The sequence below is a fragment of the Ricinus communis genome, chromosome 7 (genome assembly GCF_019578655.1).
Source record: "Ricinus communis isolate WT05 ecotype wild-type chromosome 7, ASM1957865v1, whole genome shotgun sequence".
Taxonomy (NCBI): Eukaryota; Viridiplantae; Streptophyta; class Magnoliopsida; order Malpighiales; family Euphorbiaceae; genus Ricinus; species Ricinus communis.
The window spans coordinates 11018492-11090580 of NC_063262.1; the positions used below are offsets into that span (position 1 = coordinate 11018492).

At 32.2% G+C, this 72089-nt stretch overlaps 3 protein-coding genes, 1 long non-coding RNA gene and 1 other non-coding gene across 8 annotated transcripts in view; 3 read left to right on the top strand and 2 right to left on the bottom strand.

Annotated features, from left to right (window-relative positions):
* The window catches only part of LOC8259128 (UDP-glucuronate:xylan alpha-glucuronosyltransferase 1), a 5343-nt gene extending 1093 nt beyond the window's left edge, over positions 1–4250 (top strand). The window contains exons 2-4 of the mRNA XM_015718060.3: positions 1622–1819; positions 2293–2903; positions 2987–4250. Coding sequence (XP_015573546.1) covers positions 1622–1819; positions 2293–2903; positions 2987–4020 — 1843 coding nt within the window. The 3' untranslated portion in view covers positions 4021–4250. The remainder of the gene's footprint in view (positions 1–1621; positions 1820–2292; positions 2904–2986) is intronic.
* Positions 4251–17268: 13018 nt separating this feature from the next.
* Positions 17269–24953, top strand: LOC125370688. Of its 3 annotated transcripts, XR_007216734.1 has the most exons (8): positions 17269–17969; positions 18170–18322; positions 18546–18667; positions 18746–18848; positions 22391–22506; positions 23773–23895; positions 24033–24114; positions 24850–24953. It is a non-coding gene; the product is annotated as an uncharacterized LOC125370688 (long non-coding RNA). The 3 variants fall into 3 exon arrangements; XR_007216732.1 differs by having other exon boundaries at positions 24033–24935; XR_007216733.1 differs by having other exon boundaries at positions 22394–22506; positions 24033–24935.
* Positions 22826–22933, bottom strand: LOC112534570. The gene has a single exon (XR_003078861.1). It is a non-coding gene; the product is annotated as a small nucleolar RNA R71 (small nucleolar RNA).
* A 16480-nt stretch (positions 24954–41433) lies between the features above and the next one.
* LOC8259130 (probable pectinesterase/pectinesterase inhibitor 51) lies at positions 41434–45188 on the bottom strand. Of its 2 annotated transcripts, none has more exons than XM_002517193.4 (2): positions 43963–45188; positions 41434–42249 (listed from the first exon to the last, which is right to left on the bottom strand). In XM_002517193.4, exons 1-2 carry the CDS (start codon positions 45002–45004, stop codon positions 41564–41566), a joined length of 1728 nt encoding a protein of 575 aa, XP_002517239.3. In that variant the 5' UTR covers positions 45005–45188; the 3' UTR covers positions 41434–41563. The 2 variants fall into 2 exon arrangements, with proteins under 2 accessions (XP_002517239.3, XP_015573562.1); XM_015718076.3 differs by lacking the exon at positions 43963–45188 and adding an exon at positions 42524–43933.
* A 24694-nt stretch (positions 45189–69882) lies between these two features.
* The window catches only part of LOC8259132 (O-fucosyltransferase 38), a 7910-nt gene continuing 5703 nt past the window's right edge, over positions 69883–72089 (top strand). Inside the window, exons 1-2 of the mRNA XM_002517195.4 lie at positions 69883–70315; positions 71780–71858. Coding sequence (XP_002517241.3) covers positions 70049–70315; positions 71780–71858 — 346 coding nt within the window. The 5' untranslated portion in view covers positions 69883–70048. The remainder of the gene's footprint in view (positions 70316–71779; positions 71859–72089) is intronic.

Genomic DNA, 72089 nt, shown 5'->3' on the forward strand with positions numbered 1-72089 from the left:
GAATTCTTAAAAATCTGACAAGTACAATGAACTCAATTAGTGGACCAGTTCAGGATTTGCTTCTGATTTCAAAATAGTAATTAATATATGAGTTTTGACGCTTGTCTTCTATTCCAAGTCATATTTACAACTTTTGTTATCTTTCGTAGATATATCTGTTCACTCTCATTAGTTGAAAGTTCTGGGAAACCAACTTAGATATTGATTAATTGTTGTTGTTTATCTTTCATTTTTGTATCTGTTAGTCGCTTGTCTTTCATTCCAAGTCATGATATTATATTATTCGTATTGCTTCTGTTTTTATTAGGTGCATAACAATTTTCCTAGAAATGCACTATTACATCATGTATTTGGGGTATTCAAGTGCATGATCTCCAATCTAGGATAATTACATAGCAAGAAGATCATGCAATTTTACTTGTAGAAACCATGAATGAAAGAGATCAAGATGAGAAACTTTCCAAGAATAATTGGCAATATTCTTTTCCTAAATCCCATGACATAGGGATTTGGAAATTAACTAAGGCTACATCATAGACAACTTAAAATGGATTTTCTTGACCGCACATTTGGTGTTGGTATATCATACTCAATTGTTTTGAGCTACACAAATAAAATAAAATAGTTAATAAGATGTACAATATGTATTACTCTTTTATTATCTAAGAGTAATATTATGAAAACTTGTCATTCATCTAATAGTTTAGTTTCTTAAAAAAAAAAATTAAATTTAACAGTTCAGTGCAATCAATCGAAGTAGCCAAATTAATCCTGAAATTATTTAGGGTCTGCCTTTTTCATAAAAATTTAATTTTTCAAGAATTTAAAGTTTTGATATTTATAATTCTCAAGCTTTAGAATTCTTAAGAATTTAAATTTACTGTTCTTAATAGATAGCTTTGAAAATTTTGCTTTTTATATTTAAATTTTTATTGTTCTTTTTAGATTAGAAATTACATAAGAGTTTAATGATAAATTAAAATGGTTTACATATTTTAACATTACAAAATATGTCAATATGATGTTAGCTTTTAATCATTAAATTTTATCTTTAAAATTTTTTTAGATATTCATATTAAAAACCACAATAAATAAAAAATTAAAAATTTAATATAGAAAAACAAGAAAACTATTTTTTTTAAATAATAATGTTCTATTATGAGAAAAGATTAATCAACTAAGAATTTTAATTTAAAAATATGATTAAATATATCTTTTGAATTTCAGAGTTATTTTTTTTATATATTTAAATTTATTTTTCCAATTTTAAATTTCTAGAATTTAAATTCCGACTTTTAATTTCTAAAAAAAATAAAATTTTATAAATTTCTCACAATTCTCAATTATTTATTATTTTCCAATTAAGAAGAGAACTTAGTTGGGAAAAAGTTCTTGAATTCACTGAAAGACAAGTGGCAGAGGAAAGAGCCAATGTGTTAAAAATTTCTACCATAGAAATTACAGAATATCAGGTGTACTACATTGAGTAAATGCATATCGTTCATAAAAGAATTGCTACTTTGAAAAACATTTATACTAGCAATATATATATATATATGATCATCTTTCTGTTACCTTCATCTACATGTTTGTTCACAAAAAGACTATCTAATTGGAACAGCGAAGACATATACAAAAGAAGGATACAGAAAAACAAAATCAAAGGTGCAGAAAAGCCATTCCACATCCCCATCCAAGATAAAAGTTCTTGCTGCAAGTTTCCATTATTAAAACTTGCGCTTGTGATTATTGTCTGTGGCACCATTGTAACACTTTTGCATTCACCAGAGGTTGACCATCTATCACATTCTGGCTCCAGGTATCTTTCATTTCCTTTGTACAAAAGTTACTGTCTCTTAATTAAGGGTGCGTCTGGTAAGTATATGTTGCAAGTTAAATGAGTAAATAGTTGCTCAAATCCTACCTTAACGACAAAAGCACAAATTTTGGGCCAGATCAGAACAAAAAGTGTATTCCGATTCCTGCAATAGATGATTTTCTTTTAATTGGATTAAGAAGGTTAACTTAATACTAGTTTCACATTGCACTTTACTTTCTGATTCTTTCTTTTTTTTTTTTTTTTTTTGAATTTATTTTTAAAGAAAATATGATTTATTCTGCTTCTTTCAAAAGTCGAATTCTAAAATAAGACAAAGAAAACATATGAAAAAGGGTTATGTCAAACTGGTCCTTGATGCTACTGTACTTCCAGAAAACTGACAAAACAAATATTTATTTCTTGTGGGGATTTTTTAAGAAAAAAAAAAAATTAATTCCTAATTTTGTGAACAGGTGGATATGGGGAGGATCGGATCCTCGATATGTATCAGATATTGATGTGAATTGGGATGATGTTATGAAAGTCATAGAGAAACTGAGTGAACAGAATGACTATCGGGGAATTGGCCTTTTAAACTTCAATACGAGTGAAGTCACTTACTGGAAGCACCTTTTACCTGATGTTATACCCCATGTTCTCCAACTTGACTATGTTGATAGAAATATCACTTGGGAATCTTTATATCCAGAATGGATTGATGAAGAGCAAGAAAAAGAAGTTCCAGTTTGCCCTTCTTTACCGAAAGCGGATGTTCCTCGAAAGCGACTTGACATCATAGCTGTTAAACTTCCTTGCAGAAATGAGTTGAATTGGTCTAGAGATATTGCTCGGTTGCATTTGCAAGTTGCGGCTGCAAATCTTGCTGCCTCTGCAAAAGGGTTTTATCCTGTACATTTGCTTTTTATTAGCAGGAGATTTCCCATACCAAACCTCTTCCCTTGCAAAGAACTTGTCACGCGAGAAGGAAATGTTTGGTTATACAAACCAGATTTGAATGTATTAAGAGAAAAACTTCAGCTTCCAATTGGTTCTTGCGAACTTGCACTTCCTCTCAGGGATAAAGGTTAGTTCAATTCCATCTTCTGGTTTTTATTTTTCTTCTCATGTTGCTGGAGAAGTAAAGCTAATGCAATATCTCGGGAACAGAACCCTTTTATGCAGGGAATCCACGGAGAGAAGCATATGCAACAATTCTTCATTCTGCTCATGTTTATGTCTGTGGTGCCATTGCAGCAGCTCAGAGTATCCGATTGTCAGGATCAACCCGAGATCTAATAATACTTGTTGATGAGTCTATTAGTGTTTACCACAAAAGTGGACTTGAAGCTGCAGGATGGAAAATCAGGATAATTCAAAGGATAAGGAACCCAAAAGCTGAGAAAGATGCATACAATGAATGGAATTATAGCAAGTTTCGGCTATGGCAGCTGACAGACTATGAAAAAATCATTTTCATCGATGCAGATTTACTTATACTCAGGAACATTGACTTCTTATTTAGTATGCCAGAAATTTCTGCAACAGGAAACAATGCCACTCTTTTTAATTCAGGTGTGATGGTCATTGAGCCTTCAAATTGCACATTCAATCTATTAATGGAACACATTAACGAGATCGAATCTTACAACGGTGGAGATCAAGGCTACTTGAATGAGATCTTTACATGGTGGCATCGAATTCCAAAACACATGAACTTCTTGAAACATTTCTGGATTGGTGATGAAGAAGAAGTTAAACAGAAGAAAATTCGCCTTTTCGGTTCTGAGCCTCCAATTCTCTATGTACTTCACTATCTTGGTGTGAAGCCATGGCTGTGTTTCCGGGACTATGATTGCAATTGGAACGTTGATTTCTTCCAAGAATTTGCAAGTGACATTGCTCATGAAAGATGGTGGAGAGTTCACGATGCGATGCCTCAGCAGTTGCATCAATTTTGCCTCTTGAAATCGAAGCAAAAGGCACAACTGGAATGGGACAGGATCCAAGCTGAAAAGGCAAATTACACAGATGGGCACTGGAAGATTAAAGTTAAGGACAACAGGTTGAAGAAATGTATCGACAATCTATGTTCATGGAAGAGTATGCTACGACACTGGGGCGAAACAAATTGGACTGATGATGAGTTTTTCAATCCCACACCACCTGCTATTACCACCAAAGCATCTTTACCAGGCTTGTGAGTTTATTTTTTTGAAATCTTTCATCAGCTCTTTCATGTAAATTACAAAAAATCCATACATGGGTTCAGCTTATTTTTCTCCTCTACTGATTTTGAAGCATAAGCGAGTTTTAGACTCAGTCCTGTTTTGGAATAGATATCATCACTTCTGCTAAGGCTGAATTCTTTCAGCCTTTTACATTTGTAGTAGAGTTGCTAATTATATCATAAAAGAGAAACCTTATTGTTCTTTTCTCTTTTTTTTTTTTTTCCTACTTATTTGTGTCATGATTTATGTAATCGGTTCGAATTATGATTACAAGCCTTTTCTGAGATGGATTGCCAAGGATTGGTTTGGATCCTAAATTCTGAACTCCTTTCAATATGAGATAATAACTCAACTATTGAATCAGAGTGCCAACCAGTAATGATATAGAATTATGAGGAAATTAGATGACCTATCCATTATTTTACATTCTTTACTTCTATAGGTTGTCTTTTAAAGTTTTGTACTTTTTTTTTTTTTTTACGCTTTCTAATCATTTTAGTTCTTAGTTGGCAAGTTGGGTATTCTAAATTTCTATAGTCCAATTTAAGAGGGCCTATTAGAAACTAAAGTCAGCAGACCTACAGAAATAAGGCGTGGGCACACCTAATATAGTTGTATGATGCAGAGAGTAAATTTGGTCAAAAAAGTAGCGAGATAAGATGTGAGCACGCCTAATAGAGTTGTATGATGCAAATAGATTAAATTTAATCATAAGACTTGCAGATATAAAATGTGGGCACGCCAGAGATAAGTTTAGTATGTATATCCCTTGATTGATGAGACTATATAGAACTCTTATATTATGCATATCCCTTAATTGATAGGATTATATAGAACTCTTATATTATATAAATTTCCTTTATTGTTGGGATTAGATGAAACTCTTATACTATGTAAATCCGTTTGATTGTTGAGATTAAATAGAACTCTTGTACTATATAATCCTTTTCATCAATGAGAAAAATATACGTACAAAATTAACATGATATCAGAGTAATTTGATCTTACGGGCTGTGAGTTAAAGAATGAATAAAAGGGAGAAATAACAAATTCAAAGTTTCTCATCTGAATCAACCATAAGAAAGAAAAAAGAAAAAAGAAAATCTTCATTTAGTATTTTCTTTGCTATATCTTTGACTTTATGTTTTAAGTTTATGCATATTAGTTCCAAATGGTGGTTTTCTTTTAAGACCAACAAGTCTATAAACTGGAATTTATAGAGTCCAATAAGTCTATAAACTAGAATTTGATGAAGAACAGTAAGTCTATAAGCTGAAATTTGATGAAGACCAACAAGTCAATAAACTAAAATTTGATGAGACCAATACGTTTATAAACTGAAATATTGTACAAGAAACCTAAACAAGTCTTTTTAAACTATAAAATATGATGAACACCATCAGGTGTCTAAAATAAAAAAATCAGGAAAAGTCCATCAAGATATTGGTAGGGGATTCATCCGAGATGTTCGACATTCATCCATCCATACGCAATTTCTACTTCCATTTTGATACATAGTTGGACCTTCTAACCATTGGTTTCAGGATGACAACCAAAGACTAAAGCTCGGTCCGAGCAAGATCGTCGAGTGGGGTGGGGCTTAGCCTCAAGTTTGGATTGTGCCCTAGTAGTCGCGCTCTTATCTTACCCAGGTGCTGCCGTTTGTTTGCTTTGTTCGGAGGCTCCGGTTTCAAATCTTTATCAAAGATAGATGATTGTGGGTCCTGAGAGGAGCTATTGGATTCTTCATCATGATTATTGGAATGAAGAGGCTTTGAGGACCTTCCTTCTAAGGAGAAAACGCGAACTTGTTTCTCTTTGACAACCACTAAAAAAGAGGGTTAACCATTGGTTCATTGGATTCCGGGCCGGATGGATCCAGTGCATGATCCATAGAGGGTCTTGATTATCAAAAAAATTTCTGCCAACTAGTTCCTCTTCCTGCTATCCCCGTGAGGAGAGCTGAAGGCGATTTTCCAATAGCTAAATACTCTGATTTTTTAAGAACAGGAGCTTGGGGATTGTTATCTGGTTCAAGCTTCCGCCCTGAGGACCACCTTCAAGTCTTTAAACTGAAATTTTTTGAAAAACTTGCACGTCTCTAAATTGAATTGTAAGAAGAGACCTATTCATGTCTAAAAGAAACTAAAAGAAAGTATTGAAATAGACCTAAGCGAGTCCTTAAACTGCAAAAATTAAAACTATTGAATAGACCTGCAAGTCTTAAAACTGCAAAGAAATTTAAAGGGACCATAAAGTCCATAAACTGAAATTTGAGGGACCTAAGCAAGTCTTTAAACTGTAGAAGATTTTATTAAAGGGACCTGCAAGTCTCAAAACTACAAAGAAATTTCAAGGGACCATCAAGTCATAAACTGAAGTTTGCAGGGATCTTGCATGTCCAAAAACTGCTTAAATTTATTAAATATTGTTAAGGGTCAAACACGATGTTGAAAAGAAATCTCGAGTTTCACTCAGTGAGGAGTTTTCTTGGGAAAACAATTATTTCAGTTTTTAGTTGGTAAATTGGGTATTTCCAACTTTCATGCTGCAATTTGAGATGGCGTATTAGAAACTAAGGTCGGCAGACCTGTAGAAATAAGGTGTGGGCACGCCTAACACAATTGTATGATGCAAAGAGAGTAAATTTGGTCAAAAGACTTGCAGAGATAAGTTTAGTATGTATATTCCTTAGTTGATGAGATTACACAGAATTCTTATATTGTTTATATCTTTTGATTGATGGAATTACATAGAACTCTTATATTATGTAAATCTCCTTAATTGTTGGGATTAGATAAAACTTTTATGTTATGTAAATCTCTTTGATTGTTGCAGGTATGTTGACCTTAGTTTCTAATATTGTAAATTTTTATTTTTGTTCTTGAACGTTGTTTTTGATGTTTTCATTGCTCTTGAAGTTTATACTCCTCTTCCTTCTCACCGTCCTTCTTCTTCTACTTCAATAATTTCTATCTGCAATGAATAAATTTCTTTTTTCTCTTAATAATTTCTTTTTCTTGGTTTTGTTTGTAATTACAGTATATAGGACTGAAAAGAACAACATGAAGGTCATAAATCAATAATTGATCCTATTTTTCACATTTCATTTGTTTAGGCATGATCTTGATTGTAAGAAGAAGAATACTGTTGATGCAATGCTTAAAATCTTCTTTTAAAATGAAGGAGATTTTGATTGTAAGAAGAAGAATGTTATTAATTCTTCTTCAAAGAAAATATTAATGGTAAATCTTCGAAAAAGCAAAAATCATCGAATGAATGCACTCCAACTATTTGATGAAATGCCAAACAATTGCAATAGAAAGAAAGAAAAGTGTATGTATGGTTTGAGAGTTTAGAAACTGAAAAGGTAAATGTTAGATATATGTCCTAAAAGCCAATTGGACTTTTACTTTTTGGCTCATACATTGTGATATTATTATGTAATGAATATCATTTTATTAATGACAACTGTCTTTCATTCATTTTTGTAGTAATATAATTATTGAATGAGTCCAATAATATTTATTAAAGACTTCATTCTCAAGAGTTGAGAATATGAGTGACGATTGATCTTTAGAATAAATATTATAAAATAGTTCTTGGTTGTAGGATTAATATTGGACATCTTTAATTTAGAAGACCAACATAATGCGTTTAACCATATTATTAGTATGAGATACAAATTTATATAGGATGGTGAGTGTCATGTCATTTAGTGTGAGTTACTAAGTTAATCATTATGGGTCACTTGTGAGACGAGTGGACTGAACATGAGTTGAAGAAATAATAAATCACATGGATAATTTACTTAAGTCACTGAATCATTATTAAGTTATGGTGGTGTAACTAATCCTCAAACTTGAGGTGACAGAGTTGTCTCATGAATATGTAACTGGAATTTAATTATGCTTTAGGTATCTGTTCATACCTAGAATTGGTACTTACAAATAATGGCTCCAGTTGCATATGCATAGAGGCAGGTGTTCATCAATAAAGAATCCATTGTCTTGAGTAAACAAGGAGAATATCCTATGCGATTCGATAACATATTGACTAAGAAATTCTCAGTCGAGGTAATTATGATTAATGGAAAAGGGGCTTTCGTATTAATCATATTTAGTCGAGATGTGTCCTAGATTTGGTCATAAAATTAAGTTAATAGATTTGACTATTTCATAATCCTCACTTGATCGGGATATTGTTTCAATAGAAGAATTTAATTACACGGTAATCATAAATAAAGGATTCATGGATGATCAATGCCTTTATTATTAATTGGATAATTATAATGTTTTACTAGACGTCACTTATAATTTATGGGAGCGATTGAGGGATAATTATTTAATTATTCCCTTAGTTGATTAAAGTGTTTTAATTAATATTAAAGAGTTTAATATTAAATTTTTCATTGCCAATTAATAATGAACCTAGAAAGTCACACACGTTAAGACCAATTTAAGCATGATGATAGACTTGACTTGTACCTTAAGTAGGAACACTAGCATCTTCCGAAGTTAAAGTCCATAAATGTCTAACTAATTATAATGTATAATATATAAGTGTTATATGTTGAAGGAGCTTGAGACAAGTCATCACAAAAAGAATTTTATGATGACACGTGTCATGAAAGTAGCTTGACACGTATCATCTTAAAAGGGTTTATGATGACATATGTTAGGAAAATAGCTTGACACGTTCATCACTAAAAGGATTTTATAATGACAATGTGTTAAGAAAACAGCTTGACACGTGTCATCACTAAAAGAGTTTTATAATGACAATGTGTTAAGAAAGCAGCTTGACACGTGGTGTCAATATAGCTTGACACGTGTCATCACAAAAGAGTATTATGATGACATGTGTGAATACTGCTTGACACATGTCATCATAAAGAGTTTTATAATGACATATATTTGTACAATTGTATTAAAGATTATGAATCTTTAACACTATATAAGAGAGTTTCTTACTCCTATTATCATAACAAGAAGAGAGATAATTTGACATACTTACTATTATAACAAGGTTATCATAGTAGGAAACTTGAGAGAGGAGAAGGAGTTTTTCATCTTCAAGAATTGAATAGCTTTGCTTGAGGTTGGTTGTGTGAGATAATATAGAGGATTTGCAATTACGAATTTCTATTTGATTCTCTAATAGAAATGTCATCAACAATTAGGAATTGAATTATGCTCTTCGAAGATTGTAGTCTTTCTTTATGTTCTTTATGTTCTTAAAAGAAAAGTCATTTCCTTTTCTCTGCTTAAATCCTCAATTACAACTTGTAATCTTAATTTTCATGAGATGTGAAATGTTTAGAGCTTCTGTTATGCCACTGCATGTGTTTTTCCAATAGTAAAGATAATATAAAATAGAAGAATATGAGGAGACTAAGAGAAAATCTTGGTAGTTTCTTATGAGTACTACGAACTCTATGTCATGCTCTCTATTTATTTTTATTTTACTTTATTGTTGTTATTTTAGTTATAATTATCATAACGATAATGGTAGCAGATAGTCATTATCTACTCTTAAATTCCTCAGAGTATACTATATGTTATTGACTGCACTTTTTATTATACTTCTAGTCTTATTCTCGTGTTTACGTGAAAACTATTGGTTTAAAATTAAGGCAAAAAGTCTAATTTTTTTTATATTCATATGATATGATATCATTAGATCATATTAGTCCATGCATAGAAAAACTAAAGTTTTAAATTTTAAAAAAATAAAACGTAAATTTTGTTAAATTATTTTTATTAAATCTTTAAAAAAATTAGAGTTTGTAGCTTTTTTTTTCGCATTTTACTAGTTTTACATATGTATGCTTTTTTATGAAAAAAGATGAAGTATAACTATGAATTTAAAACAAAAGCTTAGGAACATCATAAGTGGATTGCGATCATGTTATTCTCTTATATAAAATTTAAGGAAGATGAAGATTTTTGATAATGAGTTTAAATTATATGGTAAGCTTAAGAAGGTGGATAAGGCAAAGAAAATTTGGAGGAGAAACTTGATATAATTGTTATGTGGTTTTTCTGTTGACGCATTGTATATGATAAATAAATATTTCTACGATCTTATTAATAGGTTTAATGATAAAAATATTGACTTTGATACTAAATAGGTATCATCTTCTCATAGATATATTTTAAGCTGTAAATTTTATTTGTTTCGAATTTGTTATATTATTGCTTCAAATTTAAATGTGTAAGTATCAATCTTTTTGTCCATCAAAAGTATTCTTAGATATAAGTATATTAAAAGTAAATTAGATATATTCAGAATATACTACGAAGATACCCTTTGTATACTCAAAATATACTTATATATATTTTAATGATCCCCTTTGTATATTCAAAATAAATTTGGTCTAAACTATATACTTATAATATACTTGGAGTATACTATATACTGTTAACTATGATATTTAGAAAGTTATTATCTTTCAGTATGTGAATGTACGTTACATCAAAACTTACATACCTCATGTTTTCTTGTCAATATCTATTATGTTGTAAAAAAAGTAGGAATTATTGCCATATTTAAATTTTAAAAAATATATAAAAGACAATTTAAAAATGTGAATAGAGAAATTTCAATAAGAATTAGAATATCATATACTTGAAATAAAATCATTATAGGTCAATAATAACAATAGTAAAAATTGTTTGGTTCTTTCCAAATATGCATTTTGTCAAATATCTAAATTGCGATGTCTGGTTCAACAAAAACAGGGTAAAAAGCATAAATGATACTATAATTATATCACTTATATCCATTTGGTACCTCAACTGAACAATCACAAAGAATGGTACTCTAAATCACTATTAATGAATCAGGCGAGGATACCTTTATACTTTTCGATCATTTTGTGTTTATGTGGTAGACAAATTCTTTCTCTAACTTCCACGTTACCACTGGCTTGTACATAATTAATCCTAGTAAGCCTAAAAATCCTAATCCCCAAACACAATTGTAAGGTATCAATTCAAGATAGAGGAGCTCAGAGAATGTTTAACACCTAACTAAGATAAGTTGTATCCAAATAATAGTTGATCTGGTAATTAGTGAGAGAATCTAGCTGCCACATCATTATATAATGATCAGAAAGTGTAACTTGATTTATTGTTGGTCATTTTTGAAGTACTATTTTTTGTAATTATTGAGTTGAGGTACGAAATGGCTACAATAATCATAGTTATAGTACCATTTATGCATTTTACCCAAAAAAATAATTACATTTTCATAGTTTGATAATTTGAATTTCATTGATGATTTTGAGTTCATGAAATATATGAAAAAATTCAATAAAAATCAAGTATTATATATCTGAAAATATACTCGTTGTATACTTAATATATATTATTTACTGTATATCTTAAAATTTCAAATTGGTATTACACCCTAAGGGGTAGTGACTTATAAATAAAACAAAAAATATAAATACTTTTTTGTTCTTAATTTTATAATTGTTTTAATATCTTTCTTGAATCAAAATGATTCATAAAAAGCTTGAGCTAATTAATTGTTATATTTCTAACAAAGCTCACTTAAGAAACAATAAACAATATTGTTATTGTCTTTCATTTTGTCTTATTTTTTAGTATATTCATAATATATTGAGATTATATATTGTTAATTATATTTAATCATAATATAGTAGTTGAATCTCAGAGTAGTTATACACAAAGGGTACTTTGTGAACTCATTATTTTCTTTAACTCTAGATAGAATAGAAGGTTTACATAATCTTCTATTTATAGTAGCGGATAACCTTATTTTACTTGATATCGAATCCTTACTCTTATTTGCTCCGTGTTGATTTTGATTTGTTGTGATATTATTTGCATGAAGCTTGCAAAGTTATTGTCCTTTGGTAATAGAATGTCTTTTACATTAAAATTTATGCATCCCATATTTTCTTCCCAATGTCCGTTATGGTGAAAAAAATAGGTGTTGTTATCATGTCTATACATAAAAAAATATAGAAGATTATTTTAATATCATTAACTATCTAGTGTAATATATTTAAAATATACTAGTTATATACTCATTATATACTTTTTACTATTTATTTTTAAATATATTTTATATTTTATATTTTTCATTTTTATTGAATAGATTTTTTATGTATATTTATATTAGTCAATGTATAAATACTTCATAGTATTATATATTAATAACGCATTTATTTGAATCTTTTTTCTAAAATTTCAAAAGATATAGTAGACTCGTTATTTATATTTTTCTGGATTTTATGCTGAATAGTGTTGAATATTAATATTTCTTTACGTGTGAGATCTTAAATTCTATACCTATTTTATTCGAAATTTAAGTACTAAAAACACTAATATAATGTACTTGTTTTTGAATTATTTTAATGTAATTATTTGAAAATGATAAGAAATCGAAAAGATAAATATATGAGATTGGATTACCTATACATTCATAATTTGATGAATGAATCTTGCAAAAGCTTATGTTGTTTTGTTTCTGTTGTGTATTACAAATTACTTTTGAAATTTCTGATTGATTTCTTGAGATCTAGTGTCGTGATTTCGTTAAGTTTGAATTGTAGCAATTTTTTAGACTTCTGGATCCATTATTAATAGCTTAGAGGACGCGTGTTTTTCATTTGTTTGTATAAAAATAATTTTGTTTGGTTTTAAATGTATTTTTAAGATTATATATATGGTGATATAGAATTTAGTTAGGTTAGTTTTTTAGGCATCTGTAATTTTCCTAGATTTTTCCAAACAAATTGGAATTTGAAAATTACATTTGGAACCATAGTATAGGCATTCACATTATTCTTGACAAGCCAATAAGTATATGGCAAGTTTTAAGACAATTGAAAATCATTACAAAAAATATCCCTAACAAAATATCTTCTTCGAGTGTTTAGGTTCTTTTGAATTGAGGATTCTAGAATCCATGGGTTTAAAATTTATGAATGTTTTGGATAAAATATAAAAGTAATGGATTTTTTTTAAAGTCAAAGATAATTTTTAAAATAATATAAATCTAATAGGGAAAATATTAGAATAAAAAAGTATTATAACAATCCATCATTCTTTTTAGAATGATGGATTTTAAAATTCGCATTCTAGGTGAAAAATTAAACCGAACATTATTTAATAAATTATTTTAATAGAAAATATTGAAATAGAATCTTCATGATAATAAAGAAAGAATATGAAAAAAGTTCAAAATTTTAGTTTTAATAATTTTTTTAAGATTTTAAGATTATTTTAATATTATAATATAGTACTGTTAATAGTACTATTATTATAATCAACTAAAGTAAGAAAAAAAAGAGGAGATGAATTTTAAATTTCATGAGGCATAAAATATTAATAAAAAAGATATTAAATAGTAAATAAATATTAAAATTATAAAATTATTTTCTTCTATATTGCTTGATATGTTGCATTAGATTCATTAATAATAAAAAGTAAGAACGAGTCCTTTGAATTAAAAATATCTCAAAAATTTTATTTACATCATATAGAACTTAAATTTAGAATAAAATATAACAATAAAACTCAATCTCATATATATGGATATTTTGATGGATAATTGGTTTAGTATACAAAAGTATATTGACCACATGAAGTATTTCACTTGCAATAATCATACTAATAAGTATTATTATAATAATGAACACATGAATTAGTATATCAATAATAAAAAAAAAGTAGAATACCTTTTTCTATGACTTCTTCTCTTCAATTTTTATAAAATTTTATATTGAATTATTTGAACTCCACCATAAGTATATATATAGTGTGAAATATAGTAATTCATCAACTTTTTATAGGATTAGAAATGTATATAAAATTATTATAGGATTAGAATTGAATTAGATTTATAATTAACTAATAAGAATGAGCTATTTATTTTGGCTACTCAAGTTTGTCAAGTATATTTTTGCGCTTACTTTAGCTTAAGACATGGCAAAAGTGATTGGTGGGTTATTTGCATAATTAAACCTAGGAATATAGTAGAAATACTAGATTCATCTAAAACAATACAACTATCTCATGTCGTACTGGCCTTCTAACTATTTGAAGACGTTATGAAAATAGTCTTCTTAAGAAATCCATAATGTGAATACCTAGAAATTCAAGATGATGATTGTCAATGATGAAAGTTGCTATTTTTACGGATTTAGATATCGAGGGAATTACGGAAAACTCAATGATGAAAGTTGCTATTTTTTTCGAGTCCATGAAGTTAGGGAAGGTCAAAATCCTGGTTAGAGTTATAATTAATTGATCTAAATATTATGTTTGGAAATCAAATTAGGCTAAATTGACCAAAGAATTAAATTTTAGGGTCAAAATCAGTCAAATGGCCAAGTTCGGCTAAATTAAAAATTTTCACGAGTCTGCCAAAATTTAGAGCCAATCGGCTCTGCGCAGTGCCGATCATCTCTACGCAGCGCCGGTTGGCTCAAAACTTAGTTTTTATGGTCATTTTTTATGTATTTCCAATTTTAAATACCCACAACCATCGAAATCGACTTTTTAGAAGGAATTTTACCAATAATTATCTAATTGTTTATTATTCTTATGAGTAAATGGGTATTTATGAGGATTATCCCGAGTTATTAAGAAAACCAGTATTTATCAATTAGGAAAAGATTTTGATAAAACTATTTTTTTCTTTAATTCTTAGAATCATCAATAATTAAATGGAGAGTATATCTAAGTCTCTAGGGTTTCCTTAACCTATTCCTATAAATAGAAAAGAAAACCCTAGACTAAGGGAGTTGGCAACTGAGTACAGAACGATTGGTAAGATTTTTGGCATACGCACTGTGATTTTCAAAAATCAAATACAAAACCCACTAAATACTCTAAACTCCTACTCCATCTTTGGATCAACTTCCTCCTCTACTCGTGAGACTCAAGGATCTGCTTAATACGGTGACAACCTAAGGGTTGCAAAACATCCATATCATCATTCTTCTCTTCTTTCCTAATTTCTTTATTATTTTTTTTATCTTTTTATTATTAGAAACATGCTAGGATTTTGTAGTTTCTTTCAGTGATTGTTATTTTTTATTATTATATGTGTTAGAATTAGATTTTAGCATAACTTGCACGTTTTTATGATGTGCATGTTTCCTGGATTTTGAATATGATAACTTTTATGTACTTGGATTTTGGATCTGATAACTTTTGTGTTATTGGATTTAGAATATGATAATCCTATGCTAGAAATAAATGTATTAACATGTTATATCTACTTTTCTTTAATGATGATTACTGTATTTGAATGATCAGATTTAGGTTAGGCATGATTTGTTCAATATGCATGTTTTAGGAAATTGATATCTTTATTCACTATAAGTTTTCTTTGTTCATGAATTCAATTTTCATGTCTTTAAAATAAGTTTAATTATGTGTTTTGTACATATTTTAATTGTTTATACTTATTTCATTGCATGTATTTTGAGTATTCTGAAGTTTGAGTGCCAAAAGATTGTAAATTCGGCCTAGGAAAACCCTAGAGCCGATTGGCTCTATGCACAGCCGATCAGCTCTATGACATAGCCGATTAGGCGTTTGTCGACCAGTCGATTTCAAGAATTTTTGCCATTTTTTGTCAATTTTAGCCTATTTTCAGTTATTTTTAAGTTATTTAGTTGTAGGAGGATTGTAATAGCTTAGTAATTTTTCTACTTTTTTTTATTTTACTTTCTTTTTGTAACTTGTAATGAAAAGTACCTAGTTGATTAATAAAACTGATCACCTAAACTTAAGGCTTTTAATTTGGATTTTGGTATGAAACATATAGCCCATAGGGTTAACAAGATGGTAATTAGCCTAAAAGTAAAATTAGTTAGACTTAGGTGGGCTTTGCCATGTTTAAAATTAATCAATCAACCTACATAGAACAGGATGACTGAATCAAGCCTTATCATAAAAAGCAGTCCATTAGTCTTAAAGGCTGTAATTCAAGAGCATAATTGGTAATTAAGCTAGATTAGGTGGGCCTTGTATATAGTTGATTAATAAGCTAGATCAACAACTTAAACATGGGTTGGGATTGAATAAAATGAGCTAGACCAAGGTGAATTGTGTGTATTATTTGGTATACTTGTGTATAAAATGCTTGTGTCTATGGGGAATACTTTGTTAAACAAAAAATTAAAGACTAATATATACAAATAAGGAAGTTGGTTTCTGAATCCATCTCTGAATTTTATGGCATAAGCTTCCTCATGGAATCTGAGAAATGCCACTCATTAGAAAAAGTGTTCCGGTGATTATCCGGGTGACGAATCTCATTTTCGAGCTAGTTTCAGTGACTAATTAGTGTGTTCCTGATTAGGTTGAAAAGCCTTACAGTGTCGTAGTCGCTAAAAATACTTGGGTGCGTGCCTGAAATCGCTGCCCACAATGACAGTGCTAAAGGAAGATGAAGATGCTAACATAAAGTTGAAATCAGATAATGAGGATGAAGAAACTGAAGAGGACGGTTTGTACAATGATATCGATGGTGATTATAAATTGTTCTTTAGACAAGAGGTTGAATATATACATTTATACTAATTTGTATTCATATCTTTTTTTGACTTTCAAGCATTAATATATAATATAATTGTGCATTGATTTAGTTATTATTTTTATTTTGTTGGAAGGCAATCTTCTTTTTATATATTTTGTATATATATTTGCCTCTTATTTAATTCAGTAGTTACTATGAGAGGATGAGATGGGGCTATACCCTCAATCGGAGGGACGGACGGGCTGAGGCGACTGGACAACGGACAAATGGTTGAGCATCAATAGGGCAAGCGTTGGGCGAGTGAGGGTCAGATGCGCCATTATTATTATTATTTCCTCCTTTGCCAACTCCGTTATCATTTGCTACGCGACCTCGCGTATCTCCTTCTACATCATCTTCACATGTAGCATAGACACCTACACCATCCCCCACAACTCTTAATGTGATACTCTAGCCCCCATCATCAATATTGGTGGCAAAGTCGAGTGCTGCTAGACAGTTACTCGAGCTCCGTACTAGGAAGTATACTTATATAACTTATGATTTATCTATATTGTTTGTTCATTTTAATTATTATGTATAATTTGTTCTTTGTTTTGAGAAAAGAACAGTTTTATTTAGTCAAATGTTTTTTCATCCCAGATATTTAAAGAGTTTTCTATAAAAATTTGATATTGTTGGCCGGTAATGGAAGACAAGGCCTTAGGATATCAAAGAGTACTATTGGCAAGAGTTTTAAGTATGAATTGCAACTAATACTATCCTCAATATAATGTTTTTTATTTATTGTTTGTAATTAGTTGCAACCAAAGATTACTATTCTTTTAATTAGTTGTTTGTGTATTTAAAGTTGCTTTTGTGTGTTATAATTGAAGATTGTATCTGTCGAGTAATTTGGTGACTCGAAGAGAATTAAGGGCAGTATGTATGTAGTTTTATTAGTAGTGTTTATTAAATTATTTTAACGGGACATGGACCTGTTATATGGGGGGTATAAATTTATTTTATAGGGGATGTTTTGTCGAATTTTCTACTAACAACTTATTTTTTCACTCTAATTCTGACTAATATGTTTTTTTTTTTTTTTTTTTTGTATTCTTTCTCTTAGAAGCACTTTACATGGCAGCCACAGCTGGAGACCCTGATTTGTAGGAGGGGGGAGTCGCAAGCAGGTATCCGGTTACACCAATAATTTATCGAGGTGGAGGAGATCCGACAAGAGACCTTTCCCAAAGAATGTTTGAGAAAATTGGCAAAAAAAATAGTCGAAGCCTGTGTCCAAACAAGTGTTCTCAATATCAAAGAACCGAGTGAGCGAGACATGCAGTCCTCAATCCGGTCCCTCACGCCATACTGGAGTATCTATCTCTATAGTAGAGCATATTAGATGTATGGTGAGAATCATTTCTTAAATTGTATTTTTTAATATTCATTTATTCAATTATAATATGTAATGTTTTCTTTTGAGAGGCAGAATCTGGATAGATAGGAGGTCTAAGAAAACAGCTGCAAGTTAATTACTACTAAATGTTTAAGATTAATCTTCATAATTTTTAATTATTTTATACAATTAATTTTTGTTACTAATTGAAAGAGAAAGCTATTGAGTCACAAGACGATTCGACGAAGACGCATGAGCTGGATCCATAGCAATTGTCTTAGAGGTGTTTGGCGGAGAGAACAAGCGCCGAGTGTATGGCATGGGTGGTAGAGCTCTAAACTTCTACAACAATTCCTCCTCCTCCAGGTCCTTAATTGAGTTTAAGAAAAATTCACACTTTCATTAGTGTTTTGAAGAAGATATGGTTGCCTGTGTCTTTTTCCTGTAGTACATGAGTTATGTGCTTCAATGTTTTGCCCCAGTAGTTTTTATTTGGAAATGTAGCAAAACTTCTAAATGTGATAATCAGATGCTTCTTGTCTGTGAAGCCCAATATGTTAAAGACTGAAAACGTCTTTTTATTGCTTAGTTCTCAGGCTGGCCCTGCCACTGTAGCATGAAAGTGTTACGTTCTATTGTTATGGACGGCAGTCAAAACACTACGATAAAAGTGCAGGAATTTTAGTTCTACAAGTTGATGCGCCTGCAAAGGTTAGCTCTTGACTGAAACCCTAGTTTTGAATTCATTTAAAATCATTATTTTATTAGATGTTTCTTTTTCCTTTTTAGGGTCCAGTGTTGAACCAAAGCTAAAAGAAATAGAGATTGCAGCCGCTTACACGTCCTTGTCTTTTGGATAGGATATTTTGGGAGATCCATGGAACGACCAAAGGTATCACAATCTGCTTTGGCATAGCCCATTTGATAACTTTTTTAACTCCATGGTTTCTTTCTGTAGTGGCTTTCAATTCTGAGCCATGCCTTAACTTGCTAGAGTGAGTTGGAATAATGTTTCCATGAGTCTAACAAGTGCTTTGTCACCATTAATCAACTAATCACTGACATTTCGAGTTGCATATCAGTTATTTATATGATATTTAAGCTCCTATATAATTATCTGTTCTGTTGATGTCCAAGTGTTGTTATGTTTTCAACCTCCTTTGATTCCTTGTATAAAATAAATTATGGAGTATAATTTCTTGCTAAAGTCATAGGTGTCTGATCTCTGAAGTACAAAGCAGCAAAGCAAGATAGGAACAGACCATTTTGAAGCATGAATTGAAGTGATCTTTCTGCTAAAAGTTCTTTGTGAGTAGAAGTTTGTTTGGCCGATTCTGGGTTTTGGGAATCCATTTTGAGAGCAGGAGTATTGGTTATTTAGTAGCTGACCTTAGCATTTAGGGGTAATTACAAATGCTTACTGAGTTTCAACATAATTTGCACTCACGTTTTCTAGCTTTAAAAATATGTACTTTCATATCTCTTTTTTTTATATGTCGTTCATTGTAATAGTCCTTTCATTAGTATTATATTAGTTTAATGAATTTTTAGTTGGTCAAAATACCGAGGTGTTACATTTTATTAACTTATAAAGATATTTTTATTTTTATATGAGTCTATATTAAATTAAAATTTATTTTAAAATAAAATAACGATATTTTTTCATCTAAATTAGAAAGCAACATTTTATTTTCTTCTATTTAAAAATATAAAATTTCATATTTAAAAAAGTAATAAAAATGTAGAATTGAATAAATTTTATAATTTTTTTTACGTAATTTCATACAATATTTATATCTAAATACACAACAGTTACCACGAAAAGTGAAAATACATATTATTTAAAAATAAGAGACTTAAATGTAGGTTATGTCAAACCTAGGGGAGTATTTATAAATTCCCCTAGCATTTATAAAGTGTATCATTTAGTATGTGCTGGATGATCAATAAATTTGTAATGGATTCCTTGTGAGCTGAAAATGTCCTTAAGAAGCTGCGTGTGCATTCCATTTAAAGCTCTTTCCTATTTGATTATAATAATAGCCTATTGGGAGCTTTTGGAAATCACTTTGCAGATTAAGACTAAAAACCGGGAAGCAGCAGATTAGCATGCACCTCTGGCAAGGCCATCATATTTGTCAACTCAAACGTGGCATTGCATTAAGTCCTACCATTTCATTTATACAAACTAGAGATTGTTGTTATTATTTTTGTTATAAACACTTAATTCATAAAATCTCAGATTTTTTATTAAAAATATTTATATGTATAAAATTTAATTTACATTAACATTGTATTTGATTGAATTTATGAAATTTATAGAGTTTATTTGCAAATGTAAAATTTATGTGCTTTAAATGAAGTTATATAGTATTCGATTCAAATCTATAAAATTTATAAAATTCTTTTGTGAATCTAAAAAAATTTATATACTTTAAACGGAATAAAAGTAATTTAGTATTCTACATAAACAAATTTATATGAAATTGGTTCTAGTTAAACTAAATTCTAACAAAATAGATATAATTTCTAATTGAATTCTACATTAGTAAGTAAATGCATTTCGTAACATTAAAATATGTCTTTTAACTTTATCATTTCCATTTTGTTTTCTCTTTCATGTCTTTTTTTCATATGAAATAAATTATTTTATAGATTTAAACCAAATATAGTATTAAAATTAATTTAGAATTGTACATATTTAAATTTGTGTGGAATTGATTGTAGTTAAACTAAATTCTTTCAAAATAGGTAAAAGTTCTAAATGAATTCCATATTATAGTTTATCAATTTATTTTATAACATCAAAATATTTTTTTTTAATTTTATTATTTTTATTTTACTATCTTTCAAGTATTTTTCTTTTTCAAATAATTATTTTTAATAGATTTCAACTAAATTTAAATCGTTGATGATAAAGATCGCGGACAAGTAGCTGAGTTGCAATGGAAAAGAATGGTTGATGATTGATTTGTCCAAATTATATATAAATATTTAAGGGTATTTTAGAGCTTTAATGATATATTTCTATATATAAAATGGTGAAAATATGTGTTTTTACCTCACTTAAACTTAATTATCTATTTTCAAGAAAATTAGCAAAAAGAGGAAAATATAGAGCTAAAAGAAACTTAATTGGACATGTTTGTGTCAAAGCTCAAAATTAAGATGCATGGACTGCTAATTACAAGACCCAAGCGATTATTTAGTCATTTACATAATTATTAGGATTTATATTAAGAGTTATTTATGGGATAGTAATTGGTGGAGATAAAGATACTTAAAGTCTTATCTATTAGATAGACTTATACAAGTATACTTATCTCTAGGGAGATTTATGTAGAGGAGGACTTTCATCTATTTATATTTCTGCAAAACCTAATTCCAAAAGGGAGAGTTTTCTCCTACTTGCTCTCTACACCTGCTATTATTATCTCTCCATAATTCTCTACATTTCTTCTTAAACATTTAGTTTTAGTTTCTATTGTTCTTTTAAGATCTAAGGAGCTATTCAATAAGTGGAGACTGAGGATCAATCTTCTTCCTATTTGAAGAAATCATGGATCTAGAGGGAGCTTTAATTTTCAGTCTTATTTTATGTCTTTCTATTTCATACCATGATCATTGGGTTAAATATGTTAAGCTAGTTTTAAAAATGTTTAGTTTAGCCTTTTTACATTTGTGTGAACCTTGTTATTTATTTATTTAATGAATGATTTCTTTACCTTCATATTTTTATTAGTTTCAGTTATTATTGTTAGTTAACCATCATATTAATTTAGTAATAGTAATTGTTATGAACATATTTAGCTTAAAATTATTAGAAACATCATCTTTACTTTAATCTATGTTGGTATAAGAAACCTAGGTTTGATCATTAGCTTGAGTGATTTATAGAAAAAGGCACATCACCATCTCATTCATTAGATATAGGCTTAAAGTAAAACAAGAAGATTACTAAGTAAGTGGCTAGACCAAATAATATCTTTAGCATATAGTTTTAGATCATAAGCATTTGCATTTGCATTGCATATTTATTTATTATTTAGTTACTTTATTTTATAAATATTATCATCTCAAAATACTGATTTAGAATGTTTAGATTTACTTTTATTATTTTGTGTAGATAATTAGTCTTTATAATAAGTGGCCTCATAGTTCCTTGAGAGATCGACCTCGTGGTGAATTTACCTTTACTATAGGAACGGTTCGTGCATTTACAAGTACTAAAAGGACATATCAAGTTTTGGCGCTGCTGCCGGGAACTGTGTCCAAATTTATTATATTGATTTATTATCAAAAGTGTCTTTTGTTTGTTAGTTTGTTTTGTGTTTTGTGATTTATTTTGTTTATATGTTTTTATTTTGTTTGTAAATTTTATTTTCAAGTTTTTTTTGTAAATCTAATTTTTTTTTTTTAATTTTGTATGCTTAGCAGGAAACAACTAGAAGAAAAACCAAAATAAGAAGTTGATACCATGGCAAATCCATCAAGAGAAATAGGAGCTGAAAGACCAATTGCAATGAAAGATTATGCCCGGCCTATAATTGGTAACATTACTTCATGCATAGTTTTATGTGATGTATCTAGGAACTATGAACTTAAGAACATTCATTTTAATATGATTCCTTTATTTTATGGTATGCCTAGTGAGGATGCATAATTATTCATTAGAGAATTTTATGCTATAGTTCATACTTTTCCATTATCTGAATTAAATGAGGATCAACTAAGAATGATGTGTCTCCCTTATTCATTGAAAGATAGAGCAAAGACTTGGTTAATGACCTTGCCTCCTAATTCTTTGAGAAATTGGGATGAAGTTTATTAAAAGTTTATGAGTAGATTTTACTCACATCAAAAGACCAAAGAATTAAGAGATGAAATTTCTAATTTTTATCAAAAGAATGTTGAATCTTTTCATGAAGCATGGGATCGTTTCAAATCACTTTTATTGCAATGCCCATACCATAGAGTCTCACTCCCAATAATCGACCAATTATTTTATGATAGGTTGACACAATAATATCAATATATGGTTGATACTACAACTGGGGGTTCTATGTTAGAAATGACAGCTAATAAGGTTTATGACATCTTTGAAATGTTAGGAGCCAATTCTCAACAAAAGAGTGAGGAGAAAGAGAATAGAAGTAAATGAAGTAGTAGCTAGTAGTGAGATGGCCATGCAATTGGCTGAATTGACTAAACAAGTTAAGATGCTTGCTTTAACAAAAAAACTTGTGGTATTTATGGTCATGGTGCTAATGTTTGTTCATCTTTTGATAATTATAAAGGAAATATGTATGACCAAATAAATTTGATGGATTCTTACCAACCCATGTATCCTATGAATGATCTTTATTCCAATACATATAACACAGGTTGGAGAAACCATCCAAAATTTTCTTGAGACTACAATGACCAAAATCCACCACAATTATTGAGAAACTGAAATCAACCTCATTCCCAAGACCAATATTCTCAATTCCAAAGAAACTCCAATCCTTTCTTTCAAGATCAAGAATAAACTCTTCGATCTAATGAATAAACGAAGCCAAGTTTGGAAGAAACACTTCAATCATTTATGATAGCTTCTTATGATAGGATGAAGAGGAACGAGAAAAAGACAGATTCCATTGAGGCGTCACTAAAACATTTAGAAGCTAAAATGGGACAAATTGTTGAAGAGCTTAATAAAGAGAAAATATCAAGTCAACCTGAACAAGTCAATTCCGTTGCTACTATTAGAAAATGTGAGGTTGTTGATGATAATATTGTTATGGAAACTAAAAGGAATTCTTCTCCTTATGCAGGTACACCTAAAAATGATGGATTAGTGCAAATCAATAAGGAGAGCATACAAAAGGAAGAAAAAGTAGAGCCTAATCTTAGGCTTGACAAGAAAGAAAAGGAAGCATTTTTTGAACCTGAATTTCGTAAGGCAGCTCAGTCTTATAGACCATCTATTTCTTTTCTAAACCAACCCAAAGAGGCAAAAAGGATAAAAGTTTTTTTAAAATATTAAGATACTCTCTAAAGTTAATACTAATTTACCTTTGTTGGATGTTATCAGGTTTAAGCTAGCTTATGCAAAATTCTTTAAAGAGTTGAACACCAACAAAAGGCGATATGCGAACAACGAAAAAGTACAAGTAGTAAGTATAATGCTTCAATATCAGTTGCCCCTTAAGATGAAGGATCCTGGTAGCTTTACCATTGATATCAAAATAGGTGACAAAAAGGTTACAAAAGCCATGTTAGATCTAGGAGCAAGCATCAACTTGATGCCTTATTCGATGTATGAACGACTTGGCTTGGAAGAGTTGAAGCCTACCACTATTGTCTCTACAATTTACAAATAAATCAATAAAATATCCTAGAGATATAGTGGAAGACTTGCTAGTACAAGTAGGTAAATTAATAATCCCAGCTGATTTCGTAGTGCTTGACATGGAAGACAAACCAACAAGAGATAAAGAGAAAACTATACTCCTTGGTAGACCTTTCATGGCAACTACTAGAACTGTGATTGATGTGCACGATGAAAAACTTATCATGACAGTTTTAGGAGAAACTATAGAATTTAACGTGTTTAATTCTCTAACTTTATCTCCTAAATCTACAATTGATAAGTGTTCATATAATTATTTAGATTCTCTTGTTTATGAATAATTCTATGATGATATTTCATTCTTAATTAACAAGAGCTTTCATGACACTTTAGATATTCACATTAAAAGTATGAAGCCATACTTGAAAGGAATGGCTTATGACCAAGTGAGCGAATGAAGGCCACCAAAAGCATAATCAGGAATGTCTAGCTATAGACAATAAACTTAACAATAGTATTTTTATTTTTATTTTATTTTTATTTTATGTTTCTCTTGTAGGCCTATGTTGGAAAAGGAAACATTCCTAATTTCTTTGATCCCAAAAGGTAATATGTTTCCATGTGAAGCAATTAAACCTCCTTAAAAAAATTTATTTTTGAGCGAGCGATAATGCGATGTGAATTTTCACATGGGCTCAAAGACATGGCATAGCATGCATGGTACCATGAGGCGAGTCGCAGGGGAAGCCTATAGAACTTTTTCTCTGTAACCCTTTACTCCTATAAATAGGTGTTACAATCAATGGAATGATATACATATATACATAACATATACATACATATACATATATAGAAAAATTATTCTCTTTTCTCTCTTCGTTCTTATTTTTTATTTTATAACACTCTTTATTCTTATTTTTTTTATTTCACAACACGTTATTAGCATGATTGCTTAAAACAAGATTAGAGGTAAAGCTACTTTTTCTTTCCATATTTTGAAAAATATGCATGTCGAAAAAGATATGATTAGCCTAAATTGAAAGATGCAATCCAGGTAAAATTAAACTCATTAGAAAAATTCTGAATCTTTGGGCCCATTAGGGGGAGAGAACAAGCAATTAGAGAAACAAATTGTTTGGAATGAGCCATCATTAAATCATCTTAATCCTTATTCCAAACAATATGAGTTAGAAGTTCAAAGAATCATTTATTCCCAATGTATAGCAAACCAATTGTCAGATGCATTTTGTGATTCAAAAAGGGTTACTAAATCTCATATACTAGCTGAAAATGCTCCAGTTAGAATTGATGTATTAATAGGATAACATGCTGATATTATAGCAAATGAGTCCATGACAGGCCAGAAGTGTGGTAGGTCACCTGGTTTCAAGGATAAAAATCCAAGAAAGAAAAGGGAATAAACCAAGTGGCAATCCCAAAATTGATGTTCCTGAAGAATCTATAACAAAATACAAAGATGAACAAGTAAGTCAAGAAGAGTAAGTCAAGAAGAGGTTCAAGTGCATGAAGATAATGAAAACAATAAGATATCAATCAACAATGTCACTTTAGGTAAGAGATGGAACTGAAGTGAAACTATTGTCAACAATGTATTTGCATATTTAGTAACAAATGATATTGCAAAAGAAAATGAGGACATTGAGCCTAAATCTGTTTATGTTGATAATTTAAATAAATTCTAATTTTGTTATAATTGCAATTTATGTTGATGATTTAAACATCATTGAGATTCCTGAAGAGTTGACAAAAATAATAATTTATTTAAAAAATAAATTTGAAATGAAAAATTTGGACGAATAAAATTTTATCTCGGCCTGCATATCGAACATTTATTTGGAGGAATTTTTATTCATTAGTCAACTTATATTGAAAAGATAAGCATTCTAATATGGATAGATCTCATCCAATGAGTTCTCCCATGATTGTTAGACACCTAAATGTGAAAAGGACCATTTTCATCCTCTAGAAGATGGTGAAGAAATATTTGATCCAGAAGTACCATATCTTAGTGCTATTAGAGTATCTTGCTAATTGTACAAAACCAGATATATCATTTTCTATGAATATGCTAGCAAGATATAGTTACTCACCAAGTCGAAGATATTGGAATGGTGTGAAATAAGTTTTCTGTTATCTACGTGGTACATCAGATATGAGCTTAATTTATCCATAAGACTTGAAGTCCAAATTAATTGGACATACATATGTTAGATATTTATCTGATCCACATAAACCTTGATCACAAACAGGTTACTTATCTATATATGGTGGCACTGCTGTGGCGTTCTACTAAGCAAACTATAACTGCCACATCATCTAATCATACTAAAATATTGGCAATGAACGAGGCTAGTAAATGATATATATGGTTGAGATCTATGATCCAACATATCAAAGAAATATGTGAATTTGATAAAGGAAGCCCAACAGTGCTATAGGAAAACAATGCTACTTATATTGCATAACTCAAAGGAGGATATAGTAAAGGAGATAGAACCAAGCACATTTAGCCAAAATTCTTTTTCACACATGAGCTTGAGAAGCAAGGAGTTTTAGATGTTCATCGAATTTGATCTATTGATAATCTGATAAATTTGTTTATAAAAGCACTCTCTATAACAATATTTGAGAAGTTGATGTACAAAATTGATGCCAATTAAAAGATCTTTATTAGAAATCATGTTTTCATGAGGGGAAGATTTTGATGCACTGTACTCTTTTTTCTTTAGCTTAGGTTTTGTCCCATAGCATTTTTCTAGCAAGATTTTTAACGAGGCAATATTATGGCGCAAGCATCATTATGAATAATATACTATTTTCCTTCACTAAGATTTTTTTCTCACAGGATTTTTCTTAGTAAGATTTTAACGAGGCATATTCATTGTAATAGACATCCAAGGAGGAATATTATGATAATATTAAAGTATTTGAGTTATATTGGATGTTTATCATCATTGTCTATGGATAGATTTCCTTATGTAAATAGAACTTTATCTTTGTAACTCTTCACACCTATAAATAGGTGTTACAATCAATGAAATGAAACACACATATATATATATATATATATATATATATATATATATATATAGAGAGAGAGAGAGAGAGAGAGAGAAATTACTCTATCTTCTCTCTTTATTTTTTTTGTTCTTGTTATTTTATTTTACAACACTTTTTTTTCTTATTTTTTTTATTTTACTACAATTAATAGGTTTTAAAGATAAATTTATTGTAGAAAAAAGGATTTTGTCATTATCTTAACACTATAAATATTTATAATGCTAAATTTAAAAATATATGTTATTTTATTTTTTAAATCGTAACGGGTCAAATAATTAATATTTACGTGCAACGCATGTAAATAAAAAAAATTAATATTTAATAAATAAAAAATTAAATCGACCATTTTTAACAACATTAATTATAAGATTTTTTCAATAAATTTTCATGTTTCCTTTTTCTATTTCACTTTTATATATATCGTGATGTCTACTTAATTAATAAAAATCACTCATATCTACTTAGCACGGCTTGCCTCTCCTCCCATGTATCAACTTTCCAATATCCTAAGCTTTCCTATTTTCAGACATTAAATTGAAAAGGCTTAGCCATCACTCTACATCTCAGCTCTAATCTAAACTACCCACTGCTTTTATAATTATAAATACAAATAAACTTTGTTATTAATACATATCCAGGCCTATAAATAAAACTTAATAAAAAATACCCATTCATTTGATACCCTTAAAAGACAAAAAATTTATGCAATACTTATTTTCAACTACCTATTCATTAAATACTTAAAAATATTTTTCGGTAACTATTTTTAAAATTTTATAATAAAAACATAACATGGTAAGTCAATTCTGCTTACTGGCATAAGAACTAGTGAGTTAATAAAAAAATTATTATATTTAAACATAAAATATATAAAATAATGCACATACATAACATTTTTAATGGTTATATTATTATATCTAGAATGAACTATTTTTACTGATTTATAATTTTCTTTTAGCAAGTACAATCGACATTTTCCATCATATTTTCAATATACAACTACAAAATTGACAATAGAATTGATTTTTACATCATCTATTGTCATCTAGAGGAGACTATAGATATATTTACAATAGAATTGACAACTAAGTAATTGGACGGGCTTATATATATATATATATATATATATATGCAATGAGAGGAGGCTTTATGCAGCATCCATACTTGACACCACACCCACACCACATGTGGTGGGTTTGGACTGTGGGTAATACCTATGTACGTTATTTATTAATTGTTATGGACTTATCAAAATGCTTTCTCCATTGCAGAAATCTAATGGAAAAGATAAGAAAAGGAAAGAAAAATAAATAAAAGAGAAAGTAAAGTTGGGAAGGGGAGAATCGCACTAGCTAGCTAGTGGATGCCACTAGTATTGTTTGGTGGGCTGCACAAAGTGGACCTGCAACTATAATCTATAGGCTTCACCTTTGGATGGATATGAGGCATTCCCATTTCAAGGGTGAATTAAATTATTGGATAAATATGCTTGCACAAATAAATGCATACATTGTTTATTTTGAGTGATTGATGACAATCTTATACATTTTTTTTTTTTCAATAGACAAATATTTTCGTAAAAGAAAAATTGAGTTTTCACCGATGATCGATTAAAGTTAAAATATAAGAAAAAAATAGACTTGCAGACAAACAAACGACATATACTCTTCTACAAAGAGAACGAAGCCAAAGTTTGGCAAACTCTTAGTTGGAAACACCATATGACCTCTTCACATAACACAATAATTCCTTCTAGTTTTGATCATTTCAAAAATTTATTGCATTTTAAGTCTCAAGTAGAAAAGGGAGAAGATAGAATCAAAATAAACGGCTATAGAAAGTCTTCAAAAACAATTATAATATCTTTCAAAGACAAGTTGAAGCTTCATAAGGAAATTAACTATTTTTATGCTAATATATAAGTTGCCTATTGTGTCGGTTTTATTATATTAAATTTCTTTTGTATTTTTATAAAATTAACTATTATCCTTTTCATCTAAAATTAATACAGTCAAAAGATTAAATTAATAAAATAAAATTACAATTTAATCTTTATCAAATTTAAACTCTTTCAAAATTAATTCTTTATTAAATCAGAGTAAAATTTTTATTTGTAGTATATTTAATTATAATGTCTATCAAAATAATAATAAAAATAAATATTTTAATTATAAATATTTATTTTAATGATTCAAATTAAATTGTATAGTAATTTGATAATGTTGTGCTAAATATATATAAGTATTTTTAAGAAATTTAAATTTTTAGGATTAAATTGTGCTAAAATTTAGAGTAAGTAAAAAATGATAATTAATTATTTTATTAAATACTTAAATTATATTATTGTAAAACTAACTATTACTTCCACTAAGATTAATAATTCTACTCTAACATGATAAAAAAAATTAGAGCAGTTTCAGACTTAATAGATATTTAAAGATTAAATTGTAATTTTATTTATCAATTTAGTTCTTCAACTGTATGAAACTTTGGACGAAAAGTGATTGTAATTACTTTCATAAAAATATAAAAGAATTTTAATATAATTAAATTGACATATGAGATAATTCATATATTAAATAAAAATAAATAATATTATTCAAAAAATAAAACCATCGTCAAATATATGACATCGTCAAATGGTACTTTGAATCTTAATTTTTCGTCTATTATTTACCGAAAACTAATAAAAAGCATATTTATTGAACATTTAGAGAATGGAAAAGTTTTAATTGCTGTAAAATGAATACTTTATTGTATTTGCAGCTGCAGACCAACCCTTATATAGAGGTAGACCTGTTCATGGGCCGGGGTACCCGCCCGGCTCGCCCAGGCCTGCACTCTTCGGGCCGGGCTTGGACAATAATTTTTTAGTACAAGCCCGGCCCGGCCTGAACCTACAAAAAGCCCATAATTCTCGGACCGGGCTTGAGATTTATATAAAAATTCAAGCCCGGCCCGGCCCGATGTCTAGTTTAGTTAGTAAAAAAAAGAAATGTCATACCTAGCACTCGAACCTGTGACTTTCAACTTATAATTAAGTGCCAATATCACTTAGCTACCTATTATTTCTGTTTATAATTTTATTGTTATTAATAATATATTAATCAAAACAAAACCCTAAATCTAAATATAACTACAATTTGGGACAGATTTAATAATTGGTCGGGCCAGACCGGGTCGGGCCGGGCTTTTCAAAAAATTTCGGGCTCGGGCTTGGGCTCAGAGATATCAAAAAATTCTCAGGTCTGAGAGGGCTCGGGCTTGTCCAAAATCAAGTCAGGCCTGATCAGGGCCGCCCCATGAACAGGTCTATATAGAGGTCAGCTAACACTACTGACTTAATGAGAAAGTCAAAACAAAACTTCTACACTAATTAACTACAATGACCTAACTAATCAGATGTTGCCAAGTAAGCAACAATCTATCACACGCTAAACCACACTTTCACCTCAAGAAGTAACTAAAAATAAATAATATAAATATAACTATGTTCATCCCCCCTCAAGTTAGAGCTTGCTGATGTAAATTTGACAAGCACAACTTAGATAAAAAATAAGAGAATTGATGACTAGAGAGGGATTTAGTGAACAGATCAGCCACTTAGTGAGTGGTAGAGACATGTTGGGAAAGAATAAAGCCTTGCTTGAACTTGTCTCGAACCAAGTGGCAATCAATTTCCAAATGCTTCATGCGTTTATGAAAAACTGGATTAGCAGTAATATGAAGAGCTGTCCTATTGTCAAACCACAATGGAATAGGTAAAGAGAGAGGAAGCTGGAAGTCTTGAAAAAGATAAGAAAGCCACTGCAACTCACAAACTGTGGAAGCAAGACTCTTGTATTCTACTTCGACAGAAGATCTAGAAATAGTTGTTTGCTTCTTTGTTTTCCAAGATACTAAAATAGAGCCTAAGAATATGCAATAGCTAGACAATGAACCCCTAGTATCCTGGCAAGAGGCCCAATCAGCATCATAAAAGGCTTGAAGCTTCAACTGATTAGCAACTAGAAAGAATAAACCTTGAGAAGGATAACTTTTCAAATACTTAAGCATATGTATAGTGGCATCCCAATGAGACTGTTAAGGAGTACTAACAAATTGTCTGAGTTGCTAGACACAGTAAGTGAGATTTGGTCTAGTAAGATTCAGGTAAATTAATTTGCCTATCAACCTCCTGTATTGATCAAGATTAGACAGAAGAGCCCCTTCATCAGAATACAGCTTAAACCTCTTAAAAAAAGGAGTAGAAACTGGTTTAGCTCTAGCGAGACCAAAATCATGCAGAACGTCCAAGGCATACTTCCTCTAGTTCATATAAGTGCTTGAGGGACCCCTGGCAATCTCGAGGCCTAAAAAATACTTGGCATATCCCAAGTCCTTTATAGTAAATTTTGTGTCTACAAATTGTTTAATAGTAAGAATATTTACTTCATTAGTACCAGAGCTAAGAACATCATCTACATAGACTAAAAGGGCTAAGAAAGAACCAGTAGCATGTTTGACAAATAAATAAGGGTCACTAGAGCATTGAGCAAAACCATAAGCCTACAACTTAGCACAAAACTTTGAATTCCACTATTTAGAAGCCTATTTCAGGCCATCTGATCAACTTATAAACTTGACCTGGCTTAGCCTTTGAATAACCTGTAGGAGGCCGCATATAGAGTTCTTCATCAATATATCCATTCATAAATGCATTTTTAATGTCCAATTGATGGATAGGCTAGGACTTGGTAGTAGCAATAGCAATGAACACTCTCATAATCACTTGTTTAGCCATAGGGGAAAAACTGTCAGAAAAATCAATACCTTCAATTTGATGATAACCCTTAGCAACTAAACGGGCCTTAAACTTTTCAACAGTCCTATTTAGATTAAGCGTAACTTTGTAAACCTATTTTGAACCAGTGGCTTTTTACCAGGTGGCATATTAGTAAGAATCTATATATGATTAGCCTCAAGAGCATCCAACTCCTTTTGCATAGCACCAATCCACTCAACATTCTTACTAGCTTGAATGTAAAATATAGGTTCTTGAAATGTGGAAACATTAGCTAAAAATGATGCATATGTGTGTGACAAGTAAGGTGAAGAAAGATAAGGAAAAGTTGGTGGTGTATGCAAAAAGGTGCTATAGTGAGCTAGATATGAAGTAACATTAGTAGTAGGACTCGTGGAATGTAGTGCTAAATTAGTAACATAATCTTGCATCCAATTAGCTAGTTCCTTTACTCTTGTACTAAGTCTAGTAGGTTGTGGTGGTGGAGAAATATGAGAGGAGGAAATAGGTGAAGAAATAGAAGGTTCATGTGAATGAGTAATATGAGTAGGAACAACAAGTGAAAAAGATGAAATTATGACAGAAGAATCAGATAGAACATGAGAATTATATTTATGAGGTAAAAAGGTATCTTGGAAGTCAAAGTTGTAAGGTGAAGGAATTGCTTATGGAAAATAAAGATGGTTTTGAAAAGGAAATATAATCTCATGAAAAATAATATCTCTAGACACAAAAACTTGATGGCTATCAAGATCATATTATTTATAGGCTTTTGTCCAGGACTAAAACCAACAAACATAGAGTTAAAGGCTCTTGAATCAAATTTTATTTTGGAAGGTAAAGTATTAGTTGCATAAGCTAAACAACCAAAGCACTTCAAGTGAGAATATTCTGGTTTTTTATGATATAAAAGTTCATAAGGGGTCTTCAAATTAAGGATTAGAGTAGGTAATCTATTGACAATATATGTTACCATCAAAAGAGAATGAGCCTAGAATTTAATAGGTAAATGAGATTGAAACATGAGGGCTCAAGCAAGTTGGAGCAAGTGTTTATTTTTTTTTTGCTCTACTATACACCATTCTACTGTGGTGTGTAGATGCAGCTCTTGTGGTGAATAATATCATTTTTTTGAAAAAGAGTTTGACAATTGACACTTGTAAATTCTGTGCCATTATCGGATCTAACACATTTTACTTTGGTATTAAAATGTGTTTGTATCATTTTACAGAAATGCGTAAAAATAGCGACAGTTTGGGATCTATGTGTTAAAAGAAAGGTCTAAGTTGCTCTACTGTTGTCATCGATAATAATGAGCATGTAATTAGTACCAGTAAGAGAAGGTTGTTTATAAGGACCCCATATATCTAAGTGAATAAGACAAAAAAAGGTGTTCTATTTAAGTATGTCTAATAGAAAAGGGTTAAACAATGTTCTTTAGCTCTATGGCAAACATCACAAGCTTTAAGATCATGAGAATAATTTGTTTGAGATGCATATGATGATGAGATAAAATCTAGATGTTGTAATGTAGAAACATAAGCATGAGCAAGTCATTTATGCCAGAGATATAAAGTAGCCGAATTGTTTTCATTAGAATATGAAGTAGAAGTACAGGTAACAAAACAATTTGATATAGGATGTGACTCGATACTAGGCACAGTACAAGGTAAAGTTTTATTATAATGCAAGAAGTTTTTATCTAGTACATACAGATTTCCTATAACTCTACAACTCCTAATGTTGTTTCACTCTTCAGGTCCTGTAAAGCACAATAGGTAGAGTAAAAAGTAAATTTCACTTTAGCAGTAACAGGAAGTTTATGAACAGAAAGCAAATTAAATTTAAATTGAGGGACATATAAGGTATTTTAAGGGTGACATTTCCAATATATTTAACTAAATTTATAGTACCATCTTATAAATAGACTAGTGTTATATGTTTAATAGTAATAAGTTTGTCAAGCAAGGTTATATCAACACACATATGTGAGGATGCTCCTCTATCCACAATCCAAGTTCCTAGTTCTAAACATCCAAGTGAAAGTAGCATGTGTACCTGCAAATTCTCCCAAGCGAGCGAAATTGACTGCATGATCATCAACAATCATTTTTTCTTTCACTAGTTTTATCAATTCTTGTTGTATGAGATTAGCAATAGAACTTTGTGGAACATATTTATTATTATCAGCTTTATCAATGATTACCAAAGGTGTATCAGCTAGATTAGCTCTTGGTTTGTCTACTCCCATGTCTTTTCGTTCCTTATAATTGTGATACCAGTCTAGATATCCATTAAGTCTAAAACAAGTTTCTCTAGCATGATGTCCAACATCACAATAATCATAGTATCTAGAGGCTTTATCAACATCAAACTTTGCTCTACCAGTTGTGAAACCTCCTCTATTAATAGAGTTGCCTCTACTGGCATTATTATAACCTCCTCTAGCTCCAAATCCAGCATTTCCATAGTTTCCTCTATTTCCATTGCCAATAACACCTATATAACTAGATCTGCCAAATCCAAAATTGTTTCCTCTTCCTCCTGTAGTACTATGACCATGTTTAAACTAATAAAACTGAGATCTAACTAGCATTGCATTGTTCTCTAAATTTTCTGAGTAAATCATATTAACTTCTCTTTGCTTTTCTACAGTCAATACCATTGAGTACACTTTGTTTGTAGTAGGTAAAGCATTCATGAGTAAAATTTGATTCTTTATAGGCTAAAAAATATCACTATCATCACCCCTTTTTTGGATCTAGATATCGAGAGAAAAATGGAAAACCCTGTAATGAAAGTTACTACTTTCTCGGGTCTCAGGAGGTGAAGGATAGATGAATCCGAGTCTAGGGTCAAGGTTAATCCAGCTGGAATTACCTTTCTAAAATCAATTTGGACCTAATTGTCAGAAAAGATTAAGTTTAAGGGTCAAAACGGTAGTTTTTATAAATTCAGGGACTTAATTGTAAGTTTTTCATAAATTTTTCCTATGTAGAGCTTATCGGCTATACATAGTGCCGATTGGATTTTGCAATCCGACATCATTTTTGTGACAATTTCACTTCCAGATATAAATTCTAGAAGATTTCCTTAATGATAATCCTCATTTTTAATAATAATTATTTAAACTTTAAAAATAAAATATGATATTTATTGATATATTTTTAAAAAATATCACTTTCTCTATGGTTTCCCTTAAAACCCTACCTCTATAAATAGAATGAGGCGTTTAGAGTTTTGGAGGGGGAATCAAGCATTGAGAATTGGTAATAAGTGAGATCGACACTTGAGATTCACTGAGAAAGAAAATACAGAGAGAAAATCTAGAGAGAAAAGAAAGAAAAGCATTATCATTCTTAATTGATATTAGAGGATTCAAGTCATTAAGAAAGAACAATTTTAGGAAACAAGCCACCGAAGAAAGAATCATTTTTGAAAACTATTTCTAAATCAATAGAAGGTTTCTCTAAGCCATATCCAGCACTGGATTCCTACCCAATCTTTGACTCAACTATATCCTTATCGCTTGAGACTCACAGATCCAATATTCATGGCGACAATCCGAGGGTTCCTTCAATCATACATCCACCATCATCACAAAATCAATTCTTTCATTCCCTTTTTATTCTTTTATTTTTTATTTTTAGAAACATGATTAGGATTTTGATTTATGATAAGTATGATTAAATTAGAATTTTTAATGAATATGCATGATTATTGGGTTTGATTCTAATAATAAGAACTTAGGATTTTGAAATAAGATATTCTTCCAATTAAGGTTTTAGATTTAATTACAAACATGCTATAGGATTAATATTTAGATTTATTTTTCCATTATGTTTAGATAATTAAACCTGTTAAATATGATTTTCTTGATTGATTTGCCATATGATAGTTTACTGCACTTAGGTTTTTTATCAGTTTAGGATTTTCATCGTTCGATCGACTTCTGTCACCTTTATTTTAATGTTTTTATCTATTTTCTTTTATTCTAATCGATTTTAATGTCTGTGCATGTGAAATTTGGCTCGAGGAATGTGAAAAACTACTTAAGAATCGTTGAAAGCTAACTCGAAACCCTAGAAGTGATTGGCTCTGCATTGAGCCGATCGGTTGTTCAAACTAGGCTCCATTTTTTGTATTTTTTTAGTGATTTTTGGATGTACTTTTGGCTTCTGTATAGTCTTTAGGTCTTTTCCTTTCACAATCGTAGTTGTAGGCCTGGTTGTAATAATTAGGTTTTACTTTTTATTTTATTATTTATTTTATTTATTGTATGGTTAATTAGATATATGATTATGTGATTGATCAATTAAAATGGGTCACATAGACTGAGGCTTAAAACTGGACCCAACATGAATCTGGTAGTCTAATAGATTAATCAACATTAACTGGGCCTAAAATTCTAAAATCTAAGTAGACTTAGCGGGCTTTGGCATACTTAGTAGGACTTGTACTTAAATAGAATTAGGATCATACTGAATAAGCCTATCATAATAAGTAGTCCATAGATTCTAAAGGCTGGAAACCCAAAGCATAATATGTAATTGGGCTAGACTAAGTGAGTTATATATATAATTAATTAGTAAATTAGACTAACAAACTCTAATATGGGCTAAGCTCGAATAAAAATAGGCTAGACTTAAGTGTATTATATGTGTTATTTGGTATGTATGTATATAAATTGCTTGCATTTATAGGAAATAATTTGTTAAACAATAAAATTAAAGACTAATATACACAAATAAGGAAGTTGGCTTCTGGATCCATCTCTGGACTTTATGACATAAGCTTCCTTATGAAATCTGAGAAACGCCACTCATTAGTAAAAGTGTCTCGGTTATTATTCGGGTGGCGACTCTCATCTCTGTGCTAGTCTTAGTGACTAGTTAGCGTGTTTCCAATTAGGTTGAAAAGCGTTACAGTGCCGTAGTTGCTAAAGACACTTGGGTGCGCACCCGAAATCACCGTCCATAATCACTAAGTCCCATAAAAAACTGTAACAAGTTGTTTGAAGAAGCATTTTCGCAAAACACTTTAGCTGCTCCACACATACAATCTGGTATAGGAATCAAACTATTCATTTCATCCCATAATTTTTTTAGTTTCGCGTAATATTGTGCGACTGACATATTTTCTTGAGATATTGAACTTATTTTCCTTTGCAAATGATATAACAAAGGACCATTACTTTTTTCATATCTTTTAGCTAACTCTTTCCATAGTTCTTTGCAATAGTTGCATATAAGAAAGCTTCAACTATATCACTTGAAACAAAGTTTAGAATCCACGATCAAACCATACAGTCTACTCGTAACCATTACTCAAATTTTTCTAAATCTTCTTCAAGTTTAGAATACTTTGTTGTTATAAAACCTAGTTTTACATTTGCTCCTAGCGCAATTTTTACAGATCTACTCTAGGTGAGATAATTGTTATCTGTCACTGGAGCAGACATAAGATGTATTCTCTGATGATCAGAACTTTGCATATCAAGTGGATTTCCTTTGAAGTTTGTAATTGTTTCTTTGGCAGCATCATTAGCATCTTGATCCAAACCAGTTTTCCTAACCATTGAATCTCTAGTTTCTTCTTCCATAGTGTAATCTTAGCAATGTACTTGTAGAATTTGTTAATATTTATTGAATAATCTTATGTTATTAAAGAAAGAGCAAAATCAATTACAAAACCCTAGCAGATCAAAATTTTACTATGATACCATGAATATTTCGAGAATGGAAAAGTTTTAACTAGTATAAAAATTATTACTTTATTGTATCTCTAGTTGCACAATAACCTTTATATATAGGTCAGCTACACTACCAGCTTAATGAGAAAGTCAAAACAAAACTTCTACACTAACTACATTAAAACCTCGATAAATTAATAACCTCGACTAAATAATAATTTTCTCCAGTCCCGACTTAGGCCAACGGGATAAGTTTCGCTAAATTTATAAGATAATAATTTTTAAAAAATTCCTTAAGGTCCATTGAAAATATAAAATAATAATTCATTAAACACATATGAAAATTATATATACTGTGTAAATTTATAAAATAAGCACTTTCTAGATAACTTATATTTTTAAATTTTATTCTTTTCTAAAATATATATATCTATAGTCAATTGTTTCTTCTTTGTAAGTGAACTAAATTCAATTCATCTTTAACCTTTTGCAAGCGTAGACCACATCTGGTATATTTTTCTCATGTTAGAGTAAGTAATTTTTCAAGGTCTCCACCGCAAGAAAAACCTCTTTTGGAGAAATATATGGTAAAATATTACTATCATCTGGATACTGATCGTTATTAGCTGGCACACCCATTACTCCTCCAATAATTTCTTCATCTGTTAGTGATTCCATTAAAGCTTCATTTCACTAGGATAATTCAAAATCTATTCAATATTCATGGCATTTATATAGTGCAAATTAGAAATAACTTCTTTAAATCTATGAACCCCTTTAACGTCACCAATTTTTTATTCTAGAGATATACCTTCCTCAGATCAAATTTTGCAATGTTTGAAATAATTTGGAATAGTTGTTGTCTTCACATCAATATTCTAAGCAAAATTAATAAAATTGATAGCATCTAGCATATTAATTTTTTTTCAGGATTTATTGCTCCCATCTCATAGTCTTCCCAAATGCTAGAATAAAAATGATGCCGATAATAAACCTTAAGTGTACGAATAATTTCAGCATCACATAGTTGAATTTTTAGTGTTGTATTTGGAGGCAAAAAGAATAATTCAACATTTCTCAAGCCTTCGATAACCTTGGGATGGACTAGGCAATTGTCTACGATAAACAACACCTTTCTACTGGTCATTCTATTATCAAATCAACAAATAAATTCTTGAAAAAGTAATCCAGTCATCCATACTTTCTGGTTGGCTCGATATGAGAATTAAGATTCCAATATTCACATTTTTAAAGCATCTGGGATTAGCAAATTTACTAATAATCCACAGAGATACTTTATCTGAACCATCCTCATTGTAACAAACAACAACAGTAACTCTTTCCTTGTCCTTTTTCCGTCCTTCTAATTGCTTTGTAGCTAGTGAATGATCAGCTTGCAAACAATAAAATAATCCTGTTTCATCCATATTATAAATATCCTTCTAATGAAACTTGTCCAATTTAGCTTGAATTTTAGGTGAAGTATTTTTTATATTTTTCATGACAATTGAATCACTTTCACCGAACTTTCTATAAGACTTAATCCTATGTCTTGCCTTGAACCGCTCTAGCCAACCACTTGAGAAATTAAAGTTTGAATCTGCATCATCATATATTTTATGTAGAAACTCTTTTGCTTTAGTTTGAATCATTTCTCCGGAGGTGTTCACTTTCTCTTGATATTGGAGAAACCACTCATACAATACCTTTTCTAATTCGGGATATTTGGCTGATTTGTTATCTCTTTGTTATCTCCGGTCATTGCTATTTGTTATCTCTTTTGACAAATATTATGCTGACCTTTTGAAAGTATTTGAGACTAAACTTTTATTGAATCTATTGTTACAAATCTTTTTGACTTGAAGAGGGATGCTCATTAATACTTTTCGCATCTCATCTATTAGTGTAGATTTTTTTACACCTTTCAAATGAGAAGCCATGGAGGAGAAGATATATATGAATTTTTATATTTTGATATATAAAATTAAAGTACATATTTCTATTTATAAATATTTTATTGTGCACTTAAAATACTATATTCTAATGTACGTACATTTATGCATTGCATTTTAAACCACATCATTTCTAAAATTAACTTTTATATAATGCATCATCGTCCATCATGTATCTAGAATATCAAAAATCATTTTTAGATTTTTAATTCCTTTATTAATTTTATATAAATTTAATAAAAAATAATATATAAAATATTAACTATTCTCTAAAATAATAAATATTAATTTATCTATAAATTAATAAAATAATAACCTCTTTAAGATAATAATTTTTCCTAGTTCCAAGGTTATTATTTTATAGAAGTTCTATTGTAATTATAATACCTTACTAATCAAATGTTGCCAAGTAAGCAAGAATCTATCACACGCCAACACACTTTCACCGTGCAAGTAATTTGCAATTGTAATCATATTAAATTTTTTACCGTGCAAGTAATTTAGTTAATTCGGCATTTGAACCTGGAGGCAATGCAAGTGAGAAAGTAAATCAAACTGACTATTCTTAGAGCGACACGTAACCAAGAGATGGCCACCACTTGGAGCAACTGGCAGGTTAAACATGTGATACTAAAAAATGACAGGCAAAGATAAAAGACAATGACAGCAACAACAAAGACTATTCTCCTTTTTGTGGGACTCTTTGTAACTGCCCACCCATGTGAGCATCAGCCTGCTTTAGTGGATTTTCACCAACATTGATGGTTTTTGCTATTCTGCTACAATTTAGTAAACTCTCCTTTTTCCTTAGGACATGAAATGATAGTATCTGCATTAATACGGTTGCAGTTGGATAATTATAATTTATACTTTTTACACCATGAAGAAATCAAGTATTGCTTTACTCTAAAGCTTTACTCTATTAATGACAAAATATAAAATAAATGAAAAATCTTTAAATTGATTTAATCTAAGTATGTTTAGTACAACTATTTGGAATAAAGATTTATGATATATTATTTTTTATTTTGCGATGCTAAAAATGAATTTTGAAAATAAAGAAACTGAATTTTTCAAGTGATACTTACAAGCTGATTTTAGAAAAGTAAATTCTAAAACATTTTGAAGAAATTCAAAAGGAAAAGCAAAAAAAAAAAAACAGATTTAAAATAGCTGATCCAGACTGGCCGCCCTATTGCAGGATGATGAATGGAGTTGCGCAACTTCGTTCCGTGCTCTGGCGTGGGCTGGCTGTGTTACTTGGAGATTCTCTCTGTTTAGCTATTATTATTAGTTCGTCAGGCATTGAGGTTACACAATTGCACTTTCTGTTTAGGTAGTGTTTGCAAGTAACCTAAAATGGATCATCTCCAAAGAGTGCAGGGATTGCATTGGGAAAGAGAAAAGCAATTTCTAGCCTGTAAAATCAGCAAACATTCTTTTTTCAAACAGTCATGATTGCCAAGGCAGAGGAATGGATCTAATTGACTCACAAAAATTTACTAGATGACATGCACTTATTTCTAGACTAAGTCTCTGAATTTACATCCACCTTAAAACTGGGAAAGGGGATAATAATAATAATAATAATAATAATAATAATAATAATAATAAATCTATTAACAAGTGCAAGAATAAGAGGAATTAACTAGAGAATTATTAGCAACAAATCATATCCATCCACTTGAGAAATTTCTGTAAATATTACAACGCCGACAAGCATCTAAAATATTATTGCAACTAAGATATACAACGTTAGTGAAGACTAAGAAGATGTAGGAATCCATTCATCTCCTTGAATGAAATTCTGTACTGAATATGTGTATACATGCTCTGCAGGAATCTGACTACTCCATTTTACTCTCCCGGACAAATTAGACCCTGGTCCAGAATTCTCGAATTCCCCGTAGTAAAGTGTTTTCAGTGCGAAATCGCCCGTCCAAGGCATCCACCCTTCTGGTGTTATTATAGCTTCGAAGTTGCAATGTATGAAAACAACTCTCGAGTATTCCTTCCATGGCCTTCCCAAGTAGTTCTTGTGGGCACCAGGCTTGCTATGGAATAATGCCATATATTCTTCAGTGCCATTGATCAAACAATTCTGGAAAACGAAACCTGTTGCTTGGGCAGGGTCCGTCCTGCCGTGTGCTGTGACAGCATTGTTTTCGCCTTTTTCTGGTTTTTCTTGCCTGGGATTGACGACTATTTCGCAATCTTGGAAGATCGCAGCCGAGTTTCCAAAGATGAAGTCGACATTGCCCTCGATGCGGCATGATTTATAGAACTGGCGAAGTGAATGTGCATACAAAGTGTCCTGATGACCTATGAATTCACAGTTCTCGATGAATGACAGATCACTGTCTGATCTGAAGGCCACTGCTTGATGGGTAGGTGCTCCTGCTGTGTTCTGGAAGGTAAGACCACTAGCCATGAAACCATCACCAAGAACTCCTGCAACAGAATCACAAAACATTAGAAAAAAATTAATTATCATAGGAAACAGGACAATTAAAACAGAAGAACGTGACAGAACATTCTCAATCAATTAAATAAGGAAAATAACATCTATGCACTTGACTTTAGCCTTCAAATTCGTACATTGCTGCTCAGGTCCTTCTAATTGTAAAAGCAATGTAACCTTATGGGACGCAAACCATGTGATAAAATAAAATAACTACACAAATAAATACACCTCAACCTCCACTCAAGCAATGGCGTAACTTACCAACTGTAGCAGACTCATATGTGGTAACACCGACCTGACCGACAGATACTGACCCTGTAATGACCGTTTTACCCATACCATCACCTAGAAACACCACATTTTTCTTTTCGAATGGAACCCTAACGATCTCCTCATAAACTCCCTCCTTTATATGTATCACAAACCTACGGTCCACCGCATTACTTGGAGCTGCATTAACAGCCTCTTGCACCGTTTTGTAACTTCCACCGCTCCCATCCTTGGACACCGTTACATCGGCCTTCAACTTTGACGGAGACTCACCCGTGAACCCAGTTTGACTGCCCAATGCCGGGCCCTCCCAGAATTCGTCCCGCTCAGTCTTAGGTGGTCTCCAAGACTTTGTTTCGTTACCAAACAAATCGTAAGAAACAACCATGTTTAAGGCATTGCTGGTAAGGGCAATTGAAGAGTTAATAACCAAGATTGTATCGTTAACCGCCTGCGTGTTGCCGCCATGGTAGCTGAGCCCTCCATAACAATCGTACTGGTAAGCTAAAGCAGCACTCATCCAAGCACGAGCATGCTTGGTCTTACCAAGTGGCAGACTTTCATTAGACAACGAAATGCGATACTGAGAATAACTCATCAAATTCGAACAGCTTTTTGCGACGTTGGTGATGTTTATATTGTCTCCTGCACTCTCCAGGAGGGACTTAATCTTGGATTCTGAAGATTTGATGTTTTGAGAGGAAATGAGCAGCGCAGATTGGATAATTTGAGGTGGGGTTGGATTTGCAGGTACAAGATTGGATTGAAGGAGCGAGGACTGACATGTTTCAGGGTGTCGCGTAGCTTGGCAAGCTAATTGAATCTCAGCTGCGGGTACTTTGGTGGTTGAAGGTACAGAATTATGCGAATGGTCATTAATCTTATGACGAAGGGTCGATATTAGTATGGCAGCTATTAGGGTGAGCAACAGGAGAATAACAATGATGATATAGATTATGCATTTGGATTTGGGATTCCCTTTTGCCGCTTTTGTCATGGTAGTGAGTGGCGGCGGTGGATAATGAGAACGGAGATAATATATACACAGAAGATCTGGATGGATCTACCCCAACTCCTTACAAAGTCAAAGGAAAGAGGCGGCAGCAGCAGCAAGCAACTCAATTATTAAGCAACAGATTATTGGAAACTTTATAAGACATCACCACCGCCTCCACAAATCTTGATTATCAACTCAATTACAGCCTAATTACGTTATGTTTAACATTAAAAAGGAATAAAAAAACTTAAATTATCAATCAGAACACCAATTCCATCTGTTGAATCCCAAAGCTAAACTTTCCGTCAATAAATAGAAAATAAGGCAAAACAAGAAAAAACAAATGGGTGGCTATGCACTTAACACCAAAAACCGCAAAAATAAAAGAACGGTAATAGAAAGATTCTTCTAAAAGTAAAAAAAAAAAACTTACCAACTGTAGCCGTGTTATAAGTGGAAACGCCAGGTTGACCGGCAGTCAACGACCCTGTAATTACAGTCTTGCCCATCCCATCTCCTAAAAACACTACATTCTTTTTCTCTAACGGAATTCTAACGATTTCGTTGTATACCCCTTCTTTTATATGCACCACAAACCTTCGTCCCATTTCATTATCCGGCGCCGTATTCACAGCCTCCTGTACCGTCTTATAACACCCGTTGCTCCCGTCCTTGCAAACCGTCACATCCGCCGTTAACTTTGATGGAAACACACCTCTAAACACCAGACCGCCACCCGAACCCGATTCAGATCCTTCCCAAAACCCATCCCTCTCCGTCTTGGGCGGGGTCCACAACTTGGTATCGTTCCCGTAAATGTCGTATGACATAACCATACTTAACGAGTTACTAGTTAACAACATTAGCGAGTCAAGAAACGACATCGTCTTGTTAGTGTCTGACGTGTCGTTTGCATACTTCAAAGCGCTCCAGCAATCATACTGATAAAGCAAGGCTGCACTCATCCAAGCTCTGGCGTCTTTCGTTCTGCCACGTGGCAAAGAATTGTCGGCTGTTGATGAGATGCGGTACTCGGAATTATTTAACACTTCGAGACAGTTTCGAGCAGCGTTTGTCCGGTTGATATTCCCTGCGGACGAGTCTAGAATAGATTTCACCATTGATTGAGCGGTTTTGAGGTTGGTGGCGGAGATTGAAACGGAGGATTGTATGATTTGTAAAGGAGTTGGGTTTTTAGGTACACTATCGGAACTTGTTAATGAGGATGCGCAGGTGTCTGGGAACCTTGTGGCTTTACAAGCTTGGAGGATTTCAGGTGGGGTGGAGACGGATAATGAAGACGGTGGCGGTAGTTTAGGGCGGTAGGTGTGGTGGCGGGAGGTGACGGAGGTGGAAGATAGAAAGAGATAGAGAGAGAGGAGAGAAAAGGAGAGAAAAGAGGCCATGGAAATGGATATGAAAAACGATTTCTGGGTGGGTTTTTTGTGATGCTTATATGGTAGTAGGGGCAGCATTATGGCGTATTTATAGTATAATAGTGTTGGGGAAGATGAGAATTTGGAATTACCTAGTTTGGATTTGATGCGTTTAAAAGGGAGTTTCACGAGAAGAGTCACGGGTTAGTATTTTGGTAATTTGGCGTTTCTTTTGGGAGGAAGGAGAGTAAGAGTAGAAAGGAAAAGAAAAGAAAGGGATGGAGTGGAAATTCCAAAGGATGGAAATGGATTCGAGTCACGGGTGGGAATGTGGGTTACACTTACAATATGTGAAGAGGAAAGTTTCCAGGTGGAGTTGGTGGATGTGATCTCTGATGTCAATTTTTCCGTACCAAAAGTGTGTATTCGACTACTTTTTTTAATTCTTTTCCTAAGAGCTTTTGGAGATAATCCATTAATTATCACAACTTTTTTTTCTGGGATAAATCTTAATTTTCAACTAAAAAACTAATCAGTAACTTAACTCTCCAATTTAAAAGTGGAAAGAAAATATTAATTTTTTTAATTATAGATAAAAAAAAAACTCAAATTTAAAACTTTATTAAAATTAAAATATGCATCTTATATAATGTGGATTCCAGTTTTATATAAATTAAAAAGAGAAAATTATATAAAATATTAATTTTTTTAAAATAATATCATTTATACTATGTATATTTTTGAAATATATATGAATTATATTTTAAATATATATGAATTATTTTTTAAAAAATATTGTATATTTTTTTATTTCTTTTTACGGATTAGACCAAGCTCTATTTTTTTTTTTAACTCTTCTCGTTGTCATCTTCTTCCTCTTCTATGGTCATAACAATTCCTCTAATTTTCACGCAATAACTTGTAAATAAAATAATAGTAAGTTAAATGATGAGACCCATATAAAAAGAAAGTTTATCATCGTGATCTTCTTCCTCTTCTATACTTATAATAACTCTTTTCTATTTTTTTTGCAATAACTTGTAATAAAAATAATAGTAAGTTAAAATGAGGAGACCCATGAAGAAGAAGAAGGTTGCGACTTTGGCAGTTTGATTATTAATTTATCGCGACTTATAAATCTTATGGAATTGAGGGAATAAAATTAATTTTCTAAATTAGCTTTCTCTATTTTTTTTTATTGTTACTGTTTTTTTATTCATATATTGAAATGGAAATATTTTAAAAAATTGCGAGTGCTAAAGATATTAATATGACCCCAATTGATGGTTCTATTAACTTTGTTGCTACATTTAAATGAAAGTTCTTTGGAATTCAAAGATAAATCTAAAGAAAGTCTGATTCTAATAAATTGTGTATGGGTACTATTGAAAATGCTCAAACTAATAAACAATATGATGATGATTCAATGCTAATCGTAGTAGTCTATTGCTTTGTGTGTTCTGAAACTCGATATCATAAAACCATTTATACTATTACTATAATTGAAGAAGTTGAGCAAATGTGGCTTTTTCGTGTTTGCAGTAGTTGATCCTAGAGGGCAATCAGGGGGTATGTGTGTGGCTTAGAGAGTTCCAAGGAGGGTTGAGGTGACTCATCTAGAGAACCTCTTTATGGTATGTAAAATTCATGAGGGTGGGAAAAAAAAGCCTTAGGACCTCCTTGTAGTTCATCTTAATACTAAAAATCTCTTGTCGAAGCCAATGTGATGAATTAATTGAGCTAAGGAAGATGCTTAGTGATGATCTAGTAATTGGTAGGGACTTTAATCTCCTGCTCCATAGTTTAGAAAAACAAGGAGGCATGGCCTATGACTATCGTAAGATTGAAGACTTCTGACGATTAATTGACCTTATAGGAGTTATTGGTCTAGGGTATACAAGCATGCCTTTCACCTGGAACAATAAGCAATATGGGAATGATAATATCCAGGATAGATTACATAGATTTCTTGCCTCAGGCAGTTGGTGCACTAGATATTCTGGGGCTTAAGTCTTACATTTGCAGGATCAAGGGTCTGACCACAACCCTATTTTTCTCCAGACCTCTACAGGCAAGAATAAGCCACGGAGGAAATTCTACTTCGATGCTCGCTGGGCAGAGGATGAAGAGGCTAAGAGGATTATTTCAAAGGTATGGTAGGGTGGTAATTTTGGGTCTCTAATGTTTAATGTCTTTTGTAAATTTAAATAGTGCAGGTTTGATTTGATTCATTGGAGTAAGGGTAAGAATCTCAACTCAAAGAAAAGAATCATTGAGTTAGAAAAAAGAGTTGGCTCAATTAAAGGATAGAACAGGGTCTTGAGATGGCAAGGAAATTCGCAAAATTGAAGAGGATCTTGCAAGAGAGGTAAGGAATGAAGAATTATATTAGGCTCAAAAGTCTCGATTACAATGGCTTCAGCTCCGGGACCGAATACTGCCTTCTTTCACATGAGTTATTCATTGTACAAGATTGCATTAGATACTAGGGCTGGAGGACAAGAATGGTGCATGGAAAATTGATCCAAATAAGATTGCTGATGTGGCTCTGGATTAGTTCCAAACTATATACAGGTCCTCTTCCTCTCGAAACATTGAAAAAGTAATTGACTTAGTACAAGGAAAAGTTACTCCAGCCATGAATCAGTAATTCACTCGACTCGTGACATCTGCCGAGATTAAGAATGTGATTTTTGCACTAAATCCTCATAAGGCGCCAAGAGGTGATAGACTTACTAGCTTATCTTTCAACAATATTGAAATGTGATAGGTGAGAGTGTTTGTGAAGTTGTATCAAATTTCTTTTTGACAGGATACATGCTTAGGGAATTCAATTATACGATCATATCTCTTATTCCTAAAACACCCTAACCTTGTAACATGACCCAAATAAGACCGATTGGGTTGTGCTCTACATTCCATAAATTATTGCCAAGATCATGACTAATAGACTGCAACAGATTATACAGAGTATCATTAGTGAAAGTCAAAGCACCTTCACTAAAGGACATTTGATCTCAGACAACATTTGATCGCTCACGAGACAATGCACAACCTCAAGACTAGAAAAAGTCAATTCCAAGAGATGGTGATTAAAGTCGATATGAGTAAAGCGTATGAATGCGTTGAGTGGAACTTTCTTAAAACAATGATGCTTAAGTTAGGCTTTCATGATTGATGGGTAGCATGGGTTATGTCGAGTGTCTCAACTATGTCTTATTCGGTAAAGATCAATAGTGAACCTAGGGGTTTCTTTAGGCCATCGAGAGGACTGATTCAAAGGGACCCTTTATCCCATTACCTTTTCCTAATATGCTTGGAGGGGCTAACACAACTGCTCAATCAAGTATAGATGGACAAGAGTATTTCAAGGGTCAGAATTGTAAAGGACAGTCCGAACATTACACACCTCCTATTTGCTGACGATTCCCTCTTTTTTGTAAGGCGTTAAGGGAAGAAGCCTTATGGTTGAACAATATTCTTTTTTTGTATTCAGAAGCAAGTGGAAAACTGGTTAACAAAGCTAAATCTTCAATTTTTTTCAGTCAAAATACTCCAACTCAACAACGACATCAATTGGCCCGAGTACTAGCCATTTCTCATATTAGGGGCCAGGATAAATATCTTGGTCTCCCTGCTGTCATTTCCAAATCAAAGAAGAATACTTTCAGGGAAATCAAAGATAGAATTGCCAAAAGACTAGCGGGATGGATAGGTGCCTTGCTATCAACAGGAGGTAAAGAAATAATGATAAAGGTAGTTACCATGGCAGTGCCAGTCTATTCAATGTCGTGTTTCGCTTTAGCTACTGGTTTGTGTAAGGATATCAATAGACTTTTTAGCAAGTTTTGGTAGGGACAGATAGACATACAGCATCGGGTTCATTAGGTATCATAGAATAAGCTTTGTAGGAGCAAGTAGACTGGTGGAACTGGATTCAGGGATTTGGTGCCCTTCAATCTTGCATTGTTGGCTAAGCAAGGATGGCGACTCCTTTAAAATCTGGATTCGCTGCTATCTTAGGTTTTCCAAGGCTATTATTTCTTGAAGAGTACATTTCTAGAGGACAAAATTCCTGTGGCAGCTTTGTGGGCCTGGTAAAGTATTATAAAAGGACGTTCTGTTCTTCAACAGGGATTGCACTGGCAAGTAGGGAGTGGTACGACTATGAAATGCAATGAAGCACCTTTGATCCCGAATCAGTACCCTTTCCTCTCAAAGATTCAAGATGGGTCCCTTTTGAGATTCGATGGGTCTTTCAACTTTGGTCCCCTCCTCTAGCAGTTGGAACGAACATTTAGTCAGGCAGACTTTTGCCCACGAGGATGCTAATGAGATCCTATCCATGCCAATTAGCATTGTGGGGAGGGATTGATAGGCTTATTTGGGATTACAACTCTTTAGGGTTATACAATGTCAAATCTTGCTATTTCATAGCTCAACAGATGCAAATGGAGAGCCCCCAAGCTGATGGAGCTAGATCATCAAGCATGCACCCTGAATCTTCAATGTCTCAACTAGTTTGGAGTTTGCTTGTCCCTAGTAAGTTGCAAATTTTTATCTGGAAATTGCTGAAGAAAGGGCTACTGGTGGGAGCAGCCCTGAACCATAGGTTCCAACACTTGGATGGATCCTGCCCTCGGTGTGGTGACTTAGAAACTTCTGAACATTTATTCTTTGGGTGTAGTTGGGCTCGAGGAATATGGTAATTGTCCCATCTGGCATTGAGGTCTGATTCCTTGGCAGTTCTAGACGCTAAGCAATGTTGGGCAAAGATAATTTATGTTCTTAAATCCAATACTGAGGGACCTTCTTTTATATCACTTGTAGTAGCCATTCTCTAGGCTATTTGGAAATTGCGTAATGCAAGCATTTTTTGAAAACAACATTTGGATGCCCAATTGGTCTTACGAAAAGCTGGGCTGCACCACAGGGACTTCATCATCAGTATAGAGCTGTCAAAGCATCGATCCCCTCCCGTCTCTGACCATAGATCAATCCCTTATCATTACTGTAACGCTTGCATTTTCTCATCATACATGTTATGTGCATCTACATTTAATCATTGGGCATATGATGGTATATTAATAATATTTTTATTTTATGAGAATAGATATATATTAATTATAAATAGAAAATAAGAAGCATGATATTAGATTATTAATTTAGATAAGTTGATTAAGTACTTGGGTTATGTGTATTAAGCCTTAAGACTTAATTGAACCAATAGTTGAAGGTTGGGTAAATAGATTGGACTTAAAAGATACAATTAAAAGTTAGTACCTATGTATGGTTAGTAAGAATTAACTTGGGATGATAAAACTAATTTTAGGTGATGGCATTGAGAGATGAATCTTGGAAATTGGAACCATGAGCAAGCTCATTTTACCTCTTCATTTCTCTAAAATTCATACATGGCCAAAAACTCAAAATTTGAAATAAGAGAGAGGAGTGAAATACCTAGAAAAATCTAAAATTAAGATAGGGTTTTACCAACTATTTAAGGAGCCAAGCTAAACCTAAAGGATTTGAGCATATTAGCAACCCAAAAGCTGAAATTGGTGAGTTATTACTTGAGTATTATTAATTTGTCATTAGGATTCTTGATTATAAATTGGAAAAACTTCAATTGATGCTTTCATTGATTTAATTAAAGGTTTGATTATCATGAATTAGTAGAGTATTGAATGATTGCATAGAGATTAAGCTTGATTTAAGTTTAAGTATGTCAAGACAGAAAACTGTCAAAATTCCAGAAACCTTGATGTTCTGTATTTTGAGCATAACATGCGTTATATGAGTCCAAATTAAGCCTAATTGGTGTCTATGGAAATTTTTAAGAGTCCTCTATAACTTTGTAGTTTTGTGATTTTGCTATTTTTGCCGTTTTAGTTACTTAAATTGAGCAAATAGATTGCTGCTTGGATAAAACTAGTTGTATGACCCTTGCTCAGTAATTTGGGAATAATTAAATCTATAGAAGTCGGAATTGAGTAATTCTTCTTGGAGATGAAACTAGACACATAAAAGTATGTCTATTTAATATGAGATTTTTATACTAAGCTAATTTTTTCCAGAAATAAATATATTTTGGTACTAAATTCTGTCCAGAAAATAGAGATGTTGGAGATTAGTTTTATGTTATTTATTTAATGTTAATTTGAGTTAAATTGGTATATAGCTAGATGGAACATGTTTATATGATATTAAAACAGTAATTGAGAGTCTTAAAGGAAGAGTTAGACCTATGAATTAGAGAGGGAATGATCTTCTAATGCATTAGAACTAGCATTTACATGAATATTTGGAATATGCATGAAATGTGAACTGATGAATATGTTAACAAGAACTCAAAGGCTTGGAAAGAAAGTTGTGGAGAAAGGAGGTTCTTCTATGTTGAAGGAATAAGTGTATTTTGAGTAAGTAAATAGTTAATATTTGCTATATTCATATATTTAATCAAATATTCCACGAATGGTTGTGTTTGCTTAATATTGTGTTATGTTTGAATGAATGAGACAGAAATGATTGGTGTTGAGTGGAACAATTATTATTGCTTGAATAAGATATAAGTGGAATGATTGAATTGTGATGTTAAGTGCATATGGGCATGTGAATAGTGGATTCCCCTGTGAAAAAAAATAAAATATATATATAGAGCCTTGGGAGGCTAAAGCCTAGAGAGGCTATAAAAATGTGTAATGTGAGGATAAGGCAGAGCAGCTTACGTGTGCGATAGGTGAGGATGAGGTGGAGCAGCACATTAAAGGGGATCCACGTGCCGTGAGAACTAACTATAATTGCTGAATTGTATTTTTCTTTTATGATAGTTGTAATGAATTGAGTAGAATGGTATGAACTTATGCATAAATTATGAATCATGGTAAGTTATGTGATTGGGAGAAATTGTATTAAGTGTATGTGATATAGATTATGTTGATTATTTATTTACTGAGCTGAAGACTCACCCCTCTCTAATTTTTTTTTTTAGGTTTGTAAATAGTAGTGCATCAGTTGGTTGTATCCGAGGTCTAGCTTTTAGCAGTTCTGTCAGGTTGGACCAGTTCTGCAGAGTCTCCTCCTGATGTATTTTATATGCAGTTATGTGATGTATATGGAAGTATAGGGTTGTGACAATTACCATGATTAGGAAGGATCCTTGGACGTCATATTCAGAGATTGTTCTGGACGTGTCAGATGGTGTAATGCAACCCAAGTCCACAATGCCACGAAAGTGCTCATCTTAGAAGCTTTAGCTCTCAGAGGCGTAGTATTGATAGCATCGAAAATGGATTATCCAATGTAATTTTCAAAGGAGATTCAAAGGTATTGATTGACGCTGTACGGGGCAACACTGTTCCGCCACCAGATCTAGCTATAATAGTTGAAAATATAAGCAGCTTAGCTTACAGTTCACCTCTCTTGTTTTTTATTTTATACCCCGAAACTCTAATTATGTGGCTGATTCCTTAGCCAAAAAAGCTCTTATGTGTGCGAGTTTCTGTTCTAATCTGGCGGCCCAAATTTTGTGGCTGAAGGATTACTATAATTTGTAATTTTATTCTATTATCACTGACGCTGACTCTTGAAAAGAAAAACTAATGGTATGCTGTTATTTTTTGGTTTCAGACTATTTGACAAAGTTTCATAAAAATTCTTTTTTTTTTTCTTTTCTTTATTGGAAAAAGTGTTGCTAAAAAATAAACCAATTTTTTATTTACTTTGACACTTAAATTTTTTTAAAATATGACAATGGTATTAAAATTAAAAGTAGAAATAGAGTACACCATATATTAGTTATATGTTAAATATATGTTAAAATATAAATTGATATAAAAATATAAATAGATATAATTATTTCAAGCCTTAAATATTCTTATCATAGAGTATAAATCTCCATTTCTTGCTTATTATGAATTAGTTTTATTTAGTTATATAAGTGGTTAGTCTTAAATAAAAATCTCAACATTAATTATTTCGAGTTTTAACTGGCTTGTGAGAGGACTTGGCTCTTTTTGTAGTTCAATCTTAATATGCCAGGCAAAGAAATAATTAAGTCATAGACCAAACGTTTACAGTCGAATTTGTCATATTTTGGTTGCTAAATATACTAAAAATGTATTAAATATATGCCAGCTAGATACTATAAATATACTTATTATATAATAATTAGATATCAAAATATGTGAAATATATATTAACATGTACCATACATTTATAACTAGTTTGCTCGTTATATCTCTTATGTATATAAATTATTATTATAAAAAATATAATGTTAAAATATTTGATAAATTTTATATTTCTGATAACTTTTATAAGTCTGTATGCTTAGATCTAAGTTTTACTATGTTTTAGAATTACATGATTAGGCTTTAAATTATCGATGTCTTAATATTTTGGATAAAGTTGCCATATTTAGTTAAATATCCATTGGAACATACTTTAGAGTTAATTATTCACTGGTAGTCTGTTTAAAAATTCGTTGGTGTTATTTGGAATAGAAATTAGGTTATTTACTTCTTTACCACGTTTTATATATACATTAATCGTTATTCTATGTTTCTTTATGTATGTACATCATTTATTGTGGAGTTTGAAACTGTTGTTTGGGGAAATCAGCCTAGGACAGCTTTAGAGTCGATTGGTTGTACGTAGACCGATCGGCTATCCGTCCCTTAATTGCCTGTTTTGCTGATTTTTCGAGGATTTTCACTAATTTCTCATCCATTTGTGCATATTTTTTTTTAAATTTAAGTTAATTAATCGTAGAAGGTTATAATAACTTAGTTTTCTTGCTCTCCTTTGCTTTCTCTTATATTTTTGTAATCTGTAAGTGATGGACAAATGCCTACTTATTTGATTGATAACTAAAAATAATCTATCTAATCTTAGGCCTTGAAATTCAAAATTTGGTATGAAACTTGTAGCACATTAAGTTAATAAGATGGTAATTGGGCATCATAGAATCTAATTAGACTCGAATGAACTCTGTATACTTAATTAATAAATTGACCCATTTAGATTTAGAAAATTAAAACAGGCTTTATAGATAAAAAAATAGCCCACTTAGGATTAAAGGATAGCAAATTTGGGCTTTATAAATAATATGGGCTAGAATTAATTAGACCTAACATGTTTTATTACTTATGTATAGAATATATTATGCTGCATTTATAAGGAATAGATTATTAAATAATAAAATTAAAGGTAGGAATACACAAATAAGGAAGTTGGTTTTCAAATCCATCTCTAGATGTGGCGAAGCTTTCTTACGGAATCTAGGCATGCCACGTAAGAAGTAAAAGTGTCTTGGTGCATTACTAGATGGCGACTCCCTTTCTCCGTTAAAAAGCATTGCAGTACTAAAGTCACTAACAACACTTGGATGGGCGCTTAAAACTGCCACCCACACTTTTCTTTTAAAAACCATTTTGCAAAAGAATGCAATTTTCATATCCATTTGAAAAAGTTTGAAATTCATATGGCATACATTTCCTTTGAATAAATATGGTGCTAGAGTGGCTAGCATTAAAGAAGTAAATGAAGACCTTGGGAAGATACCTATGGATGTTCTTATAGGAGAACTTCTAACCCATGAGATGTCTTTTGTCAAGGATGAATTTGATTGAGATGGTGGGAAGAAAAAGGCACTAGCACAAGAGCTCAAGAAGGAAAGGATATCCCAAACGATGTTGAAGATCAAGAAGAAGCTCAAAGTGAGAGTAATGATGTGGCCTCATCACCAAACATGTCAAGAGAATTCTTAAGGCTAAAAGAAGAAGAAGCAGCAAGTCTTTCACAAGCAAGAAGCCCTTCTCCCAATCAAGATCAAGTAAGGACAAAAAGGATGAAGTCACTTGCTATGAGTGTGGAAATCAAGGACACATCAAGTTGGATTGTCCCAAATACTTGAAGAGAAAGAAGGGAGATAAAGAAAAGGAAATGGGCTTCAAAGCTACATGGAGTGACGCATCCTCATCCTCTAATAATGAGAGTGAAAGAGAGGAGGAGGCTAATCTTTGCTTCATGGCAAACTTGGAAGATTCACATGAGTTATGCTCCACTTCTCATTCATTTAATTTTTCTTCTTCTTGTTCATCTTCTCATTCTTTTGGTGATGATGTGTTGGAGGAAGAGGTGAGCTTTTACAAAATATGCTTTTAAAACTAAGTTCTTATAAAAACTAGTGCTCAAGCTTGAAAGAAGACCTTGAGAGGTCAAAGAAAGAAATTATTTTTTTAATAACTTCCAAGGACGATCTAAAGAAATCATCGGATGAAGTTTCAAATGAAAATCTCTTTAAAGAAAACAACTCTTTGAAAAATGAGGTGGAGGAGCTTAAAAACTTAATCTCAAGATTTCACAAAGGGAAAGAGTCCCTTGATACACTAGTTGTATCTCAAAGACCTCTCATTGTGAGACTTGGACTTAGATTCGATAGAGCTTCATCTTCCACACCTTAAACATCCAACACCACAATCTTTGTTAAGGCCACTCAACCTCCAATCATTGAAAGAAACTCTACTAGAGTCTCAATGGACATAGCACACATTGAACCTCTTATTCAAAATAAAGGGAAAGGTACACATGCTGCAAAGGCTAAGACAATTGGAACAAGATATGAATTTATGTATAAGAAATCAAAATTTAATAAGTCTTGCTCATGCATGTGTGATGATGTGAATCGTATGAGGTCCAAACCTCAAGCAAAAGTTGCTAAGAAGACTAAATCTAATCCTAAGGTCACTTGCTACTACTGCATTCGAGTTGGACATATCAATGTTAAATGCCAAATAAGGAAGATGCATCTCTTCGTAGATGGATTTTTCAAAGCTAACTACAAAGGACCCAACCTTGTTTGGGTACCTAAAATCAAATGATTTAACCTTCATTTATAGGTGTGTCTTAATTCCACAAGCACAAATCTTTGGCATGTTGATAGTGGATGCTCAAAGCACATGTTGGGTGACAAAAGCCTCTTTGTAAATATCAAGAACTATGATGGAGGCAAAGTCACATTTGACAATGATGCCAAGGTAAGGTAATTGGCATCAGCTTTATTGGTAAGGATAGTAAATCTTTCATTGAAGATGTTTTCTTAGTTGATGAATTAAAACATAATTTGTTGAGTGCAAGTCAATTGTGTGACACAGCCAATAGAGTTACTTTTGACTCCAATGGATGTCTTGTCGATATCCTAGTGGATGACAATATGATATTGAAAGGAAAAAGAAGTGGCAACTCTTATACAATTGACCTAAGTTGCTAATCAATCTTTCAAGTGCCTTATTTCTATTAGTGATGAATTTTAGCTATAACATATAAGAATTGATCATGCAAGTATAAAGCTTCTACACAAATCAGCTAAAAAGGAGCTAGTGAATGGACTCTCCAAAGTGAAGTTCATCAAAGACAAGTCTTGTGAACCTGTCAAATGGAAAAATATCTATTATCTTTTAAGTCTAAAAGCATTGCAAGTACCTCTAGACCATTTCAGCTGCTATATATGGACTTACTTGGACCTACAAGAGTAGCTAGTTTAAGTGGAAAGTCATATGCATTTGTGATTGTAGATGACTACTCAAGATTTACTTGGGTTAATTTCCTTGATAATAAGAATGAAGCCTTTAACATTTTCAAATTATTTGCAAAACGTGTTCAAAATGAAAAAAGATATTTGATTTCTTATATAAGAAGTGATCATGGACAAGAATTTGAAAATGAACATTTTGAAAATCTTTGCAAAGAATTTGAAATTTCACATAATTTTTCATCTCCTAGTATACCACAACAAATTGGAGTTGTGAAACGAAAAATAGAACATTAGTGGAAATGGCTAGAACAATGCTCAATGAGTATAAACTCCCCTCTTGCTTTTGGACGAAAGCAATTAACACTAGTTGTTATGTTGCAAGTAGAATTTTCAAAAAACCTTTGTTAAATAAAACTTCTTATGAGCTTTGGAATGAAAGAGTGCCTAAAATTTCATATTTTAAAGTATTTGGCTACAAATGCTACATTCTGAATACCAAGGATAATCTTAGAAAATCTGATTCTAAAACTGATATTTCAATCTTTCTATGCTATTCCACCTCAAGCAAAACTTATAAAGTCTTTAACAAACGTATTTTAGTAGTTGAAGAGTCTATGAATGTTGTTTTTTATGAAGCTAGCAAGCTCGATCCTGGAAAAGATACTTGTATGAATGATCTTGTAGGTGCATTTGAGGAGCTAAATTTGAATCTTGATGACTCATTAAAAGAGGTTGACAAATCCATATAAGAGAATCAAGAAGATGAACAAAATCATAATGCAACTCAAGATCCTCGAGCATTAAAAAACTCACAAAATCTTCCCAAGGAGTGGAGCTTCAAAAAGGACCACTCTCCCACTCAAGTTATTGTAAACTTATAAAAGGGTGTAAGTACTCGTTCCAAACTAGTAGCTTTAAATAATCTAGCATTTGTTTTTCAATTTGAGCTAAGGACTATTAATGAGTTTCTAAATGATAAGAGTTGGGTGATTGCTATGCAATATGAACTCAACCAATTTAAGAAAAACAAAGTATGAAAACTTATTCCTAGACCTAAGGATCACCAAATTGTTGGGTGTAAATGGGTGTTTAGAAACAAGTTAGATGAGTATGACTCTATCACAAGAAATAAAGCTAGATTGGTTGTAAAAGGTTACAATTAAGAGGAATGCATTGATTATGATGAGACTTTTGCTCCGGTTGCTAGATCAGAAGCTATTAGGATACTTTTAGCCTATACATGTCACATGAATTTCAAACTTTTTCAAATGGATGTCAAAAGTGCTTTTTTAAATGGTTTTATAGAAGAAGAAATGTATATTGAACAACCTCCCGGTTCTGAACATCATGAGTTTTCAAACTATGTTTTTAAACTAGCTAAGGCCTTGTATGGTTTAAAATAAGCTCATAGAGTTTGGTGTGAAAGACTTAGCTCATTTTTATTGCAAAATGGTTTTTCAAAAGGGAGCTTGACATGACACTTTTTGTAAAAGCTCATAAGCATAATACACTAGTTGTTCAAATTTATGTTGATGATATAGTATTTGGTGCTACTAATGAATCCTTGTGTGAGAATTTTCTAACTACATAATTATGGAATTCGAAATGAGCATGATGGGTGAGCTCAAATTCTTTCTAGGATACAAATCAAGCAATAGAAGGATGGCATCTTCATCAACCAATCCAAGTACACAAAGAAACTTCTTAGAAAGTTTGAAATGGAAGGATGCAAGATTGCCAAGACACTAATGAGCACATCAACAAAGTTGGATAAGGATGAGCCTACTGATGATAAGAAATATAAAAGTATGATTGGATCCTTACTCTATCTCATGGCTTCTAGACATGATATCATAGTTAGTGTATGCTTGTGTGCTCGTTTTCAATCTAGTCCTAAAGAGTCTCATTTGCATGACGTTAAGTGAATCTTAAAATATCTTCAAGAAACCATGTATCTAGGTATTTGGTATCCAAAGGATATATCTTTTGACATAATTGGCTTCTCCGATGCCGATTATGCAGGTAGCCTCTTAGATAGAAAAACTACTTCCGAAACTTGTCATTTCCTAAGAGAATGTCTAGTATCTTGGTTTAGTAAGAAGCAAGTATCGGTTGCCTTATCCCTTACTAAAGCAAAATACATTGTAGCCAGATGTTGTTGTACCCAAGTTTTATGCATAAAACAACAACTTAAGGATTATAGCCAATTGCTTAGTCACATTCCAATTAAATATGAGAATACAAATGCAATAAACTAGTTTAAAAATCCCATTCAACACTCTAGGAGTAAGCATATAGACATTAGACACTATTTCTTAAGAGATCATGTTCAAAGTGGAGATGTAGTACTAGAATTCATTGACACAAATAATCAACTTGTTGACATCTTCATCAAACCTCTTAGTGAGGATAGATTAAACTTCATTGGGAGAGAATTAGGCATGTTTGATGGAAGTTATTTAAATTGATTGCTTCTTAATTGCATAATTATGAACGGAATCAGACTTAGATCAATGAGATAATTTTATTGGTTGAATCATCCATTCATACATCAATGTGAATCGCTATATTGTGGGACAAAAGAAAACATCACTTGTATTGCATACACGTTTTTCATTGATTTTCATATTTTTCATTGTTTTTGTGTTTTCATTTCTTTTATTTTATTCTCATTGTCTCTATCTATGTTATTTCTCATTCCAATTAATATGATTATCTTATTTTCCTTGATTATGCCTAATGATTCCCTTATATATGTCTTCTCCTTAATTTTTCTTTATCCCTCTTTAATGCTTATCCAATTGTAGTATTTTTTGAATTTGACAAAGGGGAAAGAATATAGAGCAAAAACATTCTTTAAATTACATGCATAAATTGAGGAGGAATAAGAATTAAGGGGCAGTCGCAAACAATTTTAAACTTTCTTAATCTATTTTGTCTTTCCTAATCTATTTTTATCTTTCTTTCTTAATTTGTTTGTCAAAATAAAAAAGAGGGAGATAATTAGCCTAAGTGCCTTGTCACATGGCTTATTATGCTATCTTTTGATCTTAACAAACAAATTGATACTTGGACTAATGTCTTTCTTGAGTTTCATTAGTGTAGCATAAGTAGATTTGAAACATAACACTTTGATGGCAGCAACTTCTAGTCTACAATTGCTCAAAATCATGACCACGCCATGTAAGGCGTGATCGCTAAAAGTGAAGGTTTGAAGGCAGAAGACTATATAGCCTTAAAAAGCTTGAAATCCCGACCACAATTCAGGAGGCGCGACTGTAAAAATTGAAGAGCGAAGTATCTATTAGAAATCGTCAAGGTCATATAAAAAAGCCGCCAATGCCATGATGCCACATCAGATAGTCGTTGGAGGATTTCAAGAATCACGAGTGCGAAGCAAGAAGCATGACCGTGAATTTCATTCTAGACAAGTGCATTTAATGCATTGTCTTAAAGTAAAAACTTATGGATTTTTTTTGGTTTATGATAGTAACGGCTCTCTTGGGTTTTTAGACTATAGAAACCACACCAAATAGTTATTTATGGTTGATAACCAACCTGCAAAAGTCCTAATTGTTGTGCATTCATTTCTTCTCTTCTTACAATTAATATTTCTCTTATTTTGGTTGTTAAAAGAGCTTGAATGCTCTTGTAAGGGTTGTATATGAGCCTAGGTATTAGAAACACAAGGAATTGGTTGTTGAGTAACCATTAATACTCAAGGGGTTAAGGAACTTAGTGAGGGATTAGTACACTAAGGGAAGAGGTTAAGTGTTAGCCTTGGAAAACACCAAGTTGTTGGGTGAACTTGCAAAATCCAATGATTATAATCTTGAAGATTATAATGAAATACTTAAGTGTGATCTTGAGGAGTGAATGTAGGAAGGATTGTTCCCGAACTACTTTAAACCTTTGTGTCAATTTCTCTAACCTTAACTTTCTCCTAATTCTCTTTACTCTTCCTTAAATCCTTGTGTGCCTCCTAACTTTATTCAATTCTACAATTTGAGGTCACTAATTCAACCCCTTACTTAGTTCCAAGGGAAAATAGAGCCTCTTAACTCCTCAACCTCCATTTTTACAGTATCATTTTTTTGAAGGAAGTTTGAAAGATGAGATTTGAGATGAAATAAAGATTTTTTAAGTCATCATTAGAAGATATAACCAAAGAAATTTATTTTTGAAGATCTTTCAAATCTTGCTCAAATTTTGAGCACTTTTCTTTGTAAATCTTCACTTTTAAATGATTTTTTTTTTTACATTTTAAGTTCATGGTTTCAAAAAGCTCATCATCTACATAATGTATATCACTTTCACAATCAATATCATCACAAGAGTGGGATGTTGAGCATACCTCATTGGTGCAATCTTTAAGAGTGGGATGTGGAGCATACCTTATTAGTGTCACCTTCAAGAGCAATGAAGCATTCTTCATCCTCACTTAATGAAGAGTCATCCTAAGTAGCAATATCAAAGTGGATTTTCAAGCTATAGTTATTGTAATATTACATGTTTTATACCAATATGGCGATTCAAAATGACATAAATATATATGACCAAAACATCATCTTAAATTGTTTAACGCCACATATTAGTCAAATATTTATGCAATGATCCTTACTTTTAATGTCTTATACAAATATCCTATTAATAGTCACTACACCATATATGAAGTCACATAAGTTCCTATATGACTCATTCTAATCTCCAAAAGCATTAGCAATAACCTTTTGCTTTACTTTCCATGCCTTCTTATATGTAGCTATTATGCTAAATCTTTCTATTAAATGTGCCAGTATAGGTTTGACCTTGATATCTGGTTGTTCCACCAACAAATATTGAATATACTCTGATACTAAAATTGAGTTAAGATTTCTATGACCTTACGATTCAACAAGGGCACTCCATGTGTATATATAGTAATCTCCCAACTAGATTTCTTTATTGTTGCACGTAATCTCCATATGCAGCTTTCTAGACGATTACAGATTATTGTAATGATATTTTTTTTTTTATTTCTGAACTTTGAAATTGGCTGCATACTCTTATAGAGTATATTTTTGCAGTTGCTTCAACTACATCTCTTGATTGAAAGAACATGCCAATAACACACCATCTACATCTGATGCATTGCAATGGACTACAGTCTCTTTAATGTTGTTGCTTTTCTTAAACTAGTTAGGGTACATATGTTCACTCATGCTCTCATAGCTTGATAAACTTGTACTGATATGGTTATACAATACTAGTTCTATATTGTCATCATCTTCTTTATCTTCATCATAGTGGTTTTTCTTATCATCTTTATCTCTAAGTTTATTATTATAGCTACCCTCGTTGTCTTCCTCCTCATGATTTATGTTACATTTGATATCAAATTTTTTATCATAGTCAAAATCCTCATCAACAACGCCATCATGATCATCACTGTCGTTATCATCATCAGGTAAACTCTGACTAACCACCCATTTCACTAAAATTAGGGCATGATGGTTCAACTTATTCCACTACATGTTCTGTAGAACTGCCCTCGTTATATTTATTAAGGTACCTTATGGAAACCAAGAGGAGGGGGGTGAATTGGTTGTTTACAAAAATCAATACTAATTAAAAACTTTTGCTTTGAAAAATTTGAGTATTAAAACCAAAATTAGCAAAAGCAATTGAACAATTCTAAATATAAAATGCAAGAATAAATCAACACATATAACAAGCATAGATATAAAAATTATAAGATTGTAAGGAATAACGATTAAAACACAAGATTTATAGTGGTTTGACCAATTTCTTGCCTACATCCACTCCTCAAGCTTCACTTGAGATTTCCACTATCAATAATCCTTTTATGGGTCCAAGAACAAACCCAAGTATTTAAACTCAAAATTCTTATAAGTATTTTGATGGTTAACACTCAAACCAAGTGTTTTCCATGGCTAATACTCAAACCTTCAAACCCAAGTATTTTATGGCTCACACTTAAACCCTTACAATAGAGAATGATTTAAAGAAGAAAAAAACCAAGTTTATTCTCACAAATATAGCTCAATAGTAAAAGATAAAATGAACATATAACCCTTACACAAAGTGTTTCAACCTTACAAATGAAGAACAAGAGGGTTTGATGATGAATTCTATGCTCAAAGATGTATGAAGATATTTCCCACTTGTATTCAATCTTTGGAGAGCTTAATAACATTCAATTTCATGTTCCAAGTGAGTTTTTATAGTGTCTTTCCTCCATATAGTCATTAAAAAGTTGGTCAGGTCAAATCCTCTTAACATCTATAAAATCATCATTAAATGCACTATCATCACAAAATTCACAGATAATTAATCCTTATCACCGTCGTACAAAATATGATCGTTGGAGAGTCGCGGTCGTGATATAGGTCGTGATCTCTACTGGATTGTTTTTGCTCTTTTTTGCGGTCACGATTTTATGCTGCGAGCGTGATTACTTCCATAATGATATCATGCTTGCTTTTTGTGCTCCAAAGAAACAATCTTGATCGAACCCATATTTGTCGAATGGATATAATCTGCTCACGGTTAATTTAATATCTTGAGCTCTATAACTCTGAATGATGAATCATTTTTTTTATTTGAAACTTTCATCCATCTTTTATAACTTTGTAGTTTTGAGAAATGCCAAAAACGGTCATTTGCATACTCTAAAAGATTTGATTGCTCATCTAGACGAGACAATTTGGACATGCTTTAGTATTGTGCCTGTTGCGCTATCCATACACCTCGGATTGATGTAAGACCTTTTGCATATGAAAGTAGACTTCTAGAGGTAGATTTTATTAATTCTAATTAATCTTATCTGTTGTAATTCAATCTGACCGTGTAAGCATAATTCACTCAAAAATTCAAAAATCTATTTTTAGAGCTCTAAAAAATATTCCAATTTTTGTTCCTGAAACTGGACTGATGTAGCTATCCATCCATGTATAATTTTCCTTTATAAACTCTACCAAGAAGTATAGTTTATTCTTCAAACTTCAGTAACTGATTCTATTCAATGAAGATCATCCATGTCCAAATGAGTTTTTTGACTCCACATGCTCTTTGCATTGCCTTTATGCTTTATCACTTTCTTCACTTTATTACTTTATAATTCTATCTTGATGTTTATATTCTCAAGTATTGAAGTCCTTGAATTTTGAATCCATCTTCATACTTATGCCTTCATTTTTATTTATATGCATCAATGATAATTAAAAATTACCTACTAATAACAACTCTAAACAAGATTGTTAGTAGAAATAATGTTTTGCATCATCAAAAGCACATATAAATTTTAGGGTTAACAATAGTGGAGAAATAATTCAAAAAATTACAACCTCAAAAATTAATTAGTAGTGTGATGGATAGTTACAATATCATCTTCCCCCAAAATTTGACATGTTGTAAATATCAATTTCCATCATAATGAAAAGTTGGTGCCCTAAATAAAATTCTTATAATTTGTGTATTGCGAGTGAGTTGCAAAATAGTTTTTATCTAACATCATAACAAAATTTATCTCTTTCTACATTGTCACCATTTGTGAATATCCATTCATAAACTATGCACCCATTTGAGTATAAATGATATTACCACCCCAATAAATAAGCAAAGACGGTATAGCGTGCATCGTTTTATATCATGTAAAATTCACGAATATAACTATATTTTAAAAATATTCTTAATCTTAAAAATATAATTATTTTAAAATACATGATGTAAATAACTCAAAATATAAAATTTATTAACATGAAAGTATTTTTTATAAACCTGTCTACCCTTATGAAATAAGAAAGGAGTTGAATTGGTGAATGGAAGGTTGGTGAAAAATTAAAATTTTAAGGAGTTGGAAGAGTAGAGAAGATGAACACAAGGTTTATAGTAGTTTGGGTATTAACAAACCCTATATCCACTCCCCAATCTCCAATTGGGCATTCCACTAACTGAATATACACTTATAATGGAGTTTTACACAAGCTTACTCCCAACTTAGTATTTAGGGCTTACACCAAACCTTTACACTTGTGTTTAAGGTTCACACAAAACCTTATAAAATCTTTTCCTAAAGACTAACTTTCAAACCCAACCTAAGTGTTTAGGCTAACACTCAAATCCTTATATGAACATTCAAAGCTCTACAATAACCTTTACAAGGTTAGATACACACAAAAATATTTAAAAAGTTGTCAAAGAAATAAGCAATTATGGCACAACTGAAGGTTATTGATCAACCATACATGTCCTTTGAAGAGGGTATTTATAGCCCCTCAAAGCCAAAGAAATGTTGCATTATAATCATAGTCCAAAAGGTTGTTTAAAGCTCCAGATAGTGCATTAAATGCATTGTCAAAGCACAGTTGCAATCGCTACACCCATTTTACGCTTACAACTTGCATTTCGCGATCGAGACACTTGAGTCGCGGTCACGATACTTAAGTAGAAATGGCTATAATCCATGCGGCACTCCGTAATTTTCCATGTTAGAGATAACTATTGGTGGTCTTCCCAACGGATATGAACATCATGGTCACAAGAGATTTGGCACGGTCACGATCTACCTAAAATAGAGGATTTAAGATACCGAGCTTAGTCGCGGTCACGAAGCTGTCTGCTATCTCTACTACTTTCATTTTTCCATTTCTTACGAGCACCTTTCCTTGGCTTTCGATTGCGATCTGGCCTTCAATTGCAATGGTAACATAAATATGAATGTTGCAGTCGCAAAATCCTAATGGCGGTTGCGATTTAAGAGACAAAATTGGATCTTGAACTATCTAAAGTGGAATTAATTCCTTCTAGAAAGGCACTTAAAAAACCACATTATCAGTCTTTACAACGAACTTGGTCCCGAGCAAGTAATGCCTCCAAGTTCATAAACAATGGACCACCGCCAATCATCTCCTTCTCTTGGACTGTATAGCGGCGCTCGACATATTTAGCTTACAGCTTTCGTAGGCCACAAGATGTCCATCTTGCATTAACACACCACTAAGTGCAAAATCTGAAGCATCTATGTGTATTTCATATGCCTTGGTCTTTACCGCTTGCTTGAGTCCCTCGAATGCCTTCTGACACTTTGCATCCCAATCCCACACTTTATTTTTCTTCAACAAATGAGTTAGTGGGGATGCGATCGATGAGTAAGCTTGCCACCTCCCACAATGTGCCCTAAGAACATTACCTCTAGCTTCGTAAAGGCACACTTCTTCTTCTTGACATACAGCTCGTTTTCCTTTAGCACTTGGAAAACTTATCGTAGGTGTTGGATGTGTTCCTTCAGGATTTTGCTATACACCACGATGTCATCCAAGTACACTACAACGAACTTGTCCAAGAAGGGTTGGAATACTCGATTCATCAAAGTAAAAAATGTGGCAGGAGCATTCGTTAGCCCAAAAGGCATAACTGAGAATTCAAAAGAGCCATACCTCGTAACACAAGCGGTTTTGGGCTCATCTCCCCCCGCTCGTAAATCAAGTTTGGTGAAACATTTTGCATCACCAAGTTGATCAAACAAGTCTGCAATCAAAGGAATAGGATACTTATTTTACACTGTGATCTTATTAAGTTCCCGGTAGTCAATGCACATTCGAAGCGACCTATCATGCTTCTTTTGAAAAAGTACCGGTGCTCCATAGGGTGCCTTAGATAGCTTAATGTAGCCAGCATCCAACAACTCTCTTAGCTGCCTTTGCAACTCCTCTAGCTCAGGAGGCGTCATGCTATAAGGGACTGCCGCAGGCGGGCTTGCACCTTCTACCAACTTAATCTTCTGATCCATCTCTCTCTTTGGTGGGAGGTTCTTTGGTAACTCTACAAACATTACGTCCCTAAACTCTTCTAGAATACCCACGATCTCTTTAGGCACTTCGCCTTATGGCAAGGTTTTCACTTCTTCCTTTAGTGTCGCAAGGAATGTGGGTTGTGCCTTCTTTACTCCCTTGGATAGTTGCATGGCTTTTAGTGTGGCTTCTCACGTCAGCGGTACCATGCAAGTATTTCCTTACTTCAAGATACACATGGTGTTGGCAAATGGAAGTAGGAATGCATTTACTTTATCCAGGAACTCTATATCAAGCACCATCTTATAATCATCTATCGTAACAATAGAGAAGTCCAAAGGGCCAGACCGCTCACCTAGGCTTACTTTGACATTTTATGCAACTCCATATGTCGCACTCGGTGCCGAATTGACAGCCTTGAGCCACCCTTGCTCCTTCATAAACTTGATGCCAAGTCTTTCTGCTTCCTTTGCCTCAAGGAAGTTGTTGTTAGCCTTGGTATCCAATAATACTTCTACCGTGTGGCCTCCAACCTTCGTCTCGACAAATAATCGGCCATTCTTTTCAAACTTAGGCATCTCGAATTTGGCCTTGATGGCACTAAGGAGTTATAGCGATCCCACCTTAGACCCCTCTAGCTCTTATTGGTGTTCTTCCCTTTTTACAATCAATGTAGAGAGCTTGCTCTTCGTAGGGCACTCTCTTGCCTTATGCGGCCCATCATAGAAGAAATACTTGAGACGTGGCCTGTCTCCACCTTTGTCATCCTTGTTGCTATAGTTGCCTCCCTCTCTGGGCTTGCCAACTTGTAGAAGCCTTCCTTCTTGTGGTGGCGGTCTCCCCCACTCTTTCCCTTGCCACTCCTATCTTAGCTAGACTTGTGCTTGTCTTACCTCCTGTTCTCTATTAAGGATTCGGCCACGGCAATGGCAGTGTTAAGGTCTTGGATACCACGATGCTCCAACTCTAACCTTGCCCAAATTTGCAACCCATCTGTGAAAGCAAATAAGGCTTCTTCATCGGTATAGTTAGGAATCTCAAGGAGTGTGTCTGTGAATTCTTTAACATACTCCTTGATGCTTCTATTATGTGAGAGTCGCCGCAATTTGGCCCTTGCATCTCTAATAGCATTGTCGGGTTAGAATTGCTTTTTTAGATCTTCCTTGAACTCTCCCACGAGTTGATGGTGCATGTCCCTTTTTTAATATCGACATTCCTTATTCTTCACCACAACATTACAGTATCTTCAAGGAAGAGTGCGACAAAGTCAATCCTCTTGGCTTCTTCTACTAAGCCAAGTGCCTTGAAGTATTGCTCCAAGCTCCATAGGAAGTTGTCAATTTCCTTCGTGTTCTTTGAGCCTCTATAAGCTTTAGGCTTTAGAACATCTATCCTTAATAGAGTAGCGACTATCATAGGCACGCTTCCACCTCCCTGGATAGCTGCCTTCTTACAGAGGATAAGCTCTTCTTCGGTTGCTAATAACCTAGCAACCATGCCATCGAGTGTCTCCCTTAACGTCGCAAACTCGGTAAGGAGAGTTTTCTCCATGGTCTCGGCTTGTTCTTGACACTTGGACATTCCCTCGTTCAAGGCAGCTTGCATCCCTTCTTGAAGCTCTTCTCTTCCATTCTCGAGCTTCTTGATGTGTTGCTCTAAGTCTCCGAACGTATCTTGTCCCTCAGCCACAGTTAGCTCTATCTTGGCTAGCCTGGCATCCATGTCAGACATAACGTCCCTTAACCTTCCTCTCTCCTTCCTGGGTGGCTTAGACGCTTCCGGTTGGTCCTTCACAACCTCACTGTGAGGTTGCCTTACCTCTTCGGTAACTTTGGTAGTCTCACTTGCTCCCGATGTCTTTGCCATTTCAAGGATCATGCTAACCTTGCTCTAATACCAACTGTCACGGGCTTGATCTTTCTACCAATGAACCGTGCAGCACTAGCTACTTTCTATCCATAGACAAATAAGCTAGTCAACCTTACTCTTCGAATGCTAGGCAAAACGCTAGCTAAGATAGCAAGAAGAATAATAGAGAACTTAAGATAACTTGGAGAGCTTTTAAAGAGAGAAGTTGATTGCTCTTCTATTGAACTTTTGCTTTATTAAGCTTGATGATTACAAATGAAATCTCTAAGTTATATATAGGCCTCCACCTCCGCAATGGACGATGAGGATACATTTGATCTAATGGCTAAGATTAAGTATCTAGAACCACTACACAATTTCATACTTATCTACATATTCTACATGCTTCCAGATGATTCTAGAATATTCTAGAAGGTTCTAGAATGTTCTAGAATCTTCCATTGTCTTCCAAGGAACTCTGGAGACGTCTTGGGCCTTTAAACCTTCGGGTTGTTGGGGAAACCTGCGGGTTGTTGGAAAAACCTACGGGCTGTGACAGTGTGCATGCATGAACTTGAATATAGTTCTTTTTTTACCATGTAGGACCTGTTCACACATGCACAACAACTGTGGTTTTTTTTATTGTATTTCACTTCTTTGCCTCTCCTTTTAATATTTCTTTGTATCTGCACCTCCTGCAAGCATTTAATGCCAACTTGTACTTAGGTTACCCTACTAAAAATATCTACTTTATACCCCTATTGAACTTTGAGTTTTATATAAATATGTCTATAAATGTTGAGCCTAATTAAGTGAATACCATTGTGCATTCTCCTATTGTTCTTTGAGTGAGTTCTTGCTTTAGCTTTCAGTTTGTTAACCGTTGCTTTTAATGTTGTTCATTATGAACTAGAATTGACTCTTTGTCGTCAAAATCAAAAGATATAATGTAATTCCAATTATGGTTATAATTAAAAGATAAATTATAATAGTTATTCCTTTTTTGTTATATTTGTAATATTATATGAAAGAAAACTCATTTACTGTATTTTTGTTATATAGTGTTCGCGTGCTCTAAAATAAATTGTAGACTTTGAACTATTTTTATATGCTGCTTTTGTTGCTTTATAATCATTTATGAACGACTATTTTAAACTCTTCCGGTTATAATTAAAATAATATATTTAATTGTTATTGAGATGCTATATTTATTATTGGAAATTTAATATGTATATTAAATTATTTTATATTTTATCTATTTTTTTAATTTTATAGGGTTACACTGCTAATATTTTGGACGACATCAGTCAAAAATACTTATAAAATTATACAAAATTATAGTGTTATATATATTATTTCTAAAATTTTGCGTGAATTCTGAAAAATTGCAGTATCGCACAGATAATCTTATTACTTTTATATATAATTTGATTATGATTCAACTTCAATTCTACTAATATATACTTCAAAAAAAATATAAATTTATCACATTTGTTGATTTATTTATGTTTTTATAATATTTGTTAGAATAATAATATATTTATGAAAATTAAAAAAATTATAATTTAATTTTCTCAAAAGAAAAGGAATTATAAGTCAAATTAATTAGCTTTTAAGTGCAAAAGAATATTAGTATAGATTTCAATATAGGATTTATATTTTTTATATAATTTAACCAAATTAATACTTTTATTTAATTTTTTTCTTAAAAAGTATAAGTTTTATTTATTGAAGACGGATCGAGGGTAAATAAGATGTGAAGCCTTAACTAACTGGGCCTTCTTTCTTATAGTTCTAAGTCAGTTCGTAATCTGAAACAGTTGACAAAGTTCGGTTTCAGATTTGAAGGGTCTAGAGTTTGTGGTTCGAACAGGGCGTTTGGGCAGTTCTACTTGTTATGACTTGCCTAAGTAAATCCGGTGTTATTATAGCTGTAGAAATGAAAGGAGAGATGTAGTAGCGGCGAAGATGGTAAACAGCAGAGTGTATTCTCACATGAAAAGCTCATCACCAGCGTCAGCATCAGCTAGATTCCTCTCAAGAAGACCTTCTCCTTCTTCCGTTACTCTTTACATAATCATTCTTTTTGCATTTTCACTCTTTATTTTTCTTTTTAACACAAGAGACATACTGGAAAATGAGCCCATACCTCACTTCTCTCAAGATTCTCATTCTCAAACTCAACCTAATTCTCCGTCTCAAAATCAATCCAAATCTCATTCTCACTCTGATCAGGTATGTACATTTGATGGTTTAAGAACAAATCTTTGGGCCTTACTGATTTAATTTTGTTTGGGAAATAGGCCATTTATTTCTCTTTTGGTTCAATGATGCGGAGAGAATATTCACTTTCTTGTTATTTAGGGGGTTTGGTTTTTTGCTTTGGGTTCTTTAGTTATTGGTGGATAGTTGTTGTGTATTGGCGAGAATATTTTCTTGTTGTCTTTGCAGTTTTTTTACTTGGTTCGCGTGTATCTTCGCAGTTCAGCTTTTTTTCCTTGTTTTTTTTCTTTCCTGTTTTCGTTTTGGTGACTCGGTGGAGAAACTTTCACTTCAATTAATTGCTGTTAGGTATTCAATTTCTGGTACTGTGATTTAGTTGAGGACAGTTCGGTTTACTCATTGATGCGTGGAATCTTCTGTTTTTAGTACTTGGAGACTTGTTATTGGTGTCAAATTGAATAACAGACTAACACATAATTTCCAATTCATTATTGAATGCTAATTATATCCAATCACAGAGTGCAACTAGTTGAACAAAATTTAAACATGCAGTGTTGAACTTGTTGCAATGGGAGACAATGAGCCCAAGCTCTCTGGCTGAATGTTTGGTAAGGCCATACACCGCCTAGAAACATAGACGGTGGCATCCCATTAATATACTTGACAGAGGAGAGGACTTAGATAATCCATTGGTTGTAATTTCTGGACAACTCTTAAAAACTAAAAAGTATTCACTTTAGATGATTAGTGTGCTATTAGCCTACATTCATGTTATAATCAAATTTAATGGTCCTTTTTTTTTTTTAATTTACATTGTGTAAAACCTTTCTATAGTGATACTCTATATAGTAATAACCTCTACATGATTATAAAAATATTTCAGTTCTAATTTAGACTAGTTGTAAATAGAAATGAACTCTATGTTATAATGAGTTATAAATTTTATAAATCTCATCTTAAGAATATACAGTAGTATTGTATACATAGCTGTTAGCTTTTGTCTTTTTGATGTAAATTTTTTCTTTTTTCATTATTGTTGCTACAGCCTTGCCAATTCTTTATTCCTTTATATTTTAATGTTGCACTAGTTTTGTAATTATACTGATTACATAAGACACTTTTAGTGGATTTAAGGACAATTTTATTTATTTTTCATATTATTGTTTTGTCTCTTCAATTTTATTTATACAAATGTAAAGATATTAATGTATGTTATCTCTTGTTGCTATCATTTCACCAACAAGATTACTCCATTTGGTCCCAAAGTGTATGATTATATGGAGGTTTATTGTATTATGATGAAGAATTTTTGTTGCTCAAACTTGCCAATCCATTTCTCAGGTTTTTTATTTCCTTGCTTTTCTCGAATGCAACAAAAATTATTATTTTTCCCTTCTTTAGATGTTCGATGCACTATCCTTTTATAAATTTACTTAGACGTTGATATAGAAGGCTGCCCTGCTTCTAATTTTGCAGATGCCTGTTGAACAACTGCAGAATACTCCTCTCAATTATGGTTTACACCCTTGTGTCAATCCTACACTCAAATTTAAAGGTTCATATGCTATACATCTGTACATGTTCTTTTATTTGCTCAGTACATGGGTGCCCAGCTGTTAATGCTTTTCTTTTTGGTTAATTTTTAAGGGTCTTTCTTTTATTTTTTTCATCAAACATATGAGTACACACAAATGTGTGTGGCATGCTTAAATAGATGCATGCACAGAGTAACATGTAGACATTTATACACAATTATACTCCACCTAATTCCAATTTGAAATGTCAG

Bases quoted from the DNA above. Each gene is read 5' to 3' on its own strand.
- LOC8259130 (XM_002517193.4), bottom strand. From the start codon at position 45,004: ATGCTGCCCCTACTACCATATAAGCATCACAAAAAACCCACCCAGAAA. The intron at 42,250-43,962 runs GTAAGTTTTTTT...ATTCTGTTGCAG, and splicing joins TTATAACACGGCTACAGTTG to GAGTTCTTGGTGATGGTTTC.